This window comes from Acomys russatus, chromosome 29 (assembly GCF_903995435.1).
Source record: "Acomys russatus chromosome 29, mAcoRus1.1, whole genome shotgun sequence".
In the NCBI taxonomy this organism is placed as follows: Eukaryota; Metazoa; Chordata; class Mammalia; order Rodentia; family Muridae; genus Acomys; species Acomys russatus.
Window position 1 is genome coordinate 27934373 of NC_067165.1, and position 60948 is coordinate 27995320.

Here is a 60948-nt window from a genome sequence, read left to right on the forward strand (position 1 = left end):
GACTCTCTTTTTAGACCAGGCTGGCCTCGAACTCACATTGATCTGCCTGCCTCTGCCTCTCAAATGCTGGGATTAAAGGCATGGGCCACTACTGTTCGGTTGCTCCTTCCTTTTCTCTCTTTTCTTCAACAATTTACTGGTTTATTATATGAACAGACATACTCATAAAATGGAACGTGAGCCAGTGTGTAAAGGCATCTGCTGTCAAGCCTTGAAGAGCTGAGTTCAATCCCTGAGACCCACATGGGTGGAGAGCACCGACTCCCACAGGCTGTCCTCTGACTTCCAGACATGCAGTGGCACATACACACACAGATGCAGTGGAAATTGTTTCTGTATGTCAGAAAAAGAAATTTAAGAAATAGTCCAAGTAGCCGGGCAGTGGTGGTGCATGCCTTTAATCCCAGCACTCGGGAGGCAGAGGCAGGTGGATCGCTGTAAGTTCAAGGTCAGCCTGGTCTACAGAGTCAGTCCAGGACAGCTAAGGCTACACAGAGAAACCTTGTCTCGAAAAACAAAACAAAACAAAACAAAAAAAGAAATAGTCCAAGTAAAACCATAAAATAAAATATCAAGGATGGAGAAGTAACGCCATGAGGCTTTCTGGATAAAGGGACAAGGCAAGCACAAGAGGAGCTGTCGAGGTTTATGGTTCAGGGTCTAAGAAACCAAGCCCTTCATCTCCTCAGTTCTTTGCTGCTTGGGTGACCTTTCAGAATGGTAAACAACACACCTTTAACCCCAGCACTCTGGAGGCAGAGGCAGATGGATCTCGGATTGCAGAGATCAAGGCCAGCCTAAGCTATAAGGCGAGTCCAATACAGCCAAGATAACACAAACAACCCCTGTCTCAAAAAACAAAAACAAAACAAAAAAACAAAAAACTGGGGGCTGGAGAGATGGCTCAGTGGTTAAGAGTGCCACCTGTTCTTCCAAAGGTCCTGAGTTCAATCCCCAGCAACCACGTGGTGGTTCACAACCATCTATAATGAGATCGGGTACCCTCTTCTGGCTGCAGGTGTACATGCAGGCAGAGCACTGTATACATAATAAAAAATAAATAAATCTTAAAAACAAAAAACGAAAAACAAAGAAACAAACAAAAAGTACAAAATACAAAAAAAAAAAAAAAAAAAAGAAATGCAGAATGTTAAACAATCACCATATCCAACCTTAGCACATCCGTTCTCAACAGGGTCACAATGCTGTTGAGGTCGCCTGATCATAACAGTAGTAAAATTTAAATTATGAAATAGCAATGAAATAAGTTTATGGCTGGGGGTCGTGTCACCACAACACGAGGACCTGTGCTAAGGAGCGGCAGTCTAGGAAGGTGGAGAGCCGCTGTCGTAGCGCTCCCTGAAGACTACTTCAGGTTTCCACCTAGACAGTCCAGGCCAGTGTTGTCATTGCTGCTGCCGCCACTGCCACCACCTCTCCTTCTGCTCCCCTCTTCCCACAGCCTTTATTTAATGTCAAACACAGCTTCTATGTTTTATTTCACTGGGGAAAAAACATGCATGTAAAGAACTAAACCTGAGAGCCGGGCGTGGCAGCGCACGCCTTTAATCCCAGCACTCGGGAGGCAGAGGCAGGCGGATGGCTGTGAGTTCGAGGCCAGCCTGGTCTACAAAGTGAGTCCAGGATGGCCAAGGCTACACAGAGAAACCCTGTCTTGAAAAACAAAAAACAAACAAAAAAAAAAAGAACTAAACCTGAGGGCTGGGCTTGGTGGCACAGGCCTTTAATCTCAACACTCGAGAGGCAGAGGCAGGCGGATCGCTTTGAGTTTGAGGCCAGCCTGGTCTACAAAGCAAGTCCAGGACAGCCAGGGCTATACAGAGAATCCCTGTCTCAAAATAAATAAATAAATGAAAGTAAGAAAGAGAAGAAGGAGAAGAAGAAGAAGAAGAAGAAGAAGAAGAAGAAAAGAACTAAATCTGGTTTAGTTTCTGTTCTTTCATGAACTTCAGGAAAAGAGGGTCTTTCTTGTTTGTTAGTCTGTGTGAGACAAGGTTTCACCCTTCCAGTGAGGTTGGCCAGGAACTCAAATTATATTCCCTCCTCTACCTCGGGAGAGAGCTGGGACTGCAGGTGTGTCACTGTGGGCAGCCAATACATGTTTTGGCAGGCGGATCTCTGTGAGTTCAAGGCCAGCCTGGTCTACAGAGTCCAGGACAGCCAAGGCTACACAGAGAAACCCTGTCTTAAAAGAAAAAAATAGTAGTAGTAGTAGTAATAATAATAATAATAATAATAATAATGAATCTGCTCATCATTTAGACAACCCAACAAGAAACAGGCAGGTTTGTACAAATTCTTCTCCAAAGTGCGCGCGCGCGCGCGCGCGCGCGCACACACACACACACACACACACACACACACACACACACACACACACACACACACGAAAGCAAGAAGTAGTTCCTGATGCTTGCAGGCTGAGAGTTCCAGTATGGGGTCTCACATGGCTGATGCTCAGGACAAGCCAGATAGATGGACAGACGGCCGCGGTCCCCTTCCATGCAGAGGCTGCTCAGTTAGTGTACTGCCTGTGTCCCCGCGACTTCGCATATGACCCTGGTGGTTCCCAGTGCAGGAACTCAGCAATCGTCTGCTACTCTACTAGGAAGCCTGGGTGGTGGAACTGATTTTTGGTCCTAACCAATCGGAAGGCTCAGAAGTAGAGCAGCTACTGAGACCACGTGGACTGAGCCGACTCTGGGAACCTAACTGAAATCTCTATCTTTGGACGACCCAGTGCCCAGGCTCGAAAGAAAAGCATTCTCATGACCATGGCGGCAACGCACAAAGAAAACTATGTCCAAACAGCTACAAAGATGAAACAACTTGAAGAATTCTTGAAAGTTCGGTCCTCCTTAACCTCAAGCGACCCGTGTAATACCGGGCAATAGGCACACACTGACCCGCTGTCCCGCTTCAGCCGCCGAAGGTGGAGAGAAATACTGATATTTTTTTTTCCATACAGGGTTTCTCTGTGTAGCCCTGGCTGTTCTGGACTCACTTTGTAGACCAGGCTGGCTTCGAACTCACAGCGATCCACCTGCCTCTGCCTCATGAGTGCTGGGATTACAGGCGTGTACCACCACCGCCCCATGAAACACGGATTCTTTTTATATATTTATTTATTCATTCATTCATTTATTTTTGGTTTTTCCAGACAAGGTTTCTCTGTGTTGCCCTGGCTGTCCTGGAACTCACAGAGATCCGCCTGCCTCTGCCTCCCGAGTGTTGGGATTACAGGTGTGCACCACCGTGCCTACCAGCCCTTGTCTTTTTTCTTTCTTTTTTAAGAAAAAATTCTGGGGCTGGAGAGATGGCTCAGAGTTTAAGAGCACTGGCTGTTCTTCCAGGGGTCCTGAGTTCAATTCCCAGCAACCACATGGTGGCTCACAACCATCTCTAATAGGATCCGATGCCCTCTTCTGGTGTGCATGAAGACAGTGTGCTCATATACATAATAAATAAATACATTTTAAAAAAATTCTGAGGCCCGATGTGGTGGCACATACCTTCATCCCAGCACTTGGGAGGCAGAGGCAGGCGGATCTCTGTGAGTTCCAGGCCAGCCTAGTCTACAAGGTAAGTGGAGGACAGCCAGGGCTACATAGAGAAATCCTGTCTCGAAAAAATTAAAAAATTTCTAACTTTGATGTTTGTGAAAAGATCATGTGTGTTTCTTCCGCGGGTTTACCACACCCAAGAACTTCCCTGTGGTGCTTAATGCAAGGGACGGCCAGCTCTAAAGTAACATTCTGAAACCTCTCCTCCTTCTTACCACCTGAGCAGCAGTGTGGACCACCCAATGATCTGGCTAAGGAAGTCCTTACCTCCTGGTTTTTGCTTCTAGCTTCAGAGAGCTCGTTGTGGTTTTATTTCGCATTTCTCTGCTGATTCACAATGGGACTTCTTGCTTTTTTTTTTTTTTTAAGTAAATCTTACTTTACTGTATGTGATGAAAATTACATCATACCCCCCCCCCTCAAAGTCGTTTCTATATTGGGATAGTTCTACAATATTGCAAAGGAAAACAAGCAAGGGGAAGGTACTCATGAGAGCAGGGAAGAGGACAAATGTGGAGAGATTTAAGAATCTGTGTTTCAGGCAGAGGCAGGCAGATCACTGTGAGTTCAAGGCCAGCCTGGACTACAAAGTGAGTCCAGGACAGCCAAGGCTACACAGAGAAACCCTGTCTCAAAAAACCAAAAAAAAAAAAAAAAAAAAAAAAAAAAAAAAAAAAAAAAGACAAAAGCTAGTGGAAAGATGGCTCAGCAGTTAATTATATAGGCTGTTCTTCCAGAGGACCTGGGTTCAATTCCCAGCACCCACATGGTGGCTCACAACTGTCTGTAATTCCAGTTCCAGGGAACCCAATGTCCTTTTCTGGCCTCTGTGGGCATGGCATGCACAGTGTGCACAGACATACATGCAGGCAAACACCTATTACAAAAAAAAAAAAAAAAAAAAAAAAAAAAAAAAAGGCATGCTGCTGGGTGCAGTGGCTCACAGCTATAATCCCTGCACTCTGGAGGCAGAGGTAGGAGAATCTAGGCCAGGTATATACGGTGAGCTCCAGGCCTACGCCAGTTACATTGTGAAATTCAGGTTCAAAAAAGAGGCATGGGCTGGGCGGTGGTGGCACGTGCCTTTAATGCCAGCACTCGGGAGGCAGAGGCAGAGGCAGGTGGATCCCTGTGAGTTCAAGGCTAGCCTGGTTTAAAATGTGAGTCCAGGACAGCCAAGGCTACAGAGAAACCCTGTCTTGGGGGAAAAAAAAAAAAAAAAAGAGGGATGGGCTGAAGACATCCATAGCCCAGTCCTTAGTTGCATAACACTGAGGTAACCCTGAGTCTGATGGCCACACCACATAAACCAGGCAAGGTGGCACAAGCCACCCATTCTAGCCCTCGAGAGGCAGAGGCCGGGGGCGATCAGAGCATCACACTAGGTCTGAGGCCAGCCTGGACTACATGAGACCCCGTCTCTAAAAGATAACAAACAAATAGGTGACATGACATGCAGAATGGGAGCTCAGGAAGCTTCTGTAAATTGTTCTTCAATAAAAACTTCTACTCTGCAGGCGTGGTGGCACACGCCTTTAATCCCTGCCCTCGAGGGAGGCAGAGGCAGGCAGATCGCTGTGAGTTTGAGGCCAGCCTGGTCTACAAAGTGAGTCCAGGACAGCCAAGGCTACACAGAGAAACTCTGTCTTGAAAAACCAAAAATAAATAAATAAATAAATAATAAAGAGAGAGAGAGTTGGTGCCCTCTTCTGGCATACAGGCACACAAGCAGGCAGAACATTGTATACATTGTATACATAATAAAAGTTTTAAAAATCTAAAAATAAGTAAATAGAACGGTTCGCATGGGCAGAAGCATATAGAAATACTGGCTTTGTGAAAAATGGTCACGAACGTTAGTCGTCAGGAAATGCAGACTAAACTCACAAAGAGAAACCACTCCACACCCACCAGCGTGACTAAATTTAAAACAACTGACAGCACAATCTAAGCACAGGTGTCCAACCTTTTGACATTTCAACATGATGCTGCCATCTACACATGTGTTGGGCCTCGTTCCTTGCCCCTCTGGGACCCCTGTAGCCAGTCAGACACCCCTGGAGTCACAACAGGAATCCGTGCATTCCTGGTAGGAGAGTAAATGGTACAAGTACTTTGGAAAACAATATTACATATATTCAAATTATATATATGAATTTCTCTGTGTAGCCCTGGCAGTCGTGGAGCTCACTCTGTAGACCAAGCTGATCTTGAACAATGAGCTCCACCTACCTCTGCCTCCCGAGTGCTGGGATTAACAGCGTGCACCGCCATGCCCCGTCCTTTCTTTTTTCAAGACAGATTTTTGTTTGTTTGTTTTTCCTTTCGAGAAAAAGGGAAAGAAAGAAAGGAAGAAAGAAAGAAAGAAAGAAAGAAAGAAAGAAAGAAAGAAAGAAAGAAAGAAAGAAAGAAAGAAAGAAGGAAAATACATTCCTTCCTGATCTATTAGCCTGAGTCAGAGTTTCAAAGAGAAGCTTTTGTGTCCCAGTCAGCTGGAAGAACTGGACGCTATTGACTGGTAGGCAGCTAGTCAGCGCCCCCTGGAGGTGACCTGGCAGCACAGCCCACATTCCCGGCAGAGTTCCTCTCTTGAGACCCAGCCACTGGGTTTCTCTGCGTGGCCTTGGCTGTCCTGGACTCAACTTTGTAGACCAGGCTGCCCTCGAACTCACAGTAATCCACCTGCCTCTGCCTCTCGAGTGCTGGGATTACCGGCGTGCGCCACCACGCCCTGAGAACTCTGTGATCTTATCTGGGCATGGCGGCACAAGCCAGCACTCAGGAGACCGAGGCCAGGCTGACCTATATAACCAAGGTCAGCCTGGGGTATGTAAATTGGTGAAAAACTTTGTCTCACCAGGCATAGCATGACTCACTTTTAACCCAGCACTTGGGAGACAAAGGTAGGTCGATCTCTGTAAGTTCAAGGCAAGCCTGGTCTACGATCAAATTATGGTCTCAAACTCAAAGAGATCTGCCTGCCTCTGCCTCCTCCATGCTGGGACTAAAGGCATGCACCACCACAACCAGCTTTCTTTCTTCTTCCTTCCTTCCTTTCTTTCTTTTTGGGGAGGAATTTTGAGACAGGGTTTTTCTATGTAGCCTTGGCTGTCCTGGACTTGCTTAGAAGACCAGGCTAGCCTCAAACACAGAGATCTGCCTGCCTCATGGTTGCTGCCAGAGCCTTGGTTCTCATGAATTTATTTTTCCAGCTCTGGGGATTGAACCCAGGACCTTATATATGCTAGGCAAGTGCTCAACCACTAACAGATATCTCAGGCCCCTGTTTTTGCTTTTTAGTTTGAAATAGTCATACTAAGTTGCTCAAGATTAACCTTGAACTTGGATCCTCTGTCTCCCAAGTAGCTGGAATTACAGTCCTGAGCCACCAGAACCTGCTATTAATTCTTTTTAAAGTGCCCCCAGACCCTCTGAGGATGCTTTCCAGCTTGCTGTAAGATCTACACTTTAGAGGCCAGATGAGTGCATAAGAACATATGGCTCGGGGCGCTGGAGAGATGGCTCAGAGGTTGAGTTCAATTCTTAGTAACCATATGGTGGCTCACAACCACCTATAATGAGATCTGGTGCCCTCTTCTGGCCTGCAGGCAGAATACTGAATAAATAATAAATATTTTTTTTTTTCAAGACAGGGTTTCTTTGTGTAGCCTTGGCTGTCCTGGACTCACTTTGTAGACCAGGCTGGCCTCGAACTCACAGCGATCCGCCTGCCTCTGCCTCATGAATGCTGTGGGATTAAAGGGGTGGTGTGTAAATAAATATTTTTAAAAATTAAAAAAAGGGCTGGAGAGATGGCTCAGTGGTTAAGAGCACTGGCTGTTCTTCCAAAGGCCGGGGTTCAATTCCCAGCACCCACATGGCAGCTCACAACTGTCTATAACTCCAACTTAAAAAAAAAAAAAAAAAAAACCAACCCACATGGGGTTGTGATGCAATGGCTGGTGTGAGACATGGTCTCACTTGTGCCTCTTAACTAACCCACAGTTATTGCTCAGGGTTAGTCTCTAGTTGGACAACGCCCTGAAGCTCCAGTAAGGAAAGCTCCATAGCAACAGTAGGAGTGACTGGGCCCAGCTAAACCCAGCCCCGGGGAGACTTTTCTGCCATGGAGGAGTGAGGCAGGCCTGTCCCTGATGCAAGCTTCATGCCCAGGTCAGACATGTGTCATCTACCGTCTGATTTCTCAATTCAGCCCACAGCCTTTGGGGCAGGTGTGGAGCCACAGAAGAGAAGGAAATGACTTATAAAAAGCAGTCTCGCATTGAGTCACACACAACGCTCACCGCTCAGAGAGAGAGAGAGCAGTTTTTGGGCAGGAAGGGAGAGCGAGGTCTTGTGAAAGGTCCCCTTTTCTCCCTGGGGAAGGAGCCTCAGAGAAGCTGCCTTCTCTCCAGGCCTTGGATACGGTTTTGCTCCACCAAATATGAAGTGAGGAAGGAGCCTGAGCCAGGAGGCAGTTAGCGCGAGTTAATCCTCGGCCATCTTGTTTCACCTGCCTAAAGCAAAACACAGACACTCTGAACTCAAGTTTAAAGATCGGGGACCGGGGGCTGGAGAGATGGCTCAGAGGTTAAGAGCACTGACTGCTCTTCCAAAGGTCCTGAGTTCAATTCCCAGCAACCACATGGTGGCTCACAACCATCTCTTCTGGCCTGCAGGCAGAACGCTGTACACATAATAAATAAATCTTAAAAAAAAAAAAAAAAAAAGATGGGGAACTGGATGTGTGTGACGGCGCACGCCTTTAATCCGAGCACTTGGGAGGCAGAGGCAGGTGGATCGCTGTGAGTTCGAGGCCAGCCTGGTCTACAAAGCGAGTTCCAGGCCATCGAGGTCTGTTACACAGAGAAACTCTGTCTCAAAAACAACAAAACAAAACAAAACTAACGAACAAACAAAACCACCACACCCATTAATCCCAACAAAACGGAACAGCCTAGACCTATGTCTCAGCTAGCCGCTACTCCAGCCTGCTGGCTCCACCATCCTGGTGGCTTGCTTGTAACGGATTCTGTATTCTCTGTCCATATTCGAAACTCAGGGGTGGAGGTGGGGAGGGGCAGGGGATGGTTTGGTAACATTCCCCTTTGCAAACTCAAGGACCTGAGTTCAAACCCCACACTTCACATGAGAAGCTTGGTGCTCCAGAGGTAGAGACAAGCTGTTCTGACCCTTGGGACAGCTAGTCTAGCCCAATGAACTCTGGGCCAGGAGACCTGTCGCAAAGGATGCAGGCTGCATTTCTAAAGATGACACCGAAGTCAAACAGTATAATTTTCAGTTTTGTTTTCTTTTTCAAGACAGGGTTTCTCTGTGTAACAGCTCTGGCTGTCCTGGAACTCGCTCTGTAGTCCAGGTTGGCCTCGAACTCGCTGAGATCCACCTGCCTCTGCCCCCAAGTGCGTCACCACCGCCCGGCTGTTTATTTTATTTTATTTTATTTTTTCTGAGACAGGGTTGTAGCCTTGGCTGTCCTGGACTCACTTTGTAGAGCAGGCTGGCCTCGAACTCACAGAGATCTGCCTGCTTCCGCCCACCACAGTGCTGGGATTATAAGGTGCACACCACCAAGTCAGGCTTTAACAGTAGACCTTCTTTGGTGTTAGAGGGTACAGGACCATAGATCCAAGTGTCTTGGTTGTGTCCACCCACTGTTGCCTTCCCAGGTGAACTGGGCAGGAGGGGAAAGGAAAGGAACATCGCAGGGGTGGTAGGGCTGGGCCCTCCCACTCACCTCTCACAGCATCAGGACCACCCCTGGGTTTGTGGCTGCAGCTGCCACCTTCACTGAAGGCGTGGCACTCACTCAGTGAGGTCTCTTTCCTTCGTGTTGAGTCAGTTTTCCTGAGTCCTCCAGAGTTAGGTGGTGGTGGGGGAACCCCTCTCTTTGTTTCTAGAAAAAAGTATAGCTAGTCAGAAAAATCTCAGCTCAGAGCAGAGGAACTTTCCATGGTGTGGGGACTACCCCGTGGAGTGGTGGCTTCTCCATTGCTGGTGATATTTCATCGAGGCGGGGGCGGCTAGCTGAAAGGGGCTTCCTATGGGAGGCACGGGTTGGGTCTAGGCCTTTGATGCTCTTTAACTGTAAGCTTTTATGAGTCATTATGCATTGAAATTTAGCCTTTAAATAAGGGTCAAGCCGGGTATGGTGGCGCACGCCTGTGATCCCAGCACTTGGGAGGAGGCAGAGGGAGGTGGATCTCTTGGAGTTGGAGGCCAGCCTGGTCTACAGAGTGAGTCCATGATAGCCAAGGCTACACAGAGAAACCCTGTCTCAAAGAACGGGGGGTGGGGTGGGTGGGAGAGGTGGGGGGTGGGGAGAAAGGGTCAAATATGGGACATATATATATATGAATATTGAGGTAAGAAAGACTTAGGCTGGGAACCTGCTGCATTGGTATATGTGCCTCAGCCAGGAGGAGTTTTGTTTTGTTTTTTTGTTTTTCGAAACAGGGTATCTCTGTTTAGCCTTGGCTGTCCTGGACTCGCTTTGTAGACCAGGCTGGCCTCGAACTCACAGCGATCCACCTGCCTCTGTCTCCCGAGTGCTGAGATTACAGGCGTGTGCCCCCACGCCCGGCCGACAGGAGGAGTTTTGAACCTAGAAGTTCAAGACTGGACAACACAGAGGCTTGCCTGGGCAAGAGGAAATATTCTCTTTTTCAAAAACCAAACCAAACCAACAACAAACCAACAAAACCCCACATGGCTGGTGAGATGGTTCAGCAAGTCAAGGCACTTGCCACCAAGCTTAATGACCTGAGTTCTCTGCCCCCCAAAACACATCATAGGAGAGCCAGCTTCTGCAAGGTGTCCTCTGACCTCCACCTACATGCTATGGCATGTGTGCCCATACACATAAACACAGTAAATAAAAGTTGTTTTTTTTTTTCTAAAAAAAAAAAGTGGGGCGGTGGTGGAGCCTAGCCACTTCCTTGCTTAGACACTGTGAGTACATTTCCTTACTTGACCTCAATTTCCTTCTTTTTTTTTTTTTCTCAATTTCCTTCTTGTCAAATCAAAAATACCTACCCCATGAGACAACTTGGATTTTTTTTTTTTTTTTTTTTTTTTGCTTTCGCTTTTCTTTTTGAGTCAGGCTGGCCTCAAATTTGCTTTGCAGCTGAGGCCGATAGTGAATCCCCATTCCTCCTCCCTTTACTTTCCAAGTGCTGGGATTACAAGTGTACGGACCACACCTGGCTTTAGTCAGCAGTGCTGGAGACTGGACCCAGAGCTTTGTACATGCCAGGCAAGCACCTGAGCCACCTCCCCAGCCCTTTGAGATAGCTTTAGGCATGAGTGTGACATCAGTGCCCTGCCTGGTGTGAAGCGGGCCTCGGGAGATCACACCTCCCACAGTTCTTCAGCAAATAGCTAAAGCCACAAAGCAGGCTCTCTGCTGACCTGTCATTGCAGAGTGAAGTCCTGAGTGTTTGAATTCTCCACATGGGCAGGAAGCCAGCCCGTCTTCTGAGGGGAACTTTTGTTTTTCTTTGTTTTTTTGAGACAGGGTTTCTCTGTGTAGCCTTGGCGGTCCTGGACTCGCTTTATACCAGCCTGGCCTCAAACTCACAGAGATCTTGTTGCCTCTTCCTCCCGAGTGCTGGGATTAAAAGTGTGTGCTACCACCGCCCGGCTGAGGGGAACTATTTTGAAGTCATCCTAGAAAGCATGGTACACAAATGAGCAAAATATAAGAAATGCTTAAAAAGAAAGAAATGCGCAGGACCTATGGGGCAGGAGATGACTCAGCAGATAAGAGCAATTACTCTCTGCTCTTCCAGAGGGCCTGAGTTTGGTTTCCAGCATCGCCATCAGGTGGCCCACAACTGTTCCAGGGACTCCAGTGCCCTCTTCTGGCCTCGGCCGGCCCCTGCACACATGTGGTACAAATAAATCCATGAAGGCAGATACACATTAAAAAAAAAAAAGAGCAGGCAGAGGCAAGCAGATCTCTGAGATTGAGGTCAGCCTGGTCTACAAGAGCAAGTTCCAGGGCAGCTGGGGCTACACAGAGAAACCCTGTCTAGAAAAACAAAAACAAACAGAAAGAGAAAGAAAGGAAAGATGGAAGGGGTGCACAGAGATGCTGATGTGTACGGCAGCAGTTGGGACTGAGTTCCTGAACCAAAGGGACCAGGTCAGTGCATCTCCCTCTGTGAGATCAAGAATCTCCTGGACCATGTTCTGGCATCATCAGTGTGTGTGGCCCAGACCATTAGGAAACCCCCTAATTTCCAACTTGCTTTGCCCTATGTGCCAAGGAGGGAACTTTCTAACAATTGTGTCCTTTGACACCAGACCCCAGACAGGCGTGGTGGCACACGCCTTTAATCCCAGCACTTGGGAGGCAGAGGCAGACGGATCGCTGTGAGTTCGAGGCCAGCCTGGTCTACAGAGTAAGTCTAGGACATCCAAGGCTAACACAGAGAAACCCTGTCTCTTAAAAACCAGAGGAAAAAAAGACAGGCGTGTGCCACCATGCCCGGTGAGAAACCCTGTGTTGAAAAAGAAAAAAAAAACAACAAAAAGACACCAGACCCCAAGAAGAATTTTGTGACACTGGCAGGCTGAGGCGAAGGGAGGGAGCTGGACAGATCGGCGCAATGTGGCATCACTTCCGGGTGTTCTCAGCTCAGAGGTGTTTAGATTCACGCTCATTTGTGAATTCGGCTCTGCCACATAGCTGTGTCCTTGGGCAAGTCAATCTCTGAGCTTATTTTTTTAAAAAATCTTATTTGGGTATAGAGTGTTTTGCCTACATTACATGTATACTTGCAGGCCAGAAGAGGGTACCAGATATCTTTATAGATGGTTGTGAGCCACCATGTCGTTGCTGGGAATTGAACTTAGGATCTTTGGAAGAGCAGGCAGTGAGGGCTCTTAACCTCTGAGCCATCTCTCCAACTACTGAGCTTTAATTTTTATCACATGTGAAATGCAGTTTGTCTCTTGCTTACAGGATTTAATGAAAGAAAACGTGAAAACCACACCACAGAGTGCACAGCACTCTCAGGTGAGACCCGAGAGCTCAATCCGCCATCTGGTCTCAGGTATTTTGTTATAGCAATAGAAAGCAGACAAGGGGACGGGGCTGGAGAGATGGCTCAGTGGTTAAGAGCACTGGCTGCTCTTCCAGAGGTCCTGAGTTCAATTCCCAGCAACCACACCGTGGCTTACAACCACCTATAATGTGATCTGGTGCCCTCTTCTGGCCTACAGGTGTACATGCAGGCAGAGCACTGTATACATAGTAAATAAATATATCTAGAAATCCGGGCCGAGAGAGAGGCTCTGCAGATGTTGGCAGCTGTGAGCTTTCTAGGGTCTGATGAGGGCTAGAAGAAGGCTTGGGGAGGAGTCACCATTGAGCAAACTTCGCACAAACTTTTTCCTTTCTTATTCATATCCACCTACTTGAATTTTTTTTTTCCCTAAGACAGGGACTTTCTGTGTAGCCTTGGTTGGCCTGGACTCACTTTGTAGACCTGGCTGGCTTTGAACTCACAGCGATCTGCCTGCCTCTGCCTCTGGAGCGCGGGGATTAAAGGCGTGCACCACCACACCTGGCTCACTTAGTCCATTTTCAAGTGATGTTGAGATAAACAGAAGTGGCTCAGTTGTTACTTTTTGGCTTGGTAGGGTATTTTGCCTTCGTGTATGTCTGAATGTTGCATGAGAGAGGCTCTCATTTCATGTAAGCCATGCTGATTTTGAACACACCACGTCACTGAGGACAAATTCATCCTGGGATACATAAGGCTCTGCCCCAAACCACAGCCAAACAGACAAAATCAAGGCCTTGCTCCTCCTGCCTCCCCACCTCTCAGCACACGCTGGGATTACAAGCGTGTGCTATCACCACCGGCTCACAAGGATTTTTTTCCCTATTATTTTACTGTGTCCGATGTGTCTATGCAAGTGTGGGCACACACACCACAGCACCCTTGTGAAGGTCAGAGGTCAATTTGCTGGGATCAGGGCTCTCTCCACTGAGGGCTCTGGCACTTGACCTCAGGATGTCCGCTTTGCATGGCAATCAGCTCTTACATGGCCACGCTGTTCTTCCTTCCTGCCTCCTCTTCCCTTCAACTTGACATACAGCAGCGCCCTTAAAACATAGAAATTGCCCAGGGCTACAGTCTGTGCGTATCGTTTTCCAGGTGGATTGATCTAAGGCACCGCCATATAAGTAGGTCAATGTTTCTCCACTTCCTGTTAGGAGGCTGAAGCAGAAATAGCATGTTTGAGACCAGCCTGGGCTACAGTAGGAAGGGGCAGAGAAGAGGCCAGCCTGAGCTACAGTAGGAAGGAGCAGAGAAAAGGCTAGCCTGGGCTACAGTAGGAAGGGGCGGGGAAGAGAGCAAGCATGTTACTATTATGTCTTACTTATATGGTGTTGGGAATTAAACCTAACCTGTACCTCTGAACTACATGCCTAGCCCCTCAACAAGTGTTTCGTTTTTTAAAGAGTTACTTATTATTATGTATACAGTGCTCTGCCGGTATGCATACCTGCAGGCCAGCAGAGGGCATCAGATCACATTACAGATGGTTGTGAGCCACCATGTGGTTGCTGGGAATTGAACTCAGGACCTCTGGAAAAGCAGTCAGTGCTCTTAACCTCTGAGCCATCTCTTCAGTCCCCGTCAACCAGTTGTTTTCAACCTTGGGGTCGAAAAACCTTTTTACAGGGGTCACATATCAGATGTCCTGCATGTTAGATATCTACATTATGATTCATAACAGTAGCAAAATTACAGTTATGAAGTAGCAACAAACTAATATTATGGGCTGGGTGGTGGTGAGACATACCTTTAATCCCAGCACTTGGGAGGCAGAGGCAGGCCGGTCTCTGAATTCAAGGTCAGTCTGATCTACAGAGTGCGTTCCAGGACAAAGATAAACAGAAAACCCCATTTCAGAAACAAAAAACCAGGCAGTGGTGGCGCACGCCTTTAATCTCAGCACTCGGGAGGCAGAGGCAGGAGGATCGCTGTGAGTTCGAGGCCAGCCTGGTCTACAAAGGGAGTCCAGGACAGCCAAGGCTACACAGAGAAACCCTGTCTTGAAAAACAAAACAATAAATAAATAAATAACCCAAACAACAACAACAACAAAAACACGTTATGGTTGGTGGGCACCACAACCTGAGGAACTGTACAAAGGGCGAGAAGCACCTGCCCTAAATCCTTTTACGTGCTTGCTCAATGCTTCACAACGCTCAAGTCTGGCCTCCTCCCAGCCCGTCCTACACAAGCTCCTGGGTCAGAGGCCAGTGTCAGCAGCCCTCTCACACGGGCTAAGCGCTTTGTCCTCTAAGTAGCCCACATTCCTCCTTGTCTGTCCTAACTCTCCTGGTTGCAGTTCGTCCTTTCTAGCCACCCAGACCTCAGCTTCTGGTTGCTCTCCACAGCGGCCTTCCTCCCTAGTCTCTGAATGGCCTATCAGTAGGTGACCTTGGGTTCTTTTTTTTTGTTGTTTTTGTTCCTTTTCTGTACATTGGAATTTTGGCTGGATTTCTGAGAGATTGCATCCACTGAAACCGGGGTTACAGATACTTGTGAGGAGCCATGTGGACACTGGGAATCGAACTCGGGCCCTCTGGTTCTCTGCTAGAACAAGCGATGTTTATACCCGCTGAGCCATCTCCCCAGCTGACCTTGGGTTCTTTTTTTTTTTTCCCCCTGAGACAGGGTCTCTCTGTGTAGCCTTGGCTGTCCTGGACTTGCTTTGTAGACCAGGCTGGCCTCGAACTCACAGCGATCCACCTGCCTCTGCCTCCCTGGGATTAAAGGCGTGTGTCACCACCATGCCCGGCAACCTTGGGTTCTTAAGTGCCCATTTCCCCTTCTATAGGGTAAGACCCAGGACCATATTTGTCTACCTGGGTCACCTGAAAACACCTACTGCATGGAGGAATGTCATTCCCTCTTTGCGCCTGTTTTCCATCCATAAAATGAAGCATTGATCCGTTTGTTAAGCGTAAATGAGACAGGTGCTGGGGCACAGTTCAGTGACGGACCACGGCATGGGGTCCCGAGTTTAATTCCTAGTTCCGCAAAGAGGAAAGGAAGGAGGATGGTGGCAGAGTGCTTGTCTCTAGGGTATAAGGCCCTGGGTTGGATTCTCGCCACACAGGGCCAGCCAGGGGCCCAGAATTTGTCACTGGTTGCTAGTGACATTACTGTTTGTCCATACCGTGATGGATTGCTCTCGTAGGAGCATGTGACAGAACCAGAGGGATTCTTACACACTCCTCAGATGATCTGTGCTCCGAGTAGGTAGGCTAGGCTGCCCCTAGCCTCTTTCCTGTCACTGTCAAAGCCTTCAAGGAGGATAAAGAATGGAAGAGCGGTTGCTTCGACAGGATTGTAAGTTTATTAGAAAGGCCTTGGACAGGTGAACCCTGAGTTACCAGCTGAGGAGGAAATGAAAAAGCCCTCGTCCCCCATGGCCCACCTCCCTGGTCTGTGAACTCTATCCAGTGGCTGACAGGAAGTCTGCCCAAAAAGTGCTCTCTGCCTCCTCTCCACGGGGTGGGGGGGTGGGGGGGGGCTGTCCGGCCCGCCTGCAGGGGCCCACTGTGGACGCTGGTGCCTGGAGCCAAGAGCTGACGGGGCAGGGTCCCTGGCTCTAACAGGGACCCAGAACAGAACGGAAAAGGAGCCAGCTGGGGACCAAGTTCTGCAGGTAGTCAGTGGATGACTGAGAGGCAACGCTGGGCTGCTTGGAGGCCTGTGCAGATGGCTCCATAGCCAATAGAGGGGGTGCTCAGGGGAAGGCCCCAAAGCTGATCAAGGGGAGTCTTGGCCACACAGTCTCCATGTGACTTGGCGCTCCTCCTGGGACTGCAGTGGCCAAAAAGGCAAATGGATCTTGTAAAAATCCATGGTTTTGATAGATGCCATATTTTTGGTAGATAATGCCATTTTTTTTTCCTTAAAAAATAGTTTGTACAGTGACTGGATCTCATACAACGGAGCCTGAGCCCAGAAGAGTCTGTCCTGGGGAGGAAGGCACTTCATACCCTCACTTGGGTGGTCTCGCTGATTACTTCCTTTAGGACGTTACTTTATTGGTCCTGTGACTCAGGCCTGCTCCCTCCGGGAAGGACTCTGCCACCGAGAAGTTTGTCCGCACTGTGGTTCACAGGGTGGTGGAGGGCAGCTTCCTCACCCGTCGCTGGGCCAGGATAGATGATTCGATTGGCTTCAGCTGGGGCGTGGGTTTGGAGCTATTGAGTGCAGAATACGTAGCTGCCATGGCTCCCTGAGAGAAGGGAGGAGATCAGACCAAGAAGGAGGAGGTTGGACAGACAAAACACACGCACTCCAGGGTCTGGCCCACCCCTCCCAGGGTCCCACCGTTCCTAGCCTTGGTGGTATTTCATGACCACTTGTTTTCCCTGGGACACGAGAATGTGTTAAGTCTGGGACTCCCTTGGGGGTAGGGCTAAGTCCCTTGCCACATCTCCTGGATTTGGGCAGGCAGAACTGCCTGGCTCTGCCACTTCAAGTCCCATGGTCTGAGACCAAGCCCAACCCCCAGACACTTGGCAGCCCCAGGCCCACCTTTACGAGCTGCAGGTCTTGGTGGGACAACTGGCTCTGGGGAAGCTTGTCTTTCTGCGTGATCCACGGGTGCTGCAGGACCTGCTTGGCTGTGAGGCGCTGGTGGGGGTCCACGTGCAGCATCTTAGATACCAGGTCCTAGAGACACGTGGGTAAGGAGGTGATGGGCGGGCCGCTGAGGGAACAGATAGCCGTGCTCCACTGAGCACCTCGCTGATGGCCAACGATTCAGAGGCAATCGCGTCCACCAGGCTCTGGCCTGAGCCCCCACAATGTGTTCATCATATACCAAAGGCCCCTCCCCAACAGTCCAGGGGTCCCTTCCGGCCATCTTGGCTGCTGCAGGCATTTGGAAGGCATCTTTCCCTTTCTGTTTCAGAAAAGTCACGTGGAAAGGTGGGAATTGCCTAACCATCGGGGGCAGTGGCAAGCAGATGCGGGTTCAAATTGGACTTTTCTTGGGGTAGGGTGTAGTTGCGAGCCTGAGAGCTTGCCCGGCATGCTCGAGGTACTGGGTTCCAACCCCAGCACTATACGAAGAACAAAAGTGAAATGAGAAAGGCATGAGAAAACGTGGCAGGCATTTTATACCAGCACTGGGGAAGCAGGGCTCAAGGGGATCAAGAGTTCAAAATCAGGCCGGGGCGGGTTAGGGGTGGGGTGGGGGGGTAGCTCACGCCTTTAATCCCAGCACTTGGGAGGCAGAGATAGGCAGATCTCGTGAGTTCGAGGCCAGTCTGGTCTACAAAGTGAGTCCAGGACAGCTAAGGCTACACAGAGAAACCTTGTCTTGAAAAACCAAACCAAACCAAACCAAAAAAAAGTCTCAGCTACCTAGGGCTTGAAGGCCAGCCAGGGCTGGGAGAGACTTTGTCCTCAAGGCAAAACCAAACCAGACAAACTTTGTGTTTATTGCCTCCCCAGAGGGCTGCAGTTCAGTTCCCAGCATGCTTTTCTTTTGGGCTTTTCAAGACAGAGTTTCTTTGTACACTTAACTGTCTTGGAATTCCCTCTGTAGACCAGGCTGGTCTTGAACTCAGAACTCAGATCTGCCTGCCTCTGCCTCCCGAGTGCTGGGATTAAAGGTGTGCGCCACCACTGCAGTCTTGTAGGGGGCACACGAGATGTTACTTCAGCTCCAAAGGGCCCTATGCCTTCTAGCCTCCAAGTCACCTGTACTCGCAGGTACATTTACACACACACACATACACACACACACACACACACACACACACACCACACCACACACACACACACACACACACACACACACACACACACAGAGAATTAAAATAAAAAACAAGGCTGGCTGTGGTGGTATATACACTTTTAAACCCAGTCCTGAGGAGGCAGAGGGGGGCAGATCTTGGTGAGTTTAATGCCAGTCTAGTCTACAGACAAAGTTCTGAGATAGCCTGGGGTACATACACAGCGAGAACAACAAAAACAAACAAACAAACAAACAAAAAACAAAAAAACCCCACAAACAAACCCTGAAACAGTAACTTAACCCCAAACAAACAGAAATGCTAAACTTAGCTCTTGCCCTCACCAGCTTGAGTGTCCCAGACACGTTACTTATGGGCCTAAGTTTTCCTTCTGAGAAACAGAGGTGACAACACCCGGTGTAGGTGGTGTTACGCAGAGGTTCTCGCGGAAGAGAAACGCCCCAATACTTAAGTCCAAGGCACAGGGCACAGGCAGGGACCCACACACTTGGCCGGAGAGCTAGCCTTGATGTGCCGGCGTATTTTCTACCACACCAACTCTCCACAGAGAGAGACAGGGGTTAGGCAGCCCTCTGTATCCCTTAGGGCCCAGAACATAGAAGGGCCAGTAAACGGGTGTGTGTGTGTGTCTGGGAATCTTCTACTTGGGGTAATACTGCAATGGAGATTGGTGGAACATTCTACTTAAGAGAAAGAGGCTGTCCCAAGGACCGCTGAAAAGCCCCGGGGTCAGCGCGGCTCCATGCTCCAGCCCTCACAGACGCACCTTGGCTGTCTCTGAAACTGTGTTCCAGTTTCCTCCGCTGAGGGTGAACTTCCCGCTGCCGATCCGGGTGAGGATCTCCTCAGGCGTGTCACTGGGCCCATTGGCAAATGGAGTGTATCTAGAAAGAAGTTTCCCAATCCAGCTTTAGCCTCTGGCCTCCACCCTGGCACTAGAGGTAAGTTAGGAGGCTGGGAGGCTCCCAGGGGCCCAGACCTCACACTCACCCTGCCAGCATGGTGTATAGCAGTACGCCCAGGCTCCAGATATCACAGCCTTCGTCATAGCCCTGGCGCTTTAGTACCTGGCAGGAGACAGGGGAGGATGGTCAGGCTGGGCGGCGTTAAGTCATCTAACAGTTCCCAGCAGGGTAGATAAGAGTACATACAGTGTGGGCTATAGGTGTTCCTCCCTTGGTACCTGGATCCAGGTCATGAACACTTCAGTTCCAGATAGTACGGGACCGTTAAGAGCAGGCACAAGGCCTCCTGGTGCCTCCACTCACCTCAGGTGCCACAAAGTTGGCTGTGTAGCACGGTGTCATGAGGAGCCCGTTTTCAGCCCGCAGCTGCTTGGCGAAGCCAAAGTCACAGATGCGCAGGCACTCGGGGTCCCCGGACTCATCCACATACAGGATGTTACTGGGTTTGAGGTCCCTGTGGACGACCTAGGGGGCAGAGGGCTGTGGGTCAGTACGTGCCAACTGCTAGAACTGAGGAAGTCACACAGATGGGCACACAGACAGGGAAAGGCCCAGAACACAACTGGAGGGAGTCAGTTTGTTCCTTCCACTAAGCGGGTCCTGGGGATCGAACTTGGGCTGTCAGGCTTGGTAGCAAGCACCTCGACAAACGGGACAAACGGGACCATCTCATCGCTTCGTACTGTCCTTTTGGAATCTGTTTAGATGCCGGCAGCTGCAAAGCCGCCCTGATTCTTCCCTCTAATTTACTCTTCTCTAGGGCAGCTCCCTCATTCCTCAAGTATGGGTCCTTTCCCCTTTTCTCTCTCTGCCCTCCCCCTGCACGCCGCCCCCCCCCCCGTTTGTTTTTTTCCCCCCTGTTTTTTGTTTTTTCGAGACAGGGTCTCTCTGTGTTAGCCATGAAAATGTGAGCCCAGGCTGAAGGAGAGACCCTGCCTCAAAGGAATTCATGGAGAGTAACAGAGGACACATGACACTCTCTTTTGGCCTCCACAGGTATGCACCCTCTACCACACGCACATATAATCTCACAGACACATACGTAAATAAGCCTTTTTAAAATGTTACTTCACAGCAGGGCAGTGGCGGCATATGCTTGTAATCCCAGCATTTGGGAGGCAGAGGCAGGCAAATCTCTGAGTTCGAGGCCAGGCTAGTCTAATAGCAAGTTTCAAGACAGCCAGGGCTACACAGAAAAACCCTGTCTTTAAAAAGAAAAAAAGGTCACTTCACAATCACGATGTCACCACACCTCAGCAAGTAGGCTGGTGACATTTTAGAGGAGGAAACAGAGACACTTGAGAGAAATGCTGACTTGAAAGAAACATGAGCAGCACTTGACCACTGTTGCAGGACCTTTCCAGTTTAGTGTGGCATGAAGGACACATTTGGGGAACAGGGGCAGGGAAGTGTGTCATCTTTCCCTGCCCTAGCAACGTAAAGAAATGAGTAACTCTGACAGGAACTGAGTGTCCCCTGCAGCTAGAAGAGCCTAGAAAAGCTCCATACAACTGCTGCCTGGCCGTCAGGCAGTGTGCACACTGTCACAGAAAAATCACAGCAGGGCTGGGCAGTCATGAGAGAAGCTAGGCAGAGTGTGAACCACAGCAACCAGACTAAACGCCGCTTCTGGGGACTAGGTGACAGTCACCACCTAGCAATTCAGGCTCAGTTTTTTTCAAAGGCATCCAAGCATATCAAACCTTCCTACAGCAACCTCAGAACAAAAGCCCACCCCTTCTGCAGGCCAGGGAAGGAAGCCTGGACCCCACCTTCCCCCGCCCCACCCAAAGCTGTGTGGTCTGCCACTCCGCTTTCGGCTCTCTCCTCTGTCAAATGGACTGAGGAGTGTTTTAGGGTCCAGGGTCATAGGGAAGATGAAGAATGCTTAACTCAGGGCTTGGACAATGGTGGATGTTTGTTAGGCAACCCCAGAGCTGCTTCAGACGGAACCCCAGTTTTGACGGGAACGAGGCAGGAGGATTGCTGGGGTTTACTGGCTTCTGGTTTAGCTAAGAAAATTTATAAGCCCAAGGTTCAAAGAGACACGCTGCCTGGAAGGAGCAGGCAGGAGGGATAGAGGACAACACTCAATTGGACTCTGCATCCACAGGCATCTGTACCTATGGACATACATGCGCGCGCACACACAGACACACACTCACACAAATCTTTTTTTTTTTTTGGTTTTTCAAGACAGGGTTTCTTTGTGTAGCCCTGGCTGTCCTGGACTCACTTTGTAGACCAGGCTGCCCTCAAACTTAGAGAGATCCTCCTGCCTCTGCCTCCTGAGTGCTGGGACTAAAGGCGTGTGCCATCCGGGCGCCTTTAATCCCAGCACTCAGGAGGCAGAAGCAGGTGGATTGCTGTGAGTTCAAGGCCAGCCTGGTCTACAAAGTGAGTCCAGAATAGCCAAGGCTACACAGAGAAACCAAAACAAAAAAACAAACAACAACAAAAACACAAAGGGCTGGGGTGGCCACATGAGCCTGTAACTCTAGTACTCCAAAAAGGACCATAAATTGCAGGCTGGCTACACAGCAAGGTCCTTTTCTCTTTCACAAACAAACAACAATAACAACCCCTGGTCCCCCCACCCCCACCCCAAAACCCCACAGCAACAAACAACAAGCAGAAAGGAGAAGTGAGTGGGCTTAGGAAGGCTATTCTGAAGGGAGATTCGGAAATGCTTTGTGTGTTGATGTCAGAGCTGTGACAGGGTGTGTTCACTGCTGGGAAACCAACTGACACCGTGACTTGTGCATCACATTGGGTTTATGACACATTTCACTAGACAGATGCCCTTTAATGTCAGCACTCGGGAGGCAGAGGCAGGCAGGACTGCTGTGGGCGTGAGACCAGCCTGGTCTACAAAGTGAGTCTAGGACAGCCAAGACTACACAGAGAAACCCTGTCTAAGAAAGAGAAAGAAAGAAAGAGGAGAGAGAGAGAGAGAGAGAGAGAGAGAGAGAGAGAGAGAGAGAGAGAGAGAAATAAAGCAAGGGTTTCCATGAGAAAACATGGCAGGTATTTAATGCCAGCACTGGGGAAGGAGGGCCAGGGGGATCAAGAGCTGGGTGGTGGTGGCTCACGCCTTTAATCCCAGCACTTGGAAGGCAGAGGCAGGCAGATTGCTGTGAGTTCAAGGCCAGTCTGGTTTACAAAGCGAGTCCAGGACAGCCAAGGCTACAGAAAGAAACCTTGTCTCGAAAAACTAAAAAGAAAGATCTGCTACCAATAGACAGATGCTATTTAAAACAAGGGCAGCAGGGTGTGGTGGCACAGGCCTTTAATCCCAGCACTTGGGAGGCAGAGGCAGGCGGGACTGCTGTGAGTTCGAGGCCAGCCTGGTCTACAAAGTGAGTTCCAGGACAGCCAGGGCTATACACAGAGAAACCCTGTCTTGAAAAAACCAAAGCCCAACCAAACAGGTGTCCCGGCTCTGTCCCCTTGTCATTCATCCCTTTCTTCCAGCTTCTTTGGAGTCTTAGCTTCAGAGGCCACACCAACCTAGAGAGCCCCTGCAAAGACCTCTCCAAGGCTGGAAAGATGGCTCTGCCATTAAGAGCACTGGTTAAGAGGACTGGGGTTCAGTTCCCGGCACCCACATGGCAGCTCACACTATCTGTAGCTAGTTCTGGAGGATCTGACACCCCCACACACAGACATATATGCAGGCAACACAGCAAGGCACATGAAATAAAAATAAATTTAAAAAACAACGAAAAAACACCTCTACAAAAAGAGCACCCTGCATCAGCATCTGCAGACCCTGGAATCTGGAAAAGGCCAGAAACGAACATTAGTGACCTATAAGCTCCTGCTTTGGGAGGAGACAATTTCCTACATGCAGAGCTGCCTGAACTCAGCGTTAGCTTGCAGCCATAACCGGCCTTTGGAGACACCCTTATCTGGAGAGCACTTCCTTGCCTAAGTTTCAGGTTACCCACTGATAATTCACTAGCTCAGCTCTGTCTTCTTATAGCCCTACATGTCCTGGGGAATCCACCCTGTAGGCAAGGCTGGCCTCGAACTCACAGAGATCCACTTGCCTCTGCCTCCTGAATGCTGGAATTACAGCCATGCATTACCACGCCCTTTTTTGTTTTTTTTTTGAGACAAGGTCTTGTTATATGGCAGCCCAGACTGGCTTCAAATTCATGATGCTCCTGCCTCAGACTTCTGAGGCCTGAGTTGCTTTTTGTTGTTGTTTGTTTGTTTGTTTGCTTGTTTGATACTGTGGGGCCTCTAGCACTTTAGGCAAGCACTTAACCATTAAGCCAAAGGCATTGGTGGGATCTTTAACCAGTATTAAGAAAATAGGAAGAGGAAACATTTACTCTATGATCTGACATGTTTAATTATTAGTCTGCTTACATTGGTCACATAAGAAACCAAAGCCATGGGGGCTGGAGAGATGGCTCAGAGGTTAAGAGCACTGGCTGTTCTCCCAGAGGTCCTGAGTTCAATTCCCAGCAATGGAACACGGTGGCTCACAACCAACTATAATGAGATCTGATGCCCTCTTCTGGACTGCAGGTACATGCAGATAGTGTGTTTATATATGCAAAAAGCAACACAAAATAGAACGAAAAACCCTTTTAGAGGCTGGAAAGATGGCTCAGAGGTTAAGAGCACTAGTTGCTCTTCCAAAGGTCACGAGTTCAATTCCCAGAAACCACATGGTGGCTCGCAACCATCTATGATGAGATCTGGTGCCCTCTTCTGGTGTGTAGGCAGAGCACTGTACACACAATAAACAAACAAACAAACAAACAAACAAATAAATAAATAAATCTTTAAAAGAAAGAAACCCAAGCTACTTCAAACATGATCATTAAAAGCAGGTGTGGTAACCAAACTTCAATTTGGTTATAAGGTAAAGTTCCCTTTTATAAAAGAATCCTGGGCCTCTGAGAGGGTTTAATGGGTAAAGGCACCTGCAGCCAAGCCTGACGACCCGAGTTCAATCCCTACATGGTGAAAAGGGATAACTGATTCCCACAAGTAATCCTCTGACCCCCACACGTGCACTGTGGCCCACACTCCCACACCCACTGAATTAACTAAGTGAACAAATGTGAACGAGCTCCCCTAGTAAGTTATGTGTAACCTAACACCGCCATTTTTTTTTTTTTTTTTTAATTTTGCAATTCCAGCAACAAAATCATTTCAAAGACTCTGAAAGGCGAGATGAGGGTCTTCCCAGTGAGGAGATGGAACTGCTCCCATCCGGCCTGAGTAATCAGGGGCAACATGAGGGTATGTTTGTGGACGCCTGTCACGATCGAGTGCAATGTCCCATTAAGTGGACAAGTGACCTTGCCTGGTATGAATAGAGGAGATCCTGAGCCTGTGGACCCGTGAGACATCATGACCCCTACCCTCACCCCATCACCAAACATGGACCTAGATGCTGATGGATGGCTGGACACGGTCACAGCGAGCCTGCTTTCTAATCGCCCTCTAAGTATTCTAGCTGGGTGTAGGTGATACCCTGTCTATAATCCTTGCACTGGGGAGGTTGAGGCAGGTGGATCTCTGTGAGTTCCAAGCCAGCCTGGCAAGGCCGCATACTAAGTTCAGGACCAGCCTGGGCAACATAGCAAGTTTCAGGCTAGCCTGGGTTGTATTACAAGACATTATCTGAAAAATACTAAACAGAAGCAGGGTGTGGTGCCACACACTTTTCATCCCAGTATTCTGGAGGCAGAGGCAACCTATAGAAGTGAGTTCCAGGACAGCCAGGGCTACACAGAGAACCCTGTCTAAAAAAAAAAAAAAAAAACAAGGACAGCCACAATAATAATAATAATAATAATAATAATAATAATAATAATAATAATAATAATAATAATAATAATAATAAAAAAAAGAACCCAGGTAAGTCTTGTACAGGATTTGCTTGGATCCCAGGCCTTGGCTGGTCTCCTCTGAACCACATTCCTACTCTCCCTAACTTTGAACAGTTTGTGCCTAGCACACATGAGGACCTGGGTTCGATTCTCAGCATGGATGGAGAAAGACCCACTCTCCCACCCAACATCAAAGCTTCGAGTGAGTGCCCTGAGTGATAGGGGACAGGGCGGCAAAGGCCAGAGGGCTTTCAACAAGTTTCAGCTTACAGGAAACACAGGCATGGTGTGAACCACAGAATACCACAAATGATGCTGCCAGGAACAACATATTTAGAACATGACATATTCCAAGGGGACTAATGACCCCTTTTGCATATAAGTAGCTTAACACAGGAAAGTCTCACACTGCAGATGACGCTGGCCCACGCTTTATGCAAATCTTAACTCAGCTAAGAAACAGAGCCCAGCAGCCGTGGTGTCGTAGACTTTTAATCCCAGCACTCAGGAGGCAGACAGAGGAGGCGGATTGCTGTGAGTTCGAGGCCAGCCTGGTCTACAAGTAAGTCCAGAACAGTTAGGGCTACAGAGAGAAACCTTGTCTTGAAAAAGCAAAAAGGAAAGAAAAGAAAAAGAAGAAGGAAAAAGAAAGAGAGCCCAGGTAGATGAGCTCTCGTGCATTTGAAGACAAAGTCTGGCTAGGTAGACCAGCATGGCCTCAATCTCAGAGATTTGTCTGCCCTGTCTCTTCAGTGCTAGAATTAAAAGTCCAGGCTATCTGGGCTGGAGAGATGGCTCAGAGGTTAAGAGCACTGACTGCTCTGCCAAAAGTCCTGAGTTCAATTCCCAGCAACCACATGGTGGCTCACAACCATCTATAATGAGATCTGGCGCCCTCTTCTGGCATGCAAGTGAACATGCAGGCAGAATACTGTATAAATAATAATATAAAAGTCCAGGCTATCTATATTAAGACCCAGCTTAAAAAACAAACACTCTTTAGCTAGAGGTAGAAGTCACGTGTCAGATGCTGAGTAGATGGCTCAATGATGAAGGGCACTTGCTGCTCTTCCAGAGGACCCTTAGGTTTGGTTCCCAGCACCCATATCTGGTGGCTCACAACTGCCCTCCTCGGGCCTCTAAGGTGCTCCTGTGCTCACATGTACATACAATCTTTTTGTTTTGTTTTGTTTTTTAGACACAGGTTTTTTTTGGTGTAGCCCTGGCTGTCCTTGAACTCACAGAGATCTGCCTGCCTCTGCCTCCCAAGTTCTGGGATTAAAGGCGTGTACTGCCACCACATTTGTCATATGTGCTGGCTAATTTTTTCTTTTTGTCATCATGACACAAGTTACGAGTCATCTTGGACACTGAGGAAAATATCTCCATCAGATTGGGCTGTAGCAGATCTTTGGAGCATTTTCTTGATTAATGACTCATGTCACTATGGATGGGATCCCATCTATAATACAGGCTGCATTATATCTCTGGGCACATAGTCCTGTGTTATACCAAAATGGGGCTGGACAGGTGGCTCAGGGGTTAGGAGCACTGGCTGCTCTTCCAGAGGACCCAGGTTTGATTCCCACACCCACATGGCAGCTCCTAACTGTCTGTAACTCTAGTTCCAGGAGCTCTAATGCCCTCTTCTGGCTGATGCAGGCACTGGGGAAATGTATGTGGTGCTTGCAAGCAAAACACCCACTGTATAAAATGTTAAAAAAAAAAAAAAAGAAGGTGAGAAAGCCACAATGAACAGATCAGTAACCAGTGCTCCTCAGTGACCTCTGTCACTTCCTGCCTTGACTTCCCTCAATGGACCATGACCTGGGAACTATAACCCAAAGAGGGCTTTTCCTCCCCAAGTTACTTTTAGCCGGAATGCTTTTTCACAGCACCAGAAAGCAAAGTAGGACACCATGTAAACTTGGGATCCAGAGTTCAGCTCTTTAGCACCCGTGTAAACGCTGGGCACATATGGCGGATGGCGGGCGACTTGTAATTTCAACACTTAGGAAGTGGAGACAGGGACCCTGAAATAAGCTGCTAGGCTAGTCAGCGCGATCCCAGATCAGCAAGAGCCCCTGCCTCAATGTAGACAGGACAATGTGGCCGAGGAAGACACCCAACGCCGACCTCTGACCTCCACACTCAGGCACACATGTGTCTGTATGCCTGCCCACATACTTGCCAATATAAATGCAAACACACACACACCCAAGCCACAAGCGCTAGGATTACAGGTGGGCTGCTGCCACCGTCTGTCTGTCTGTACTTGTGTTTCTCTTTGGAGACAAGGTCTCACTACATAGACAAGGCTGGCCTCAAACTCAGAGGTTCATGTGTCTCTGCCTGCTGAGTGCTGGGATTAAAGGTGCATGACACCAAGCTGACATCACTTTTAACCCCTCACTGCCTGATAAAACATCACATCAGACAGACAGAAGCCCAAGACAGCTCACTGCCATAAGGGACTTTACTCACCCACTCTGCTGACGTAGCTGGGCCAAGATCAACAAAGAAAGCCTTACCTGCTCTTCGGCCCTACCCACTCTCTCTTCCTCAGCACCTGGGCCACCCACCCTCTTAGAAGCCACAAAGCTCCCCCCTAGGGGCCACCCTACACCTTCCAAACAAAATCTAAATCTACTCCTTCCTTCAACTGCCAGCCTCCATTTTCCCCGGTGTGTCGTGCTAGGACCTTTCAGCTCCAAGCCCCAGACTTCAGACCTGTCACATGTCAGTAACAACCATCTAATTCAGGGGCTGTGGAAATCCCACTGAAATATCAAAGGAAACATTCTCTCTCTCTCTCTCTCTCTTTTTTTTTTTTTTTTTTTTTGGTTTTTCGAGACAGGGTTTCTCTGTGTAGCCTTGACTGTCCTGGACTCACTTTGTAATCCAGGCTGGCCTCGAACTCACAGCGATCCGCCTGCCTCTGCCTCCCGAGTGCTGGGATTAAAGGCGTGCGCCACCCTGCCCAGCTTCTTCTTTCTTCTTAAAGCCACCGGCCTACCCATCCTGAGTCCCTGACTAGCAATCTGGAGACCGTCGCTCCTGAGCCGGCCAGTTTTTGCATTCTGCCTGCGTCATGACCTTGGACACCCCCCACCCCCCTAATCTAGACTCACCCCCTGGGAATGCAAGTATTCCACGGTCTTGCTGACGGTATGCAGGACGAAGCTGGCCTCCCGCTCCGAGAAGAACTTCTGCCGTAGGATCTTATCCAGGAGCTCCCCGCCCCTCATCAGCTCTGTCACCAGGTACACGTGTTTGCCATCATCATATACCTGGCAGAGACCCACCATCAGGCTGGGACCCTGGAGCGCCAGCTCTCCCGACAAAGCCTGGGGGCTGAGGGCTGGCTCTGCCACCCTTCAGTGGCCCTGCTGGGCCTCCACCTGCCTGGGCTCCCACCCCTCTGGCCTCATCCCTGAGGGCTCCAGGAACACCCCAGTCCTCAGGGGGAGGGCTCAGGGACCCCTGCCGCTTCCCGTGAGCATTGGGAGGAAGGGCTGCAGTAAGAAACATGGTGTCCCTCAGTCAAATCCTACAGCTCCAATCTGGCTTCAGTGACTCCCCCACTCACATCTTTGAGGGTGATGATGTTGGGGTGCTGCCCGTACCGCAGAAGAATCTCAATCTCCTCTGAGGGATCTCGTTTGCTCTTGTCAATGACCTGAAGAGAGGGGAACCCCAGGACAACATCAGGGGACAGACCTATGGTCTGAGTCTCTCTGTCATGGAGCCCATACAAGGCCCCGGGAGGGTCAGCCTCATGCCCAGCATAAGACACAGACACTCCCATCCAAGTGTCACCTGTAACCTGGCCTCACTCCCAACCCTGTATGCCTTAGCCAAGGCATGGTTATGAGGCCCACCTTGACAGCATACTCCATGTTGGTGGCCTTGTGAACACAGCGCTTACACACGGAGTAAGAACCCACGCCGATCGTCTCCTTTACCACATAGCCGTCATTGAAAACCAAGTTCTTCCCGTGGAGTTGCTGAGAAGACAAGAATCAGCCTGACTGACCCAGGGGCCAAAGGTCATGGGGGGGGGTGTCATCCCTAAGGTCAGGCCCTCGCTCAGTAGAGACTGCGTGGAGAAAGGAGAAACAGTCACAGGATTAAGAGTTATCTGTGTGACCTCATGAAGGTGCCTCTTTCTGAGCACATGTGTTTCTTTTTTTTTTTTTTTAAGATTTATTTATTTATTATGTAAACAGTGTTCTGTCTGCATGTACAGAGGGCACGAGATCACATTACAGATGGTTATGAGCCACCATGTGGTTACTGGGAATTGAACCTTTGGAAGAGCAGCCGGTGCTCTTAACCTCTGAGCCATCTCTCCAGCCTCCTGAGCCTGTGGTTTTTTTTGAGACAGGGTTTCTCTGTTATTCAGAGTCCTGCCTGTCCTGGACTTTCTTTGTAGACCAGGCTGGCCTTGAACTCACAGAGATCTGCCTGCCTCTGCCTCCCAAGTGCTGGGATTAAAGGCATGCGCCAGCATCTCCTGGCTTAGAAAAAAAATAAAAAGGTTTGAAAGTTTTAGGAAAGTTCCAGGACAGCTAGAGCTGTTGCATAGAGAAACTGTGTCTCAAAAAAAAAAAAAAAAAAAAAAAAAAAAAAAACCACCACCACCACCAACAAAAAAACAAAAAACAAAAAACACAAAAAAACCAGGGTCAGATTTTTTTGTTTTGTTTTTTTACTCTCTGCGATGGGCATGCCTACTTGACACATTAGCTCTGGAAAGCCTCTGCAGAGGTAGGTTGTATCACTCCAGATGAGGAAACTGAGGCAGGGGGGCTGGTGTCTCCTCCAGAGTCTGGTCAGCCTGTAAGCTAAACCCAGGCCAAGAGCTCCGATGTCTGCACTACTCCTTCTTACCTATAAACTTTGCTTGGAGCAGTCTGTGTATAGAGGAGGGGCAAACGTGAGCAGAGACCATCCCCTGCCACCTACTCCTATCAGGGGCACCCAGCCACGCCCTCATCACACCCACAGGGAAACCTCTGGCAGGCCTCAAGACCCCAGCTCTGAGCTAAGAAGTTCCTGCGTTTTTAGCCAATACTTAGAGCCACTCTGAAGTTATCTAGGACTGGGTTTCACCAACGGGTTTACACACGAGGACAGTGAGGGTCCGGCAGGCTGGAGGTCGCCTGGGTTCTCAGGACAGCTGAGCAGCAGTCCCCACCTCCCTCACCTGTACCACTGAGTGCAGGGGGGCCTGAGTGGCCCGAGGCTTGCTGTCATCCTCCATTAGACCAGTGGCCACGAAGCTGAAGCCACGGAACAGCTGATGGGCACCAGCACTGGGGGGGATGCCTGGTGAGTCTGTCAAGGAGAGGACACGGAAGTGAGGGGTTACTCTTTTTTTTTTTTTTTTTTTTTCCGAGACAGGGTTTCTCTGTGTAGCCTTGGCCATCCAAGACTCACTTTGTAGACCAGGCTGCCCTCGAACTCACAGCGATCCGCCTGCCTCTGCCTCCCGAGTGCTGGGATTAAAGGCGTGCGCCACCACGCCCGGCTTGTGAGGGGTTACTCTTGATGCCAAGACTGCAGGGATCCTGGCCTGCCTCGGCCAGGGAGCCTTATATATTTTTAAAAACATTTATTATGTATACAGTGCTCTGCCTGCATCATGTACACTTGCAGGCCAGAAGAGGGCGCCAGATCTCACTATAGATGGTTGTGAGCCACCATGTGGTTGCTGGGAATTGAACTCAGGACCTCTGGAAGAGCACACAGTGCTCTTAACCACTGAGCCATCTCTCCAGCCCATCCCAGGGCTGGGTCTCCACTTCCCTTCTCCCAGCCGGATCCCTATATAACTCAGCCATTTTGGCGACTCTGGTCTCTCTCTTTTTTCTTTTTCTTTTTTTTTTAGATTTTATTTATTTATTATATATAGCACTCTGCCTGTGTGTACACCTGCAGGCCAGAAGAGGACACCTATAGATGGTTGTGAGCCACCATGTGGTTGTTGGGAATTGAACTCAGGACCTCTGGAAGTGCATCAGTGCTCTTAAACTCCGAGCCATCTCTCCAGCCCCTCTTTTTTTCTTTTTTAAGATTTATTTATTATGCATACAGTGCTCTGCCTGCATGTACACCTGTGGGCCAGAAGAGGGCATCAGATCACATGACAGATGGTTGTGAGCCACCATGTGGTTGCTGGGAATTGAACTCAGGACCTTTGGAAGAGCAGGTGGCTCTCTTAACCACTGAGCCATCTCTCCAGCCCTACTCCAGTCTCTTGGTCTTGGCCTAGGCCACCCCTCTTGGTCAGTGGCTACTGTCTTGCTCTCCCTTCCTCTTCCCCTCAGGGTCCGGGTTAGTCTGCCGGCCATGTTTAGCCTGGACTCTGCCCTCTGCCTGCTTTCTCCCTTGTATCAACAATAAGAATCTTCTCCGCGCATTAGCAGTAGTCATGTCCTCCTTTTCATTCTTTCTCTCACATACAAATGAGTAAATAAACCAATCTGGCATGATGGCGCACACCTGCCATCTCTGCGCTCAGACAGCACAGACGGAAGTGCCGCGACTCTGAGGCCAGCCTGGGTTAAATAGTCCTAAGGTAGCCTGAGCTACAGAAGGAAACCCTGTCTCAAAAACCCCAACTAACAAACTAACGAAACAAATAAACACATACGTAGTCCACCCCAGTCCTGCCACAGGACACCTCCCCCGCATCTGACCTCCAGCTCAGGCTGGGCACAGGATGCCTCTCCCCCCACAGCCTCCCCATCCCAGGTCCTTCTCTCTCTTCAGGTCTATTCTTAGCACAGCTGGAGGGACAGTCACACGCAAAAAGTCTGGGGCCACCTGCGCTTTGCACTTGTTAGGGGGAATGCTCGACCCCACCTCTCAAGTCTGGCCCCCCACATTTCAGCCCCACTGGAGCGCTCAGAGCCACCACACATGCTGGTCCCCAGGATTAGATAATCTGCTCCCTGTCTGTCATTCAAGGCTCCTATGCCTGCCCCCGACCCCTAGAAAGCTGCCTGATGTTGCCCCCCGGCCCCCAGCCTGGGCTACACGGCCACCTTGCACTGTCTGAGGTCTGTCTTCATCTTCACTGCTTTTCTCACTACGGCTGACACACAGCGGGGACCTGGTATGGGCTCGGCAGATAAATAAGGAAAAGCTAGATAGCTCCGAAGTGAGGAGCTTCCAATGAGCAACCTACGCAGAGAAAAAACACTCTCTAAGAAGGCACCACAGAACCAACACACAACTCCCTAGCCACCGGCAGCACCTGGTCGGACTGTCTGGAGCCTCCCAAGCTCCCTCCTAGAAGCCACCCTCACTGGCTTCTCGCAGCACCCAGGGATCGAACAAGCAAGCGAGGCCTAGCATCAGAAGACAGGCCCGTGGGCACCGGCACCTCTGCTCTGACAGACTCTTCTCCATCCTAGGTTTGCCAGGTTAGATTCCTCCTCCCTGAGGCGAGTGGAGGCCTGACATGGAAGGACTGGAAGACGCCTGGGGCGGGGGTCCTGACTTTCCTGTTGTGGCCTAAACCACCACTAGATATCTCATTCCCTTACCCAGAAACAAAGAGGCCCAGAGAGCCCCCCGAGAGCGAGTCAGGCAGTATGAGGGCAGGATAGAGTATGAATCCCACGGTGCCAGATCCTGCGTGTCTACCCACACACGTGGCTTTCCAGAGGCCTTGGTCACCATGGTATCCCAGGGATCTACTTCCCTAAGCCCAGCCCCAGACAGACAAAGCCAGATCAGGGCCATACCCCTGGGTGTGCGCGATGTGAACTCAGTGTCAAAGTAGAAGGTGTCATCGGGCTGGGCCACGGCCGGCTTGAAAGGTGGCTTGATCTCTCGACGGTAGAGCTTCTGCAAGGCGGGGCATACGCTCTGATCACCACGGTGACCCCGCAGCCTGGCAGGAGCCCCAGCAGGAAGAGTGGAAGCTTGGCCACAGTTGGCAGATTACCTCTTCACCCACATCCACCCCCCACCCCGGTCTCCCACCCTTTCTGCACCCATCACAGAGCCCCGATGTGGACAGATTCACTCACATTCCAGTCAATGGTGGAGTAGAAGATGTGCCTCTTGATTTCCTCTGCCCCATCAGGGCCTGAGCCTGAAAGGAGCCAAGCCATGGTCTAACCTCAGACACCCACCCCAAGCTCTGGGCCAGCTGCCTCAGCAGACAGCAGCCTGGGCTCACCCTGCGCTGCATCAGCACCCATCAGCACTTGCTACTTTATTGAGTAGTGTGGACACTGACGATCAAGCACCACTGTCCCGAAGGACGGGCCAGGCAGGATAAGTGACTTGTCCAGGTGACAGTCAGGATGGAAGCTGGACTTTGTTGTTGTTGTTGTTTGAGACAGGGTTTCTCTGTTTAAGAGCCCCGGCTGTCTGTTCTGCACTCGCTTTGTAGACCAGGCTGGCCTCGAACTCACAGAGGTCTGCCTGCCTCCGCCTCCCGAGTGCTGGGATTCCAGTCCTGCCATAGGCCCCATTGCTACCCTTTTTCTCCTACTGCCCTCTTTATTCCTGAGACAAATGCTCACTCAGGCCAACACAGGGACGTGGACTGGACCTTACAAGGCTTGGCTGTGACCCAGATAAAGCCAGCAACCAAAAAAAAGTCAGCAAATACTGTACACTCCGGTACATGACAGGCATGTCCGTCCCTGACTCAAAGGGCCTGGGAAGCCAGGCCAGGATCACTGTCTTTACTGACACAAGGAACCTGGGGCTCAGTGAGGTGAAGTCACCTGGCCAGTTATGTAGCTCATAAATGGTGCTCAGTCACTCAACAAATATTTAGTGACTGCTGGGTGCCAGGCAGTGGGGACAGACGCAGCTAGGCCTGGGACCTTTCTCACTCCTAAGCTCATGTGCCTTCTCTTGAGCCAGCAACCTTGGCAGAGAAGCTGTGTGGGGGCCTCTGTCCTTGTCCCTGAGGGGGTAGGGATGACTCAGTTCCTGCCTTTCCCTCCCCACACAGGTCACCCTCCCAACACCACACATGGAGACAGAAAATAGGGTGGCCAACAGCATTGTCTGCTCACACAAAGGACAACAGCTCCTTTCAGCCCCAGATGTGGCCCTGTGGCCTAGGCTGCAGCTGGCCCCATTGCCATGTCCCCTCCCTTGAGCTGGGGTTTGCTTACCAAGCCGATTGGCAGGGTTCCTCTTGAATAGGGCCCGCAGGAGGCTCTGGGCTTCTGTGCTCAGAAACTGGGGCATGCCTAGCTTCGCCCTGGAACAGCGGCAGCGGCAGGTCTCATCAGGGCTGGGCCGCACCCCAGAAACCTCAGAGACCCTTCCCTTCATCCAGGTCGCTTTCCCCAGCTCAGTCCAGACAAACCAGCCACTAACTCACCTCCCAAAGGCTTTAGGGGTACCTCCCACTGGCCCCCATAGACAGCAAGGGTCTGTGGAGTCGGGGGTGGGGGGGTGGAAGGCAGTTCTCTGGCCCCCAAATGGGGGGGATTAGGAAGAACTTGCCAGGGCCAGGGCAACACCAGTGCTTACTTCAAAATCAAGGTCATGGTCTCCTTCCGGTCCTTCCCCTGGAAGGGCAGGGAGCCCGTGAGCATCTCAAACTGCAGGGGAAAGAGACCATACAGGTGTGGTGACCTTCATCTGTCTCCCACATCCTTTCCCCCCTGGTTCCCAGGCTACCCTGCTGCAGCCCCAAGATTCTTGCTGGCCTGCTGGGACTTTAGCAAGATTCTGTGGCTGCCTCTGCCCCCATCCCAACCTCGATTCCAGGAAGCTGAGGAGAATCCCCAAGTCAGGTGAAGACTACTTCAGCCGGGTGGACGTAAGCCCACGGTAGAGCCATGGGCAACAGGGTGCAGGGCGAGGCAAGCTTGGCGGTGAAACAAGGAAAGGATGAAGTGGCCATTTCTCGCTACACACTTGGGGAAACTGAGTCTAGAGCTTGGGGCTGGGTCATTTACTCTTGCCCGAACACTCACCATCAACACCCCATAGGACCACCAATCTGCACTGTGGGTGTGGCCCTGGCGGTTGACAACCTCGGGAGCCATGTACTCCACTGTCCCGCAGAAGGAATAGGCCTTCTTCTCGTGGTCAATGGCCTCCTTACTCAGGCCAAAGTCTGCGGCACGGAGGGTAGAGAAATCATCTTTAGGATCCCTGCCCAAGGGGGATTTGACCAAGGTTGTAGTGGGGAGCTGTGTCTGAACTGGGACCTTAGGGAGGGGATGGCGTGGCTTGAGAGATGGCCGAGCAGTTAAGAGCACTGGCTGTTCTTCTAGAGAACCCAGGTTCGATTCCCAGCTCCCACATGCTGGCTAGCAACCAGTTCCAGGGGACTCTGGCTTTTGTGGGCAATGCACGTATGAGGTACAGACACATATGCAGGCAAAACCCCCATACACATATAAACAGACAAACAATGAGGCCTGAACTTTGGCTTCTTGGATGCAATTGGCATCTTCTCTCAGGAGGGAGAGTGAACCCCGAGCCCTCTGCTGAGACCTATCAGATGGAGGCCCTTGCAAAAAGAACCCACAGGAGCAGGTGCCCTTCACTCACCAGTGAGCTTGATGTGGCCCTCCTCATCCAAAAGGATGCTGTAACACAGAGAGAGAGGAGTCAGGAAGCCTTAGCAGCAGGCACCGTGTGGGTTCTGGTGGTACCACAGGGTGGAGGAACGTGGGCCTGCCCAGAAGCAAGGCTCAGTCCAGATGTACCCAATGACAGAGTGTCAGAACGGAGGCCCGGTAATGACTAAAGGGAAAACCAGAACTCCTTATAGTCCGTACAGTCCTTATAGTCACAAGATTTGAATGTCTGTGGAACTTTTTTTTTCTTTCAAGCACTGGGTCTATTTTATTGTACAAACTGGCTTCAGACTCCTGGACTCAGACTCTCAGGCAGCTGCTACTTATAGCTGTGTACAAAGCCTGACCTGAGGTGTGCCCAACTCTTCCACCAGCCGCTATCCTAGTCTCAAGATGGCACTGGAAGGCAGTCATTCGAAAACCCCAGGAAGAACGGATCAAGAAATGATCTTTAGAGCCAGGCAGTGGTGGCGCATGCCTTTTAACCCCAGCACTCGGGAGGCAGAGGCAGGTGGATCTCTGCGAGTTTGAGGCCAGCCTGGTCTACAGAGCCAGTTCCAGGACAGTTGGAGCCACACAGAGAAATCTTGTCTTGAAAAACAAGACATGAAATGATCTTTAGTGGCAGTGTCTCCGATGTCACACTGCATTAGGAAGGAGGCCGGGGGTGGGGTGGGGCACGCAGCTTCTGGGCAGCCTTTGGTAATAGCAGTGTTGACCAGGCACTCCCTAACTACCTAAGGTGAACTTGCCCCTGGCTACTACCCACTTCAATCACCCATCCTTCTGATAGCCCCAAAGAGAGGCAAGGCCATGGGGAGAGCCACACCATCTCCACCAGAGTGGCTCTGTTTTTTGTTTTTTGTTTTTTTCCTGGTTTTTCAAGACAGGGTTTCTCTCTGTAGCCTTGGCTGTCCTGGACTCGCTTTGTAGACCAGGCTGGATCTCATAGAGATCCACCTGCCTCTGCCTCCCGAGTGCTGGGATTAAAGGCACGCGCCACCAGGCCCGGCTGAGCAGCTTTGTTCTAAAAGGCCCAAGGGCAGTCTCTGCACCCTGAGGAGAGGCCAGGAGTGTGGCAGGGGCTTCACTCACTTCTCAGGCTTGAGGTCTCTGTAAATGATGCCCAAGCTGTGCAGGTGGTCCAGGCCCAGCGCCAGTTCAGCCAGGTAAAACTTCACGTCCTCCTCTGTGAACATAACCTGCAACAGAGAAAGAGACACTTCAGCGGGGATATCCTGCTCTCAAGAGCCGGGCTACTGTGCAGTCAGGGCCTCTTGATACTGAGGGTCTAGCCTGGGGACACGGGTCCAGTGCCACACACTTTTCTCTAATACACAAGTCACTCACTATGCTAGAGTTCGGAAACAGCGAAGAGTAAAAGCAACCCAAGTGCCCAGGAGTAAAAGACTAGAATAAAGCCGGGCGTGGTGGCGCACGCCTTTAATCCCAGCGCTCGGGAGGCAGAGGCAGGCGGGTCGCTGTGAGTTCGAGGCCAGCCTGCTCTACAAAGTGAGTCCAGGATGGCCAAGGCTACACAGAGAAACCCTGTCTCGAAAAACCAAGCCAACCACCCAAACAAACAACACGCCCTCCAAAGGAACTCGAGAAGATTAAATAGGAAACCAATTAAAAAAAAAAAAAAAAAAGTTGGGCTGGCAAGATGCCTCAAAAGTTAAAAGCATCCTCTGCTCTTCCAAAGGTCCTGAGTTCAATTCCCAGTAAACCACATGGTGGCTCACAACCATCTATAATGCAATCTGATGCCCTCTTCTGGTGTGCAGGTGTATACGCAAGCAAAACACTGTATAATAAATAAATCTTTTTTTTTTTTTTTTTTAAGTTTTACCTGCAGGGAAAGTGTGGTAGTGACAAGACAGCACCATAAATATTTTTCTTTAGAATCATGAAAACTGCTTATCTAAGCGTCAACGTTTCACATATGAAAAGTTAGGTTCAGGGAAGGTCTAGCCACTCGGAACACATATGGTGGGAGGCAAGACCAATTCTTACAAGCTGTCCTCTGACCTCCATATGCACACCTGTGTCCACATGTCTGTCTGTGTGCGTGTGTCTCAATATAAATACCAGTAGGGTTTTTGTTTGCTTGTTTTAAAGTGTGGATTTTTTTTCTGCCCCGGGGGTTGGGTTGGGTCTTTCCAGACTTTAGACACTCACTCTACTACGGAGTTACATCCCCAGTCTATTCCTTCTCAGTCGCTTGGGCGGGCCTTCATCTTGCAATCCACCTGCCTCAGCCTCACAAGGAGCCAAGATGGCAGGCCTCCTCTGCCACCATGCTCGGCCAAGCTTGGTTCCCTCCAAAGGCTGGATTGTAGTAATGATTCTATTTTTTAGAAATGAGGTACAGGGGCCAGGTGTGGTGGCGCACGCCTTTAATCCCAGCACTCGGGAGGCAGAGGCAGGCGGATCGACCTGAGTTCAAGGACAGCCTGGTCTACAAAGTGAGTCCAGGATGGCCAAGGCTACACAGAGAAACCCTGTCTCAAAAAACGAAGAAAAAAAAGAAAGAAAGAAATGAGGTACAGATCCTCTTGTACCAGTCTTTTATATTGCATCGTTTGTACAAATGGCGGGACAAGAACCTCGCGCCTTGTTTCCTGGGTGGGTTTGGGCTTCTTTTCCTTGGCCAGCACATCCCTTAGCGCCCTAACTCAAGCACCGAGGGATTCCCTTAGTAACCAGAAACCACAGTCATGTCAACCCACCATGAGAGAAACTCTCAGAAGAGACTTTGCCAATGGGTGGCCAGTCTTCTAGGACAGATGACATTTTTTTCTTTTTTTTTATTTGCTTTTTATTTTTTTTTTCTACAGTGTTCTGCCTGCATGTACACCTGCATACCAGAAGAGGGCAGCACCAGGTCTCATTATAGATGGTTATGAACCACCATGGGGTTGCTGGGAATTGAACTCGGGACCTTTACAAGGGCAACCAGGGCTCTTAACCTCTGAGCCATCTCTCCAGCCCAAGATGACATTTCTTGACTGCCAAACAGAACTGGGAAGTTACAGGCCTAGACTACCCTGAAAGTGTTCCTCACAAGGCTATGACGCCAGCTTACCTCCTTTGACAGTCGCGTGAACAGGTCACCACCGCGCAGGAAGTCCAGAATAAGATAGAGCTTGCCCTCAGTCTGGAAGGCTAAGAGAGGAGAGGAGCCAAGGCAATGTCAGCTGGGGCTGTGACCAGTGCCTCCTGGTCCCTTGGCCTGGCCCATGAGAGGTGGGACAAAGGACAGAGGGAGGTAGCTGGCCATAGGTAAGGGTGGACACTGAGGAGATGGGTGGCCCCGGGGCAGGGGCTGGGGTCTCACCATAGTGTAACTTCACAACGAACGGGTGGTTCACATCAGCCAGGATGTCTCTCTCCATCTTGGTCCGAACACGGTCGCGCACTGGCCAGAAAACGGAAGTCACCGAAACATACCCAATGGACGCAGGCCTCTCCCCAAAGCCCAACTCCAGGTGCCGCTTCCCAGTCGTTCCCCCAAGTCCATGCTCCCAAGGCTCCGTCACCCGTGGGGGTACTCAGTTCTCCCCTCCCCATAGCTTTTTTTTTTTTTGGTTTTTTGAAACAGGGTTTCTGTGTAGCCTTGGCTGTCCTAGACTCACTTTATAGAGCAGGCTGGCCTCAAACTCACAGCAATCCACCTGCCTCTGCCTCCCAAGTGCTGGGATTAAAGACATGAGCCACCACGTCCGGCTCCCCACAGCTCCTGAGCTCCTCATGAGGTCCAGGCAGCATCCTGGTGTCTTGCCCGGTTGTCTAGCCTTGCCTTCCACCGCGCCCATTAGCCACCGAGCACCCGGTACCCAAGGGTGCCCTATTTTCTGAGGTCCCCAGACTTTGACTCTGCACCTCCTTTAGTAGACCTTCACCAACTCCTTTCCCGTCTCCCATAAGAATTCCTAAATTCCAGCCAGGCGTGGTGGCGCACGCCTTTAATCCCAGCACTCCGGAGGCAGAGGCAGGCGGATCACTGTGAGTTCGAGGCCAGCCTGGTCTACAAAGTGAGCCCAGGATGGCCAAGGCTACACAGAGCAACCCTGTCTCGAAAAACCAAAAAAAAAAAAAAAAAAAAAAAAAAAAAAAGAATTCCTAAATTCAATATTAAGGGAAGTTCAGAGCATAAAAAGGCACGAGAGAGCCAGATATGGTGGCCCAAACCTTTAATTCCAGTACTCGGGAGGCAGAGGCAGGCGGATCAATGTGAGTTCAAGGCTAGCCTGGTCTACAAAGTGAGCCCAGGGCAGCCAAGGCTACACAGAGAAACCGTGCCTCAAAAACCAAAAATAAAAATATAAATAAATAAGCAGGGCATGGTAGTGCATGCCTGTAATCCCAGCACTTGGGAGGCAGAGGCAGGTGAATCGCTGTGAGTTCAAGGCCAGCCTGGTCTACAAAGTGACTCCAGGACAGCCAAGGCTAACACAGAGAGACCCTTTCTAGAAAAACCAATAAGTAAATAAATAAACAAAGTAAGTCCTAAATTCACTATTAACATGTAATTCTTAACTGGGCGTGGTGATGCACACCTTTAATCCCAGCACTCAGGAGGCAGAGGCAGGTGGATCACTGTGAGCTCAAGGCCAGCCTGGTCTACAAAGTGAGTCCAGGACAGCCCAGGCTTCACACAGAGAAAACCGGTATTGAAGGAAAAAAAAAAAAAAAAAAAAAATAGCCAGGCTAATTTTGAGCACTGACAGGCTTTTGACTGACTGGGTTTCTACTTTTCAGGTGAGGCAAGAACCCCTGGGCTCCCAGAATGCTGGTGCTTCCCTGTCACAGCACTTCCTTTTTTTTTTTTTCCTATTTTGTTTTAATTCATGTATTTCTGTCACTAAATGTGCCAGGGGCCATGCTGCAATTAACTAGACCAGCCACTTTCAAACACACCTTGTATTTCCAGCCACCTGAAGACGGTTCCTCCTTCCTGGGGCAGTTCTTACTTTACCATCTTGTTGTAGTAAATTACTAACAGCCCTCAAGGTCCTGCACTTACTCCCCAGAGTGTCCCACAGACGCCTTGTCTGACTTCTTTGAATCCATAGCCTATCCCTTAACTCCTTGGCCTGGATGTCCATGCATACAAGCTTGGTACTACTATATGCCACTGCAAGGCCATTTTAAGACTTTCCCATAACAACTGAGCTGTAATCTGAATAAATTAATAAAATAAAATAAAAAAAAGACTCTTCCACCCAGTCCATGAGCCCCTTATACAAGAGATCTTATCTTTTCATTTTTCTCCTCCCCTGTGGCCCATCCTGAGGGATGATCCTACTGTCAGCCTGCACTAAAGCTACTGCCATCCAGCAGATAGCCCTTGGTCGGCCAAGGACGGACCGGGCCTTAAGGCTGACCCATTCTTTCTCCATGTCACAACTGCAGCCAAGGCTGAGCTTGGGCTCCCAGACCAATCAGAATCAATAACTGACCCTCAGCCAACTGCTAACCACCCTCAAACACATTCCAACTCCCCAGAATTCTTGACTTTGGCTTGGGGTGGGGGCGGGGCTGACCTTGTCAGCCACTTTTGTGGCCCTTCCCTCAACTCGTCTTCTTTTATGGGTCCCCAGCTTCTACACCTCTGGGGTTCCACCTCTTTTTTCATGCCATTCTTCTTTTTTTTTCATGGCATTCTTATTTATTTGTTTTTTTGGTTTTTCGAGCCAGGGTTTCTCTGTGTAGCCTTGGCTATCCTGGACTTGCTTTGTAGACCAGGCTGGCCTCGAACTCACAGAGATCCGCCTGCCTCTGCCTCCTGAGTGCTGGGACTAAAGGTGTGCGCCACCATGCCTGGCTCTCTCATGCCTTCTTTTTTTTTTTTTTTTTTTTTTTAAGATTTATTCATTTATTATGTATACAGATTTCATTATAGATGGTTGTGAGCCACCATGTGGGTGCTGGGAACTGAACTCACGACCTTTGGAAGAGCAGTCAGTGCTCTGAGCCATCTCTCCAGCCCTCTCATGCCTTCTTATGTTCTGGACTTCCCTTAGACCTTCCAGGCATCCTGAAACAGTTCTGCTGATAAAGCCCTCTTGCCCAACCACAGGATTCCCAAGTCTCCCACCCTCAGGCATTCTGCACCTCACTACTTCCTTCTAGGCCTTTCCTTGGTTTTGGAGGAGTAGGGAGGGGCAAGGGTAGCTGAGGGTACGCTTGCTTTCCATCTCTGCCTCAGAGACTCCTGAAACCAGAGGCACCTCCCTCACCGGCTGCACAAGCCTGTGGCCTGGGCTTTTCCCTCCGCCTAAGGCCCAGCTTCGGTTCTGACCAGGGAAGTACTCACCTTTTAATGTGGCTTTCTTTAACACTTTCATGGCATATAGGTGCCCGCTGTCAGGCTGGGTGACCTTGCGTACCAGGAAAACCTGAGGAGGCAGAGAGCAGGAAAACCCAGGGAGGTGGGAGGTGACTGACCCAGCTGGCTCCCCACCCGCTGACCTCTAAATACCTCTAGATGCCCTAGAACCCCCCAAGATGACTTAGCTCTCCTTGGGTATCAAAGTGACCTCTCACCCTTGCCCTCTGACCCCTTGGTGGACTCCAAGGTAACCGCCCCCCCCCCACACCCCACCTCAGACCGACCTTGCGATGCCCTCCCAATAAGGGACTCTTACTTACTTTGCCAAAGGATCCCTGGCCCAGAACCTTGAGGAGTTCAAAATGGGATGGGTCAGCCTTCTCGGAGCCAGCCTTGACGTGGTGTGTGATGGAGATCTCCTTGAGGATGCCCTCATCCTGACAGAGGGACAGAGCTGGTAGGTGTGGGTCTTTCTGTAGGTGTGGGGCCCTTCTCGGGCAACACGGCAGACAGCTTATCCAAGCCATCCACCACCAGATCAGAAGAGGCCCCAACAGACTGCACTCCCTCAAGAGCTGTGAGGCTCACAGGTGCCAACAGTGTCTCAAAGGCCAACTACCAGAAGCGCCAACTCAGGTGAGGCCCTGTTCCTGTGCTGTGGATGCTCTGGCCTGTTCAGACCCAAAGAACAGTACAGACATGGCCAGGATGAGTTGACCCAAGCCTTGGGTCTGGTGTAGGCACCTTACTCAGGCCGGCCCTTAAGGTTCCCCTCCCCCAACTGTTTGGGTTTTGCCACAATAGGAAGTAAGGTTTGAGCTCATAATGGGGAGGTATAGCTGGGCCTTTTTTGCTAGTCAGGATGAGATGAGACAAGTCCTCTGGTTGTATGGATAAGGCTGAGGTACACAGGGACCCAAGAGTCAACCAGACACTCTCAAACCATTCAGTGTCCACCGGGAGCAAATGAGGGTTAAGGCCCAAGACCCTACACTCATTCAGACACCCTGTGATAAGCATCTAGGAGCCTCTGCGGCTCACTACTGTTATAGGCCCTCCATGGCCCTCTAATCTGCCAGTCTCTCCCCAAAGCACTAAGATGCTTCCTTACTTCCCCAGAAAGCAAGTCTGGGCAAGGTCCAGTCATCTAGCGGGGCCAGGAAGAGTCCAAAGCTAACTTAGGCCAAACTGGCTGCCCAAACACCTGTTCCAGGGGCTACTGCCAAGTCAGGACCAGACATCCGGGCACACTTACCGAGTCCTGCTGGGGACCAGAGCCAGGGCCAGGGCCAGGCAGAGTCTGGCCGATCCTGGACCGTTGCTTCCTGAGCAGCCAGGGGAGCAGGGCCCTGAGCCGCAGACGGGGCAGCTTGGGGTCCTGCTCCATCCGCCCAAGGCACCATGGCAAGGGTAGGCAACAACCCACCGGGGCTGCTGAGGAGGTGGCTGGGCCCAAGGCGGATGTGCAGGGTGAGGGCGCAGGGGGGGCTGGGCCAGGCTCAAGACAGCCAATCACACAGGGGCTGTGGTTTGCCAGCTCCAGGCTTCCACCCTCCCTCTGTTCCCTTCTCTCTTCCCCCACTCCCCGGTGCCTGAGGTTGGCCCTCTGGCCCTCCCCTGCATCCTCCTCCCTGTGGGTCTACAAACAGAAAGCCCTCTATCAACCCAGCTGCTGAGAAGATAGGTCCTAGAACAGCAGGGACCTGACAAGGTGCCCAGTAGGCAGAGACAGGTATCTAGCATGTAGCGGCAGACGAGGACACCCATCAGGCAGGGGCGGGAAGACATACAACGTGTTCTTGTACATAACATACACACACTCATCAAACAGGAAAGAAGGCATAATATAAGGACATATCTAGCTGCAGCCGGCATGAGATAGACAGACTGCGACCATTACCCGGGGAGATGGACACAGACAGGCACACATACTTAACAGAGATGCATGGGAGAACCATACTTGGGGGCAAAGGCAAGAACACGCATCCACTATACAGGAGGTAACCCGTGACTACGAGTGACAGACTCAACTGAACATGCAGAGACAGAATGGAACCAAATCCAGCACACCAAGGCAGAAGGAGCCGCCACTCAGTGTTTATCATGTACCCAATTCTCAAAGACAGACGCTTATCAACTGGGGACAGGGTCTAGAACCCAACGCGCGCGCACGAGAGAGAGAGAGAGACAGACAGACAGACAGACAGACACACACACACACACACACACACACACACACACACACACGGCTGGCAGCAGAGAGCCAGGCAGAATTTGAGACCTCCACAGAATGACAGGCATCCAGGGCGCACCCAGACAGGCAGCAGGGCAGGGATCCCCAGGAAAGGACAACGTGAGGAGCTGTGGGTCCTCTCTTGCGTGCTCAGGGTAGGGAGAGACAAGAGGGAAGATAAGATGCCGGCCCCAGTATCCAGCGGCACCGGGTCAATGGTCAATCCCATCTCTGAGGTCTTCCAAAACTTTGCTAGGTAACCCCCAGGACTGAGGGAGAGGCTGAGAGAACCATCTCTTAAGTGTACTCCGATCCAACTATTCCCCAAGCTCCATAACTCCTCTTGGAGAACAGGAAACTGTAGCTCAGGTTTAAGACAAGCCAATGACGGAGGTGTCCTGAGCCAAGTCCCGCCTCGGGGTCCTGTGTAACTATAGTCAGCAGCCTCAAGTGCCAGGAAAGGGTGGGCAGGTAAGTCAGCCAGAGCCCACTTCCTGCCCTTCTAAGCCCGCCCTCTCTCAAGTCCTAAAGGCAGCCTGGGAAGTCCCATCCAAGTTCTCACTCTCACAGACACAAAGGGTCTCCACAGCGCCATCAAGCCCCAGAATGCCGCAGGTTAGCAGGTCCCCACAGAGTGATCTGGTGGGACAGGCAGAAGGCATGGCTCAGAGAGTGACTGTGGTTAGGCCAAGGCCACACAGTAATTCCTGCTCACCTTGCCCTCAGATCAGCTCTTTTAACTCCTGCCTGAGAAGGCCCAAGGGGGGTGGGGGAGGGGGAGCAGATGTAGCTCCCCGGAAACTCCTCTGCCAATCCTATTCTGTGCCCGGAGTCCACAGTGACAGACATTTCTGGAGACACATTACCCTTTTCCTCACCTTTCTGGGGCAGAAGCCAGAGTCTCTTTCAGCCCTGGGGAACTCTGCTGGGGTCTGCATAGTGGGGCTCAAGCTGGTGGCCAAAGGGGCCCGTTAATTCCTACAACTTCTGCTTTTTTTTTTTTTTTTTAGCCTTCTTAGCCCAGAAGGCAGGGTCTCCGGCTCCCCTCCTTCTCACTTCCCTCTCGGCAGGAAGGAGGAACTTAAGATGGGTTAGGTTCCCCTGCTAAGGAGGGAGACACTACAGACCCTCAAGCTAGGACCCGGGGAGACCCCAAAGGTCCATCCTTTCATCTCCCGATCCTCCAAGCAGGGAAGACAGGAATGCAGGACCCAAGTCACAAGGTGATGAGATGCCCACGCAATAGGCATTCAGGACTTAAAAATACATGTTCCGGTTCCCCCACCCCACCCCCACTCCCTCACCCCCAAGAACATATGGGACAGAAATCTGTAAGGCCAAGTCTGGCCTTACCCAGCCTGGAGCATAGCCACCCCTCCCCCCAGAGATCAGGCAGCACCCTGCCTGCTCCCATTTCTCTTCAGACACACTACTCCTAAGGCATGGGACAGATAAGAAGTCAGAAGAAGAAGATAGAAGAAGAAGAAGAAGAATGGGGCCACTGCGGGCAGGAGTGGACCCGGCCCATCCCTTCCCCCTATGGGGGGGCTTCACCTTCTCAGACACGTCACACCCATAGGAACTAACAGATGCGCTCAGGCTGATGATCGGAAACAACTTTCTAGAAAGCCGGGTGTAGAAACACATGCGCCCCGCCCCCTCCCCCCACGACACTGCATTTCCCTTTCGCTGTGCTCGCTGCAGGGCTCTGATAACGGCCTGAGGAATTGTGCAAGATGCCTCCCCGAGACCAAAGCTCTCTCACAGTTTCTGCAGGCAGGCAGGCAGGCAGGCAGGCAGGGGCAGCTTGCCCAAAGATTTACCACCAAGTATCTATGCCAGGCTTCCCCCAAGCCGCCAGTCCCATAAACAGGGAAAGGAGCGCTGTGGTTAGCATGGTACCAGAAGGGCCAGGAAGGAGGAAATGGTCTCAGAGCTGCCTTTGCTGAACCAGGTGAGGACGTGAAGTCTCGGATGGGGATGGAGCGGAGGAGGACAGACATCAGCTCACACTCTTGGGCCCTGGTCCTGTTCTGTGTCCATCTCCTCCACAGAGCAGCAGGAACAGTGGCCCAGAGCCATACCTAATCCCTGTCCTGTGGGATCTCTGGGCCTCTGGCTACAGTCAGGGCCACTAGTCAGTTGCTGACCCTCATAGCCACTAACACTCCCTTTCCCGGCTGGCAGAAATCTGCAGGGCCTTCCAGGTGTGCCTCCTAGCATGCCTCTGGACAGGCTAGCTGTGCCTAGACATCCTAAGGAGGGAGGGGGAGGGCTGGTCCCAGGTCCCAGGTTCTGGGTCAGGCCAGGGAAGAAGCGATAAGAACTGAGCTTCCTGTCACATGGGTGTTTAACCACACGGTCACTCTTTCCTTCAGCCTTAGCCGATGCAGATCCACCAGGCCTGGGCTTGGCATAGCTGCCGAGGAAGCATCATTTTTCAATTTCGGTGATAAGGAACCAGGACTCAGAAAGAAAGTGACAAGCCCAAGGCCATGTGGATGGCACAGGGGATGGCTAAGAGTTAAACTAAAACAAAACAAAACCCTGCTCTTGTAGGAAAAACCAAAACTTTTCCACATTTCACCACTGACCTCCACCCCCCCCCCCCCCCCCCCCCATCCCCGACACCTCCAGCAAGGCTTTCCAGCAAGCATTAGACAAGGGTGTCTCTGCTTTGGACATGGCTGACGGCTTCTGGCTGTGGCTTCATCCATTCGGTAGACAGACACTAGGAGGTTCACAAACTAAGGCTGGCTTGGGTCTTATCCTCAGGTAGCTCCAAAAAGAAATACTTGGCAACAAAACACAACTGTCCTGCCACACAGGGCTGTCAAGGGTGAGGTCCAGGAAGACTTTCTGCATGAGACAGTCCAGCTGGGCCTTGCGGATGAACAGGTATTGGCTGGACAGAAAGGGACTTTAAAAAAAAAAAAAAAAAAAGAGTGCACGCTGAGAGACAGCACGCTGCGCGAGGCACTTGGGAAGCCAGGTGCTCCCAGGCAAAGTGTCTTTACCTCAGTATCAGCCTCTCTCCTGCTAAGATGAAGGCTCAAACCATCCCCCTTGGAAGGATGTCTCTAGAAGCCGAACGAGGCATCGTAAACAAAACCTTTCTCTAGCCAGACCACAGGCTCTCCCTCCCCAGGGCAGGCTGAAGGAAGAGAGCCCAGGCACACATCCCAGGTGCTAAGCAGGCAGTTGGGCCAGTTACAGTTCATCCAAAAGAAGCTTCCCTCAATACCTGAGGCTCCCCATAGTCCAGAGTCACATCCTGCCCGGGCTCCAGGGCCAGGGGAACACAAGGGATCCGGAGGGATCAGGGTTTCATAAACAGGAAGAGAAGAGGGGAGGCGGGAGACACTCTGCTCTCAAAATAGACCTGCAGCACTTCAAAGGGGTCCCGCTCCGGAGATGGCCAGAGGAGGGGCCTGGGCTGCCTAGTCTACTCCCAGGAGGGGATAGCAAGCGTTGGAAAAGCCCTCATGTTCCTGAGGGTACCCCAAGAGTGCTTGCCCCACACCACCAACACTAAACCCCAATTAACACTGTGCACAAACCTTGTTGGATACTTTAGTTTGTACACAGTGCACCATTCTCTCTTCCAGGCGGCCCTAAGAGTTAGGGTCCCTTCTTTGTTTTGTATCAAGGCCTTGGTATATAGCCTTAGCTGGCCTGAAACTCGCTATGCAGACCAGGCTGGCCTAGAACTCACAGCTCCGTACCTGCCTCGGCCTCTAAGTGCTGTGATTTGGGGCCCTGTGCCACCATGGCCAGCCAGATAGGCTCTTCTGCATTCATAGGTAGGCTCTCTTCCGCCCTTTGAAGGAATGCTTGCTCCAGGCTGGGCAAACAAGCTACAGGAACAGAACTCAGATTGCCTGGCTCCACCCCTGCCTCACTTCCGCCTGGGAGGCCCGCCTCTATCTCCCACTACTCAAAGGCCAGGCAAATGCCAACTACGGGGGGGGGGGGGGGGGGGGGTAACCAGTGCTTCAGAGCCCACCCAATCTTCCTTCACCTGCCACACACAACAGAGACCACCTGCCTGATTCATACTCACCCAAGGGCTCAGATGACACTGGCTGAGGCTGAGGATGTGCTCGTGTCACTAAGCACTCTATTGAGAGGGATGCGGGAGCCCAGAGGGTGTTACATGTAGTTCCTATGTGCCCATGACCATGTTATTTCCCCATCTTAGCACCAACCACAGTTTTCCAGTCTCCACCCTCCCTCAGTCCACTACACAACAATGAGGTCCTGCAGCAGGTTGAGCGCCCCCTAGTGTACAAAGCCCAGAAATGGCCACTGAGCATCCCTGAGTCACCAGTCAGGGATGGGTTTGTACTCAGGGCTAGCACCTGGGGTGGTAGATACCCACTGCTCTTCCTCTTCCACACTCAGGGGTCCCCAGCCAGGGAGGAATGTGGCTCTGGTCAAATAAGGCTTGACCCTCATCACTGTGTGACATAAAGCTTCAATTTTCTCATCTAGAAAAATGCTGTTCTGCCCCTGGAAACAGTACTCAGGGGTGGAGAGATGGCTCCTTGGTTAAGAGCACTGACTTGCTCTTCCTGAGGACCCAGGTTCGATTCCCAGCCACTAACAAGCATCTCTAATTCCAGTTCCAGAGGATTTGGCGCCCTCTTCTGGCCTCCTCAGGCACTACACACATGTGAGGCACAGATATACACAAAAGCAAGGCATCTATCTGTACACATGAAATAAAAATAAATAAATAAAACCATTGCATAAAGCTTCTAGTTTGATGACGGGCACGGCTCAGCTTTTCCCACCGTGTGACATCTGACAGCCCCAAGTCTCACCATCTCCAGCCTTGGCCCCCTTCTTGCCACAGAACCCTCCACCTCAGTGCAGGAGCCACAGGCTGTAGAATGAACCGAGGTTCCTATGTGGACAAGCTCTCTCTCCCAGCGTGCCTCTCTTTTGGTTTGGTTTTGACCCAGCGTGCCTCTCTTTTGCTTTGGTTTTGAGACAGTCTCATGTAGCCCAGGCTAGTCTAAAACTCACTATGTCCCTGAGGTTGATTCTGAACTCCTGATTCTCCTGTTTCTGACTCCCAAGTACTGGGTTTACAGCCTGCACCACCAGGCCTGGCCCCTTGGACTTGAGCTATCAGGCTGAGCTCACTTCTAGTTCTCCAAAACTTCTACTGTGACCCCCTTGGTAAGACCTTCAAACCTAAGATCCGAATGCCTGGATCTCCACTGGAGACACCATGACTCCCCCACCCCCTTTTTGTTTTTCGAGACAGGGTTTCTCTGTGTAGCCTTGGCTGTCCTGGGCTCACATTTTAGATCAGGCTGGCCTTAAACCTACAATGATCCACCCACCTCTGCCTCCTGAGTGCTGGGATTACAGGTGTGGGCCACCACGCTTGGCTTCTTTTAGTTTTTCTTTCTTTCTTTCTTTCTTTCTTTCTTTTAAAGATGTATTTATTTATCATATACACAGTGTTTTGTCTGCATGTACACCAGAAGAGGGCCTCAGATCTTATCATAGATGGTTGTGAGCCACCATGTGGCTGCTGGGAATTGAACTCAGGACCTCTGGAAGAGCAGGCAGTGCTCTTAACCTCTGAGCCATCTCTCCAGCCCTTCTTTTAGTTTTTCTTTTCTTTCTTTTTTTTTTTTTTTTTTTTTTTTTTTTTTTTGGTTTTTCGAGAGAAAGTTTCTCTGTGTAGCCTTGGCTGTCCTAGACTCACTTTGTAGACCAGGCTGGCCTCGAACTCACAGCGATCCACCTGCCTCTGCCTCCCAAGTGCTGGGATTAAAGGCGTGTGCCACCACGCCCGGCTCTTCTTTTAGTTTTTCAAGACAGAGTTTCTCTGTATAGCCCTTGCTGTCCTGGAACTCTGTAGACCAGGCTGGCCACAAACTCACAGAGAGCCACCTGCCTCTGCCTCCCAAGTGCTGGGATTAAAGTTGTGTGCCACCACAGCCTAGCTTCTCCCTCATTTTATTACTAGGAAACTAAGGGCAGCTCTTTAGTGGGATGAATTGCCAGACATGGTGAGAGATAATGAAGGTCCCAAGCTATCTGGCTTATAGGCCCCCATGGCTCTGTTGCTACAGTGCCCAACAGCAGGAGGCCCCTACTTTCCTCACACAGCCCCACCACACCCAGCTCAGCTACCTTATCTTAGGAACCTAAGTCAATGTAAACATCAGGACTAAGCCTGGCCCCAAATCAAAGGTCGTACTTACAGCTAGGCTGACCCAGGCCTAGAAGGCAGGGCAATGGGCAGGAAGTAGAACAGAGCAATGTGCCAGGGCAGTCCCTCGTGTGCCAGGCGGTTGCTACCTCGTCTACCCTTCACTCCAGTCCCGTGGGAAAGGCCTGAATCCCCACTTACAGATGAGGACTGACACCTAAGTGCTTTCTGGGTGCGGTGGGGTGGCCTGGAATCTAGGTTTGCAGAGACCCTGCCCAGAGGGCTTTCAAAGCCCATCAGCAACCACTATCAGAGGACAAGGTACCCAACTTGTGACATGGGAGCTTTTGGCTATGCATCAAACCAGCAAGGGACACTGGTGAGATGGCTCAGCAGGTGAAGGAGGTTGCTGCTACACTTGACAGAAGGAGAGAACTGACTTCAGCAAGCTGTCCTCCGACTTCCACACATGGGTGCGTACATACACACAAGAGCGCATGCAAAATTATTAAACAAAGGTGCGTGTGTGTGTGTGTGTGTGTGTGTACGTACATACATACATACATATATAATGAGGGGGGGCTGGCATGGCAGTGTACACCTTTAATCCCAGCACTTGGGAAACCAAGGCAAGTGGGTCTCTGAGTTTGAGGCCAACTGGAGTTACATGCCAAGACCCTGTCTAAAAACATAAATATAAATTAGTTAAAGGCTATATAGGAAAGTACCCTGGGGAAGCAGAGACAGTTGGGACAAATAACCATACCTTGTTTTGGGAGCTGAGAGTCCCAAGAAGTCACCCAGGGCATGGTTAGGACAGAAAAGCCACCAGGTACAGGCTCAAATGTTCCCAAGCCCTTGCCTCACCCAGTCCCACCACGGAGATCAGCATCCTTACCCCAACCTCTCCAATCACTCCTCAGGCCCAAGCTCTAACGAGTACACAAACCCTGGAAGTGCTGCAGCCTGGGCCACAGATAACCAGAACTCCTGGACCCTGTACCTGTTCCTGGCCCTCTCTGGGCCACCGTACCCACCCTCACCTTTGAGATAGGAAAGCTGAAACCAGCGGGGGCCCTGTCCAAGCACAGAGACAGAATCAGAGGAAGAGAAGCTACCCTACCCCAAGGCCAGCGCCTTCAGAGGCAGGTGATGGGAGAGACACACTCTCTCCTCTCCGGCCGCGACTACACTCTCGGTCTCTAGTCCTCACCTTGGACGGCTGAAGTCCAGCTTCGTCCCCCGAGGCCTGTCCATTCTGGAAGAGAGAAACAAAATGAGGGGGGGCGATGTCACAACTGGCCTGGAGGGAGAGAGATGCACCCTCGGACACTCCATCCTTGGCTGCTCCCAATAGCCCGGGAGGCCGTAGCGACCAGTCATTTCTACGTGGGTTTCCATCTTTGCTTCACTGTGCAAGAATCAAGGCCTCTGGCAACAGCCCCTCCCAACCCATCTTCCCTCTGTCTACCAAACACCCCATCATCTTCAGGGTCTCAGCTTAAATAGTACCTCTTCCCGGGGAGAAGGAAGGGGCACACACAGGCAACAAGCTCTGCCACGGCAGATTGTGCAGTCTTCTGCCAACTAAGCATGACAGGCCTCAGTTTCCCAATCTGGGACAGAGCCCCCCCTAACTTCCCAAAACTGCTCTAAGGATGGAAGAAGACAAAGTTGGGGGTGGGTGGGTGTCCCTCCTGGTGGCTTCCGTGGCCCTGCCCTACTGCCACACCTTTGCATTTCTCCACTGTACCACTGGCCACATAAGAGATGCCACATGAGTTCTGGTACTAAGCACTGCTCTGCAGAATACCTGTCACGTGCCAAGGCTGGGCTCCCTGCCTCACATCTGTGGCACCGTTTAGCCTTTCTGACAGCCCTGGGAGCTAGGCCCTGGCTCTGTAGGTAGAGGAGACCCCTCAGGGTTCAGAGGGGACTCATGACAGAGCCCTCACACAACTGAAAAGCAGCGATCTGACATGTGCCCCCGCCCCAAATATAGGAACTGATCAGGAAAAGCCTGCTGCGGAGTGGCCTACACCTCAGCTGGGGAACTACCTGCAGAGAGAGGAAGGTGCAAGGCCCACCTCTGGGCTCCCCTGTCTCTTCCTGACTTTACCCTAGACAGAAACGACAGATGCTGTGGTGCGCCATCGCTGGTATCTCTACTCCTGTGAGGTTAGAAACCCACCTGAGGAGGCAGTCCCTACCCCTCCTGGCACAGAGTGAGTACAGTGAGACAGACAGGAGGTTCCCAAAGGCAGGGACTTTGGAGCTGCAAGTCAGGTCCATAGGGCAGCTTTGGCCTGACTTGGCAGCAGCAGGTGCGGCTTCCTTCTACCTATTATACAATCCCCTTGCTCCCGGAGTGCCTGCCCGCTGCCTGCCAGGACACCCTTCCTGGCCCGAGCCCCATTAATGCTCCAATCCTCCCCAAGAGCCAAGTGTTATACAGGCGAGCACACACACACACACACACACACACACACACACACACACACACACACAGTGAGAAGGGGACAGGTTGGTCAGGGCCTGGCAGAGGCACTGGCTGAGTCCAGCTCGCCCAGCAGACATGTGATCACAGAGGAACTGCCCACCAGACCCTGCCCTCAAGAGGCTCTCCACATCCTCATCCTCCTCGACATCACTCCACGCAGTCACATCCCACTGAAAGCCTCACATCCTCTGTGGCTGAGATTAAGCTAGACTCACGCCCCAGCGTCTCAAAGCATGAACCCCCAAGGCCATCATCTCCAGCTGCCCAACACCAGGATTCAAATGTGGGTTCAGCGTCCGCATGACACTGAGGTCATTTTACTTTTCACAGCTCAGTCTCCTCACCTGTAAAATGGGAATAAAAATTATATATTTCATGGGCAGCTGCTAAAGCCAGTGAAATCAAGCCCGTAAGGACACACACCTGGCCTGTGACTGGCCCAGAAGCAGTAGCCATTATTATTAGTGTGAGCCCCACCCGGTTCCTGGTGCTTTATTAACTCGTACACGATTATTTGTCTTCTGTCCTGCTAAAGTAGTAAGCCAGACAACATTTGCCACAAGTGGCCAGCCATGAAAACTCACACCACAGACCGGGCGTGGTGGCGCACGCCTTTAATCCCAGCACTCGGGAGGCAGAGGCAGGCGGATTTCTGTGAGTTCGAGGCCAGCCTGGTCTACAGAGTGAGTCCAGGACAGCCAGGGCTACACAGAGAAGCCCTGTCTCAAAAAACAAACAAAACAACAAAAAAAGAAAACTCACACCACATCCACCTAAAGGGCACTTGACAAAAATGACTGAATTTTGACATTTTCATCCATTAGCATTTCAGGGCAGCCAAAACAACCCTCTTTTCGAGCTTTAAACACATGGAATGCTAGACTGACAAGATGGCGCATCCGTTTAAGGTGCTTGCCACCAAGCCTGAAGACCTGAGCTCTATTCCTGGGATGTATGAAAGGGTAGAAGAAGAGAAGTGACTTCACGAAGTTGTCCTATGGTCCCCAAATATGTGCAGCTGCATGCATGCCCACATATGCACATCATGTGCAAACACCCACAAAAATAACAATTAAAAAAAAAATCTTGCTGGGCTTGGTGGCAGCGCACGCCTCTAATCCCAGCACTCCAGAGGCAGAGGCAAGCAGATCTTTGTGAGTTGGAGGCCAGCCTTGTCTACAAAGTGAGTCCAGGACAGCTAAGGCTACACAAAGAGACCGTGTCTCGAAAAACCAAAAAAATAAAAAAATAAAAAAATAAAATAAATCTTGGTGGATCACTGTGAGTTTGAGGCCAGCCTGGTCTACAAAGCAAGTCCAGGACAGCCAAGGCTATGCAGAGAAATCCTGTCTTGAAAAAAATAAAAGAGAAAATTAGAAAGAAAAAAAATCTTTTTTTTTTTTTTAGAAAAAGATTTATTATTTATTTATTATCATGTATACAGTGCTCTGCCTGCATGTACACCTTCAGGCCAGAAGAGGGCATCAGATCACATTATAGATGGTTGTGAGCCACCATGTGGTTGCTGGGAATTGAACTCAGGATGTCTGGAAGAGCAGTCAGTGCCCTTAACCTCTGAGCCATCTCTCCAGCCCCCGGAAAAAAATCTTAAAGGTGGACCACTTCTATGCTAATCTTCTATGGACCGTTCCAGTTTTCATATGCGTCCTGTCCAAGCAAGCGCTCTTGGGCCTTCTTCGGCACTTCCACTGGATGGCCTGAGACCCTGAGCAGACCTGATCATATGATGGAGCATTTGCATGGTGGTTTAGTCTACAAGACAATCCTTCCTGCTCTTCCAGTGGGGCTGGACCACTCAAACCCCACCTCCTCTGCCCACACAGCCTCTAACTCTCCCCTCTCTCCACCGCACCCACAGCGCTGAGCACACGGTTATAACTCTGCATGGTAGAGCTAAACTGGGGTAGGGGGCCCGGCTGTGTCCTTCATCAACTCCTTAGTACTGAGCCAGCGTCCGACACAGTTTGTCAAATGAGGGGTGAAAGGTCAGCCCAGCAAAGACAGCTAGGAAGAAAGCGTAGGTTTTCGGCACTTTGTTTTTCAGCAGAGGCTCAGCATTCAAGGACTCAACAAAGCAAGCAGGTGATGGCCACAGGGGCCATAACTCAAAGCCATGTGTCTGCAAGCCCAACTGCCTGACTGAGGAGCGAAGGCATAGCTAGGGGTGTCAGGGTTGTTTGTTTGTTATCTGAGCATAATTCAGGATCCTCTCCATCAATCCTTGTTGGCTAGGATCATGGACTAGGTACCATCTTTGTGGACCCATTTCTCTAAGAGCGGACACCCCAGGTCTCTAGAGAAGTGACCCATCCTCAATAAAGGACGGAAGGGCTGCACAGGCAGGAGGGCCCCTTTGTCTGACATGTGGGACAGTGGGAAGAACACAACTGTGTAACCACAAAGCCGCAGGCTCCTGTCACATCACTTTCCAGGGCCTTAGTTTCTCCCTCTGTGCCAGGAGGCCGCATGGACCTTGTCAGCCACTGCTCTCTATGGCTTAGATCACTATGGCTTAGGATCACTGAATGAAGTCCTTGTCTGAAAAGCCTAAGGAGGTGTCCGGAACAATGGCTCAATGGTTAAGAGCCCTAGTTGCTCTTCCAAAGGACACGAGTTCAAATCCCAGCATCCATGCCACAGAGCTGCTCACAACTGCCTGTAACTCCGGCTTTCAGGGGACCCAATGCTCGCTTCTGGCCCCTGCTGACACCAACACATACGCACACACAAAAGCACACAAATAAAATAAATATTTAATAATAATAAAAAATTTAAAAACCTAGGAGGAGGTTTAGCTCAGTGGTAGAGTGCCCGCCTAGCACAAACAAGGACCTGGATAGATAGATGGATGGATGGATGGATGGATGGATGGATGGATGGGGAATGGAAGAGAGGAAGGAGGAAATAAGACAGGTTGACCAGACCCCAGGATCAGGATAAAAAGTCGGGGACAGGATAGGCCTTCTGACCTCTCAGGGCATCTCATTCTCCTCTCTTCCTCAGGAGCCCTGGTCATAAAGATGGACCCTGCTCAGAACCCGGAGTCAGAGTCCGGTCCTAACAGGTATACTGCTTTCCACCTAAGGATCTGGAAGAGCCGGGAGCAGAACAGATGGAGAAAGATTAACACGTGCCCCGCAGGCAGGAAACAGCCCCAGGAACTGGGTTCTGAGCCCAGCATTGGCTGGCCCTGTGTACTGCTGGAGCCTGGAGGGGGGGAGGAGCACGTGCCAGGACACTGCTAGCCCTCAGCCAAGGCTGGACAAGGGCCCTGCGGACTGAGAAGTGTGCCCCAACATCCGGAGCTGCTCTTGGAGTACCTGCCACCTGCACCGGTTTAAACCCAGCCCATGCCGATATTCAAGTCTCCTTTTGCTTGGTAGCAGGTACTGAGTCTTTTTGTTTGTTTGGTTTGGTTTGTTTTGGTTTGTTTTGGTTTGTTTTTTTGAGACAGGGTCTCTCTGTGTAGCCTTGACTGTCCTGGCCTTGAACTCACATCGATCCACATGCCTCTGCCTCCCAAGCGCTGGGATTAAAGGCGTGCACCACCACCACCCACCAAGTACGGAGGCGGGTCCAGGCACAGAGATCAACTCAGACACCAGCATTCATCTGTCAGTTCTGCTGTCTCGTCTGAAAATGGAGGTCATAATTTTTTTTTTTGGAGGTCGGGGGGACAGCTTTTCCAGACAGGGTTTCTCTGTATAGCCTCGGCTGTTCTGGACTTGCTTTGTAGACCAGGCTAGCCCCAAACTCACAGAGATCCTCCTGCCTCTGCCTCCCCAAGTGCTGGGATCACAGGTGTGCACCACCGCGACCAGCTGTGGGGGAAGGAGGGCCATAATTTCTAACTTAAGAAGTTATGAAAATTAAAGTAACTTAACATCGATGGATAGCAGACAATGAAGGCCCCGGCAGGACAGGGTCTGAGGGACAAAGCTCTGTTGTTCTTGGCAAGGCCGAGAAAAGCTCATACTTTGAGTTGGTTTATTTCACCTGGGTCCTGCCTCCCAGCAGCCCATTTTTGGTGATGGCAGTAGGAAGACAGGGCAATTCAAATGCCAAACCTCTTCTGCCAAATGCCCCCTTGCCAGCCCCCTTACCCGCCTCCTTCCTGGCCAGAAGCTGCCCACGATGGCGCCAGTACCTGCAGGTCAGGCGCTTGTATCACTTACATGTCATCTGCACTAAGAACAGCAAGGCCCTGTTCTCAAGCAAGAATGCTCACCCTCACTGCCCCATGGCTCCTGTTACTCAAACAATAATAGCCAGTCCACTGGCACCTCCACGGCTTGGGGGAGGGGCCACAGACAGCAGTACCCAGGGGCCCAGGAAGCAGAGCTAAAAGCTCATTTGTGGCACTGGAAAGAGAGGCCCAGACAGCCTGAAGATGGATTAAGGGCCACAGAGCACTTTGGAAGTAACAACTCAATGAAAAGAAAAATCCTCTAACCCAACCCAGGAAATTTGACAGTCTCCTCTCCCAGCATTCAGGTGCAACAGCGTGCAAACTAAGATGTTTCCGGTTTAACCTGGCGCCCGCTGAAGCTGGCCCTGGCCTCAGGACTTCCCAAAGGGAAGCAGGAAGTGTTGCCCTGGAGGAGGCCAAAGCTCCTAGGTCTCTACCCTCCCTGCTAGCCTAACACTGTGAATCTCTAAGCTAAGTCCCTCCCCAACCATATCTAGCTCTCCCAACCTTCCTTCCTCTGGAGGCCCAGGTGGCAGGGGCGTGCCCAGGCAAAGGAATACACCTCTAAGCCTTCCCTCAGGCCTCGTACCCCAGTCCTGAGGTGGGGTGGAGTGGGGGGGGGGGGCAACAGGGGCTCCATAGGGCAGTGCTCCTCACCAGGAGGGTGAGTCAGTCAGAGAAGCCCTGAACGACTGTGTAGGGCCTGTAAAAACCCCATGGCAAGGATCCCAGAACAATTTTCTCCAAATTGCGCCTTCAGGTCGTTACCTAACCCAGCCGCGCCCACCCTCCAATAGCCAGTGTAGGCCATCCCTTTAAAGGGGCAGCATGCTCTGGGGTGCCTGAAAACCTGGAGACTTCACTGTGGATCCCCCTCCCTACCTGTGGTCTTGTGAGGCAGGGCACAGGGTGACTGCCCTGAGGTCCCAAACATAGGTAAGAGTTTAAGCCAGGAGGAAAAAAAAATCATCTGGATCGCCATCTGTCTTCTGGGTACACCCTTTCTCCCCCCCTCTGCCCCCCTCCAGTTCAGGCAGCGTCTCACCTGCCTCCTCTCCAGCAGGAGAGCAGGGGAAAGTTTGAAACTTGCTGGTTCAGGACTTGACCTTGATCCCAGGGTCACAGAACACCACAAAAAGTGGCCTCCTGCATGCTGAGGGTTGGACCAGAAAGCTTTCAAAGGACAGAAGCTGCTTCTGGGGGAGACTAGGTGGTAGAAGTCACACTGCCCAAGGGCCCAGCAGGAAGTCGGACAGAGTCTCTACTCTAAAGACCATTTTCACAAGGTTTAAGGGCTTTCCCCACTCTTGGCATAATCCGAAGTAGGAAGACCCAGTGTCATTAGCTTCAGGGCAAAGGAAACATGGTTCCCACTCCGGAGGTGGTATCATCCTACATTCCGTAACTGCCAGCGGTCCAGAAGGGGGGGGTGGTCCACTAAGATCAGAAGTGGAGGAACGGAGAGAGCTCTTTGGGGAGAGGGAAGGGTGAGAAACCGGATTCCCATGATCCTTGTCTCTAGTAGAACCCCAGACATCTGACCCAAGCCTTTCCCTTCTGCACTGATTGGGGCAACTCCCACAACAACCAAAAGATGATAAGCCGGACGGGTCCTACCTAGGGTGCTTAGGGTATTAGATCTCCTGTCAGGTGGGGTTCCCTCTCCTGGCTACTGCAGGGAGGTACTGAGCATCCAGCAGAGCCGTTCCCAGCACACGCACACACCCGGAGCACAGGGGGGTGGAGCCGGTCAGTGGGCTAGAGACCTGAAGGCACCCGCGTCTACGCGGGGCTGCAGAGATGCGGCGGGCCGCCCCGCCCCTGTGCAGATCCGGGCTGGCCGGCCGCCGCCGCCGCCGGTCCCCCGCCCCTCTCACTCACCTCCGGGTCCAGCGGCACCAGCTCCATGAGCGGCCAGGGTTCCTTGAGCTGGGCGAGCGGCATCGCGCCGCCGCCGGACCGCCCGCGCTCCTCCCGGAGGCCCCGGGCTGCGCCGCCTGCCAGCCCTGGGGTCCCCGCTGCTGCACCGAGACCCCCGCACGCTCCCGAGCCCCTCGCCCTCTGGCTGGGCCGTCCGCGGCCGCCGCGGCACTCGCACTTCGGCTCCCTCCGTCACCCGGCGCCGCCGCGCCCATTGGCTACCTGCGCGGGGGGCGGGGCCTAAGTAGCCCCGCCCAGTCCCCCACGGCGCGGCATTCCCGGCGCGGACCCCCGCCCCCAACGCGCCGGGAGCTGGCCCCGCCTTCACACGAGACCCCGGCCCACTCTGGGCCCTGCCCACCAGAGACTCTGCGGGTTCCTTCTTCTCGGGCTGTGTGCCGCTTTGCAGACCTCGGCGGATCCACCTCCGTCCTGTCCGAGTAGCGTTTGGGATCTTAACCTAGATATGCCTTCTCTCTCCAGGAAGAGGAGCAGCCACCCTACATTCACATGGCATGTCCTGGGCCTGATTTCCTCCCCCCTCCCCCCCCCCCCAGGCGTGAAAGGAGCCTGGGTCGTGTGTACATCGACTCTCAGCTCGCCGAGATCGCCACCCTCCGAAAGCTTCTGCTCATCCCGGGAGACTACACTGGGGTCTCCATGTGATCCCCGTGTCTCAAGCCCGGCAGCGCCAGGACCTACAGCGCCCTCAGGGTGATTTCCTAATACGCAAATTTTTTATTTTATTTTATTATTATTATTATTATGGCTTTTTTTGAGACAGAGTTTCTCTGTGTAGCCTTGGCCATCCTGGACTCACTTTGTAGACTAGGCTGGCCTCGAACGCACAGCGATCCACCTGCCTCTGCCTCCCGAGTGGTGGGATTAAAGGCGCAATTTTTTTTTTTCCACCTCCCAGTCTGTGTTGTGCCCTGTCACTTGAGGGCGCTGGTTTCTGGCCAGGCCCCGCGTCTCTTCCGTGGCAGGCTGGATTGTGGTCTCGTTTGAGTTTGAAGAAGGCAAAGTGCACGCGTGGTAGGATCAGGATTCCCTCGGGCAAGATTTGGCCGGTACCTAAGGAGATCCTAGGGCCCAGGTGTGGTGTGGTGTGGTGTGGTGGTGTGGTGAGACTTTATCTCAGGTGAGAAAGCCCAAGGACAAGCTGGCTAGTTTATTAAAAAACCTCTTGCGAGCCAGGCTCCATTGATAATGTAATTTCTTTTCTGTTGTGTTTGCTTGGTTCTGGGTATGGAGCCCAGGCTCTGCAGGCCCGGTTGTGCTTGGTATCATGGACCTATAACTCCAGGTGGCTGCCTGTGATTTTCTTGAAACCTCACCACCTCCTAGTACACACTCTTAAGAGACATGAAGTGACTCATCCAAAGTCACACAGCAGGTCAGGAGCACACTAGTGTTTAAAAGAGTGTGGGGTGGGTCCGTGAGGTGAGTCTCACAGGTTGTGTCCTCTGACCTCCAGAAATGTGCACAGGGACAACCTTCCCCAATAAAGAGATTTAAGTGCAATACATTTTTAAAGTGGGGCTATAGTGGCACACACCTTTAATCCTAGCACTAGGGAGGCAGCCGCAGGAGGATCTCTGAGTTCAGGGCCAGCCTGGTCTACTTAGTGAGTTCCAGGCCAGCCAAAGCTACATAGAGAGAGCCTGTCTCAAACAACAACAACATAAAAACAGCAAGTGGGACCTGGAGAGATGGCTCAGTAGTTAAGAGCACTGGCTGCTCTTTCAGAGGACCTGAGCTCGATTCC

The 60948-nt window shown here is 51.2% G+C and overlaps 1 protein-coding gene across 3 annotated transcripts; it reads right to left on the minus strand.

Annotated features, from left to right (window-relative positions):
• Positions 1–16196: 16196 nt before the first annotated feature.
• Rps6ka1 (ribosomal protein S6 kinase A1) lies at positions 16197–59344 on the minus strand. 3 transcript variants are annotated; one of them, XM_051171275.1, is made up of 22 exons: positions 59142–59344; positions 51764–51808; positions 42463–42579; positions 42128–42209; positions 39146–39226; positions 38894–38973; positions 36904–37010; positions 35780–35817; positions 35197–35339; positions 34748–34818; positions 34384–34472; positions 33277–33341; positions 32989–33091; positions 30441–30571; positions 29113–29238; positions 28821–28910; positions 28363–28521; positions 19680–19841; positions 19402–19478; positions 19178–19295; positions 17183–17320; positions 16197–16880 (listed from the first exon to the last, which is right to left on the minus strand). In XM_051171275.1, exons 1-22 carry the CDS (start codon positions 59202–59204, stop codon positions 16758–16760), a joined length of 2208 nt encoding a protein of 735 aa, XP_051027232.1. In that variant the 5' UTR covers positions 59205–59344; the 3' UTR covers positions 16197–16757. The 3 variants fall into 3 exon arrangements, with proteins under 3 accessions (XP_051027232.1, XP_051027233.1, XP_051027231.1); XM_051171276.1 differs by lacking the exons at positions 51764–51808; positions 59142–59344 and adding an exon at positions 45254–45396; XM_051171274.1 differs by lacking the exons at positions 51764–51808; positions 59142–59344 and adding an exon at positions 43398–43529.
• Positions 59345–60948: the final 1604 nt, after the last annotated feature.

What these genes read in the sequence shown, in the direction of transcription:
- Rps6ka1 (XM_051171274.1), bottom strand. Translation starts at nt 43,529, where the DNA reads ATGGAGCAGGACCCCAAGCTGCCCCGTCTGCGGCTCAGGGCCCTGCTC. An exon ending in AATACTTGCATTCCCAGGGG is followed by an intron (nt 19,842 to 28,362) that starts GTGAGTCTAGAT and finishes TCTGCCCCCTAG; the next exon opens with GTCGTCCACAGGGACCTCAA. An exon ending in AAGACCTGCAGCTCGTAAAG is followed by an intron (nt 16,881 to 17,182) that starts GTGGGCCTGGGG and finishes CCCTTCTCTCAG; the next exon opens with GGAGCCATGGCAGCTACGTA.